General features: G+C 45.6%; 2 long non-coding RNA genes across 2 annotated transcripts; one reads left to right on the top strand and one right to left on the bottom strand.

Annotated features, from left to right (window-relative positions):
• The first annotated feature begins 22,033 nt into the window (after positions 1–22,033).
• Positions 22,034–41,641, top strand: LOC115473501. The gene is made up of 3 exons (XR_003942675.1): positions 22,034–22,120; positions 25,106–25,108; positions 41,631–41,641. It is a non-coding gene; the product is annotated as an uncharacterized LOC115473501 (long non-coding RNA).
• On the bottom strand, positions 22,043–47,466 carry LOC115473500. The gene is made up of 4 exons (XR_003942674.1): positions 47,456–47,466; positions 40,621–40,626; positions 34,188–34,197; positions 22,043–22,117 (listed from the first exon to the last, which is right to left on the bottom strand). It is a non-coding gene; the product is annotated as an uncharacterized LOC115473500 (long non-coding RNA).
• Between the last annotated feature and the right edge of the window lie 24,623 nt (positions 47,467–72,089).

The raw sequence follows: 72,089 nt of genomic DNA, 5'->3' as shown, positions 1-72,089 counted from the left end.
AAACTTATCATTTAGTTGTAAAACGTGCCAATGTCTATGTATAGCCGCTGTCAGCGCTCCTGACACTTGAGAATGAGGTAATACACAAACAGGTTTATCATCATTAGTGGGGCGCTTATATTGTAATAATAAAGCTCTATTTGCATATTTAGCGCGTAAATAAGCTTTTCTAATTGTTTGTTTAGGGTAGCCACGGGCCATAAATCGTGTAGTCAACATTCTGGCTTGTTGTTTAAATTCCTTATTTGTCGAGCAAATTTGTCGTAAACGAAGGAACTGACTAATAGGCAGACTTGCCTTCAACTTGGTAGGATGACAGCTATGGAAACTCAAATAATTATTGCGATCTGTTTTTTTCTTATAGAGTTTCCATAGCTGTCATCCTACCAAGTTGAAGGCAAGTCTGCCTATTAGTCAGTTCCTTCGTTTACGACGAATTTGCTCGACAAATAAGGAATTTAAACAACAAGCCAGAATGTTGACTACACGATTTATGGCCCGTGGCTACCCTAAACAAACAATTAGAAAAGCTTATTTACGCGCTAAATATGCAAATAGAGCTTTATTATTACAATATAAGCGCCCCACTAATGATGATAAACCTGTTTGTGTATTACCTCATTCTCAAGTGTCAGGAGCGCTGACAGCGGCTATACATAGACATTGGCACGTTTTACAACTAAATGATAAGTTTAAAGAACATCCGATCACAGCCCTACAAAGGGGGAAGAATGTGGGAGAACTTGTTAAACACCAATTTAGGTATAATAAAGACCTTAATGATATCGGTCATGGGAATTGTGGCTCTTGCCAATGGTGCTCTTTATCTATATTAGGCAACTGTTGGATTGCCCCCACTAATAACTACAAAATCAACGCACAACATAAAACGGATTGTAATACGAGAAATGTAGTTTACATAATTCAATGTCCGTGTGATATGATATATGTTGGAAGAAGCAGCCGACCCATTAGAATTAGATTAAATGAACATAAGTCAAAAATTAATACACAAACAATTGAAGCTCCCATTGTCCATCATTGGATGGAAAAACAACATACCTATAATGATTTGAGATGGAGAATTATTGACATTGTTATCCCTAATGAATTAGGGGGCAACATTGAGTCCATATTAAACTTTAAGGAACAGAATTGGATATATAAATTAAAATCAGTTGAACCCTATGGATTGAATAGGGAAATTGAATGGAATACATTGTTATGACGATATCATCACGGGAAGTAGCTGTGATTGGTTGGTTGAGTCATCCGATTTTGTTTGAATGAAAATAAAAAGCCGCGGCCATTTTGGTGGCCTACGATTACGGAGAGTCTACTCGGATACGAGAGAGTAAGAGACCAGACCCGATGTTGAATGGTTTGGACATATAAAATATATTGAATTAAGTTATGTTTATTCCCCTAGAGGCACACTACGGAGATTCTACTCGGATATGAGAGAGGGCATATAGTCTTGAAACAGCTGGATGGCGAAACACGTGTCGATTTAAGCCCTGATGTAAGCCTTTGGAGCGAGAGACAACTTGTTAGCTGAAAGATGATTCTTTGGAGTGATATAATTTCAACTTTGGAGCGATAGCAAAGTCCAACGAATCGGATTTGGAGTGACAGCAACTCTATCGGATGGAAGCTTTTTTTAAAAAAAGCTAAGTATAAAGATATTTTCATACAAATAGTTTATATACTATAATAAGTGAACTTTAGTAAGGAGATACATATATATGGAAAAGTTTTAAGCTATGGATTATGATATTTAGATAGAGTCATATTAGAAAAATGATAAACAATATATTTAATTTAATAAAAAAAAAGATAACTCATATAGTGGAGACCAATGACGAGAGGCATATATGATTGATTTTTGGTGTGTTAACATCAAAGTGGAAATCTATTCCAACAACACCTCTGAGGTCTGTTAGAAAAAATTTTATAATAATTGAAAAAAATACAGTGATATTATTTGTTAGTGATTAAGGAATCAGGTGAACGCTGTATAATTAAGAATATAAATAGTGGGCAATATTTAAAACTCACTTATATATACTGTCATCTACCAAGATTTGCTTATTTCCGATCTGACGAAGAGCAACCTTCGAAAGCTAATCAAGAAATGTATTAAGTTATGTCCAATAAAAAAGGTATCATCTTATTTTCTTTCTCATGTTTTATTTTGTTTTATTTCTATTGATTACCATTGTAACCACAGAAAGGCAGTAAATCAAATCCCCTGGAGTAATTTTCATAGAGGAAGCATGTATGTTCTGCGCTTTAGAAAATTCAATGGTATCTCTACTTCTGAGTAATATCTATGCATGTGCTTGATTACAAAATCCAGTACATTTTCTTTCATCTTTATTTTAATCCAAATCCAAAATTAAAATGAGGGGCCCGATATTCAGCCAAGGACATTATACCCAGAAATTCAATGCCGGGCCATTTCCTGGCTCAGGCACTGAATTCTGGGCATATGAAACCAGCAAAAACATAGCCAGTTAAGTGCGATATTAAGCCCTTAACCAGCTATGAAGAACTGCATAAAGATAGGACTGACTTTTATGTGGTCCTATTTATGCATTTATCTTAGCTGGTTAAGTGCTGAATATTGGCACTTAACTGGCTAAGTACTGACTCCGCCCCCAGGATGCCCCACAAGCAGCCTGTATTGGCTTGGGCACTAACCGGGCATTTTTAGTAGCACTATCTGGTTAGGTACCACTGACAATGCCCAGTTAGGCCTGAACAGGCAATTTAAATGGCCAGGAGCCTCTCCTGGCTGTCAGGATTGCTGCACATACTTAAGTTAATATGAAACCAGTTTGACATATTTAGATTAATATTAAACCAGCTTCTGACTTCTGATAACTCCCCCCTCCCTCAGGAATCACTGAGGATAGCAAATGGACCAAACGTTGCCCAGCTGGTTAGCATACCTATGTCCTCTCTGGGCATCTGGGAACAGTGCTTTCGGTGAGAACAAAAGAAAGCCAGACAGATAGGCTCCAGAACTAGGGACTTCAAAGAGGAGAACCTGTGAAAATGGTCACCTTCCTGACTTCAGAAAGTAAACTGGAGTTGGTAAAGGAAAGAGCTGAAATCAAAGGCTGGGAAGAAAAGAAGTTGTTTGAGATATATAAAGCAGAGCACAGGGCTCTGCTCTCACTTCTCTCTCTGTCTTTCTCTCTGCACACACCCATCTCCAGCCACCGGCTCTGGCCCCCCTTTCTTCCCCAGCTTTACCCCAAAGCTTTCTCTCCCAGAGCACATGGATCTGCTTTCTTAGGCACTTCTCTCTCTTTCTCTGCACCCTCCCCCCCCCCTAAATTCTTACCTTTCTCTCATTGATTCCTATCTAAACACACACAGAGATACAGCATTGTACTATTTCCCTGTACTAAGTGCTGTGAGCCTATATATTTACATACAATATACTTTCTATATATATCCAAACACATGTGGATTGTGCATTCTTTGGGAATCCACTGCCTCCGTGAACTGGACTCGACTGTCTCTACGAGCCTACTGCCTCTATGAACTAGACCCGGGACCATACCTAGACAACGATTGCTGACACTGGCCATTTAAATCATTTTGCATATTGGGCCCCATGATTTTAATTTTTGAAATGTCAATGCCTTGCTCTGTACAGAATTCTCTGCAAAGAATGAAAGAAATAATATTTAAGGCCCTATTTACTAAGCTGAAAAAGAGGCGCGCTAGCACTTTTTAATGTACGCTAAGCATTAGTGCATGCTAACTGTGTAGATGCTCATAATATTCCTATGGGCATCTACAAAGCCCATGCTAATTTTTAGCACACGCTAAAAACACTAGCACATCTTAGTAAACAGGATCCTTATAGTTTAATCCATATTTTCTAAACTGCCTTTTTTGCTGAAGCAAGTCGAAGTGGTTTACAATTTAAAACAGAGAGAAATGAAAAAGAACGCTACAATAAGATAGATATATTATTCAGAAGTAACAAATCTTCAAATATTGGTTTTCTCCCTTGACACTGTCCAGCCTCTCTGCCTAGACTCCATATGGCTCCTCAAATGATTGGGAAAAATAATAAAACTTTAAGGGTCCTTTTACTAAGGTGCGCTGAAAAATTGCCTGCGGTAGTGTAGACGTTTTGGGCGCACGCAGAAATATTTTTCAGCGCACCTACAAAAAATGCCTTTTTAAAATTTTTGCCGAAAATGGACGTGCGGCAAAATGAAATGAAAATGACCTAGTGGTAAAGTGTCACGCTGTAACCGGGCGGTAATGACCTACGCGCGTCCGAAAATAAAAATTATTTTTTTGGATGCGTGTATTGGACGCACACCAAAAATGAAATTATCGCAAGAGCCACATGGTAGCCAGGTGGTAACTCTATTTTGGCAATCATTGGGCATGTGTAGACGCTTACGTGGCTTAGTAAAAGGACCACTTAGAGAACTTTAAACTTTTATAAGATACTTCTGAAGAGAGTGAGAGGCATTTTACTCTACAGAAAAGGAGCCAAGATAAAAAAAAAAAAAAACCTCACTAACAGGTGGATTCCCATTTTGTGTAGGGTGGACTAGGAAAAAACTTAAGCATTAAACATCCTTAGGGAATCATTTCAACATCATGAAATTAAAAGTTGTTGCTGCTGCAGAGCACCTTAAGCAATCATACTTTCAATTAATGAATTCCTTTCTGTAATTACGTAGGAAGAAATTTTGTGTGTTGACCGCAGTGATGTCAGAGGTAATTTTGTAAGGTGCCTTTGTCTTCTCTGCCAGCCTGTGCCTTCTCTGGCACCATCAGGCTAGGAGAGGCTGGCATTCATTGCTTTATTACAGAACTTCAAACTAATTCCACTTACAGGATAGACACCCGCACGGGTTTCTGTCCTGTAAGTGGGATAGAAACCCGCTCGGCTTTCTATCCTGTAAGTGGGATTAGTTTGAAGTTCTCTAATTGGCGATTTATTCTCCCACTCCCTACCTCTAAGTGCATTCATTGCTTTTTTGCCAGTTTTTTATTAACTTCATGAAATAAATTGTTTGACTGTGCCCACTTCCAGGTTGCATGTCCTGTAAACAACCCTCATTAATTATCTTCCTTGATACTGACAGCATCAGCAGATGGGTCAAGGATGGAACTGCTGTGGAGATGGAGCTGTCCTATTATACTACTGCTACTACTTAACATTTCTAGAGCGCTACTAGGGTTACGCAGCGCTGTACAAATCAACAAAGAAGGACGGTCCCTGCTCAAAGGAGCTTACAATCTAAAGGATGAAATGTCAAGTTGGTGCAGTCTAGATTTCTTGAGTAGAGGTGTGGTGGTTAGGTGCCGAAGGCGACATTGAAGAGGTGGGCTTTGAGCAATGATTTGAAGATGGGAAGGGAGGGGGCCTGGCGTATGGGCTCAGGGAGTTTGTTCCACGCATGGGGTGAGGCGAGGCAGAAAGGGCGGAGCCTGGAGATGGCGGTGGAGAAGGGTATTTTCGTTGCTCTTCTCTGTACTTTTTCTAATTCCACTGTATCTTTTTTGAGATGTGACCAGAATTGCACACAGTATTTGAAGTGAGGTCGCACCATTGACCAATAAAAAGGCATTATAGCATTCTTGTTTTTGTTTTCCAGTCCATTCTTAATAATTCCTGACATTCTATTTGCTTTCTTAGCTGCCGCTGCACACTGAGCAGAGGGTCCTGGCAGGTGGAACAGGCAGGAAGCAAAGCCCAGGAAACTGGCCAGGCACACAGCTTGGAGAAAAAAAAGAGGAGCACTCTGGGAATTGTAGTTCTCTGCAAGTGAGCAGAGGGCTCCTGAACTACTCAGCAAGCAGTGTGAGAAAGGCAGATAGGTCTGCGGGGGGGGGGGGGGGGGGGGGGGGGAGGGGGAGCAATTAGTTGGTTGCTACTTTCCATCTGAGGAGGAGGGTGTGGCTCTCTGGTTGCAGCAGGCAAGTTGTCTATTAGTAGACTCTGCATGCACAGAAGAAGAAGAGGGCCCAGGAGATGTGAAGTAAACTTCAGCTGGAAGGATAGAAACTAGTCCTGGAGAGCCAGGTGTTGTCCCAGACAGCCAGCAGAGCTGCCAAGGGCGCCGATACCCAGGCCACCCCACTCTGGCCCGCTCCACCTGCCCTGCCCAATGTTCCACACAGCTCCGCCCACAACTCTGTCCATTGCTCCACCCATCGGTCTGCCCTTGCACAGCTGATTCACGGTCAGCGCCCAGCGGGAAAATAAATGATTCACCCTGTTCAGCGGCAGTAGGAAACACCTTCATAAAACGTCATCTCCTGCTGCCTTGGGATTAGCGGCAGCATGAGATGGTGCTTTTTGAAGGCGTTTCCTGCTGCCTCTGGATGGAGCGGCCACTCAGTGAGAGATCCTGGCTTCTCAGAGGGAGTGTAGGAGATAACTCGCAAAAGCGGGAGACTTGGCAGGTCTGAGTCAGGCAAGGGCTGGGGGAATTAGGCTGTTCTGTAAGAGGTGCTCTGTCTACAGGAAGGGACAAGGGCTTGGTGTGAAGCTATCCAGGGAGGCTGCTCAGAGTCAGAGGCACAGGGTAAAGACAGGGGGAAAGATTAGGTACAGCAGGTAAAGGGCTGGGAGGGAAAAGGTTTAGTGCTGTTCTGTTTGCACAATGGGAGGAGTGCTTAAAGTAAAGCTAACTCTGGGAAAGTGCATGGGGGCACTGAGAGAGTGAAGGAAGCTGGAAAGGGATGTCTGCAACTTTAGTTAGTTAGTTATTAGGATTTACTGCCTTTTTGAAGGAATTCATTCAAGGCAGTGTACAATAAGAATAGATCAAACGTGAGCAATAGGCAATTACAGCAGTAAAAATATTTAAATAACAATACAAAGTATGGCATAGTATACTACTTACAAAGTAACTCTAGGAGTTTGCTATTAGGCTGGAATAAAAGGAAGCCGTAGGAAGGTGTAGTTTAGTGATTGCACCTTAGCAAGGTTTGCTCTGCATTTACATTGCCCAGACCCCAGGGGAATGAAGGCTGGGGGAGGGGCACGGGACTTATGGATAAAGTGTCAGGGTTTATGATTGGAGTAGTAAAAGTAAAAACCTTAGATATTGTAAATATTTATTTGGATTTTGATCACACCTTTTTCAATAGTAGCTCAAGGTGAGTTACATTTAGATATACTGGGTGAGCAGGAGACAGTTTGGAGCATTCAGAAATGGAATAATTTATAGCACCTGTGTAGTCCAGAGTCTGGCGCTTGATAAAAGGGGAAGGCACCCCTAGCAGGCTTGGTGGCATAGGAGCCAACTTTTCAAAGGTGGTGCATTTCCCCGTCCCCCTTCTCCCCTCCTCCCTCCCTCCCCCGTACTCCTCCCTCTCCTCCCCCTCCCCTCCCTCCTCCCTCTGAGTTCCAGTCCCTCCCTCCCTCCCTCTCTCCCTCCCAGTTCCAGTCCCCCCTGCTTCCTCCCAGTTCCAGTCCCTCCCAGTTCCAGGCCCCCGTCCCTCCCTAGTCCAGGCCTCCCTCCCCTCCCTGTTCCAGGCCTCCCTTCCCCCCTCTCCCTCCCTCCCTCCCTTCGAGTTCCAGGCCCCCTCCCTTCGAGTTCCAGGGCCGGCCGGCCGGCCCCCCTCCCTCCCTCTCCTTGAGTTCCGAACCCCCTCCCTCAGAATTTTAAAAGTCATCTTACCTTGGGGTTACGGCGGCAGCAGCAGTGAAAAGCGTGCAGGCTCGGCGCTTCAGCCTTCCCTTTTCTCAGCTCTGGTCCCGCCCTCATTTCCTGTTTCCACAAGGGCGGGACCAGAGCTGAGAGAAGGGAAGGCTGAAGTGCCAAGCCTGACCGCTTGTCATTGCTGCTGCCGCCATAACCCCGACGAGGTAAGATGACTTTTAAAATTTGGAGGGAGGGGGTCTGGAACTCGAAGGGAGGGAGGGACTTTTAAAATCTGGGCTGGCGAAGGGAACTTCCGGTGGGTGAAATATTGGGGATGCTCGAGCACCCACAGCACCCACGAAGTCGGCGCCTATGCTTGGTGGTTTGTGCTGAAAAGGGGGAGGGGAGGCCTGTTACTTGGGAGAAAGAGGGCCAGGTAAACAGAGCATTCTCTTATAGGGCCATACTACCTCCAAAAAGTGTGTTAGCTTCTGGAGGCAAACTCTGCTTCGGTGGGTGCCCGAGCTTGGACAAAAGGCATTGGTGTGAGCTTGTGGTGGGGAGTCTGGGGATTAACTGCCCGTGGCCGCCCGACAAGATATAGGGGCTCATTTTTGAAACAGAAAAACATCAAAAAAGCAGCACAAAGCAGCATTTGAACATTCCCCCCTCCCCTAAACATCAAATTTGCTATTTTCAAAACCTATTTTAAGATGTTTTTGTCTATGCAGTTCATCTGAAGTGCAAGGGGCATGTTGGGGGGGGGGGGGGGCAGGACTTAGGTGTTCATAACACTTGGACGTTCTTCTGCCATAATGGAATAAAGCAAAAACACCTAGGGCTAAAAGTTGGACATTTTGGGCTAGATCTGTTTTAATAATGACTTAAGTCAGAAAAAGGTACCCCAATTGACCCCTGGAGGGATTAAGGCATAACCACCCCCTTATTCCCCCAGTGGTCACAGAATCCCACCCTCCACCCTAAGATGTGAAAGAAACAGTACATACCAGCCTCTAGGACAGCTTCAGATGTTATGGTCAGCCCTATTGGCAGGTCCCTGGTGTAGCCTGGTGCAGTGTTTTTTAAAATATTTATTCAGGCTTGATATACCGTAATTACTTCATACAAGATCAAAGTGGTTTATAATAAAATTCCAAATCATAAATGAAAGGAACGCCATAAAAAAACAGGAAACAAGACTACATTCAACTAAGAATTAAATTAAAAAGAAAAAAAATACAAATCTTAATAATTAAAACTAAAACATAAACTAAAAACACAAACTCTCTCAACCTGCCACAGGAGACAATCTAGAATTATAATAATTAAATATTATGCTATGGATTCAAAAGCCATTGGAGGCAGTGAATGCAAATCTCTCTTATAAATATTTATTGTAGATATCCTAACAATCTGACTGACTGGAGTGCCTCCAGGACCAGGTTTGGGAACCACTGGCCTAGTGGTTGGTGCAGTGGATCGTAGAGAAGGGGACATCTCTAACCCACCAAAACCCACCAAAAACCTACTATACCCTCATATTGGTAATACTTGCAGGTATAAGGGCTATTGTAGTGGTGTACAGTTGGGCACAGTAGGCTTTTGGAGGGCTCACCCTAAAATATAAGGGGGTAATGGTGAGATGTGTACCTAAGACCTTTTATGTGAAGTCCACTGAAGTACCCCCTAGGGCAGAGGTAGGCAATTCCAGTCCTCAAGAGCCGCAGGCAGGTCAGGTTTTCAGGATATCCACAATGAATATGCAGGAGATAGATTTGCATACCATGGAGGCAGTGCTTGCAAATCTATCTCCTGCATATTCATTGTGGATATCCTGAAAACCTGACCTGCCTGCGGCTCTCGAGGACCGGAGTTGCCTACCCCTGCCCTAGGGTGCCTCCGTGCTCTGCTGGGATGTTTGTGTGGCCAGTCTACTAAGAATGCTGGCTCTTCCTACATCCCAATTGCTTGATTTTGTGTGTTTTTCACTTGAATGTTTTTTCGTTTTTTCAAAAATGGTCCAAAAGGATAGATACATTGAGCACAACAACATCTAGGAAATAGCCATATTTGAAACAAAAAGATAGACGTTTTTCAAGTTCGGAAATGGCTACGTTCGTTAGTGGATTTTTGGACGTTTTCCATAAAACGTCTAAAGTCAGAGTTAAATGTCATATTAAAATTGCCCCTCATAATGACTTGTACCAGCCATAGAGGAATTGGTGAAGGTGTAGAGAAGGGCGACAAAAATGATAAAAGGGATGGGACAACTACCCTATGAGGAGAGGTTAAGACAGCTAGGACTCTTTAGCCTAGAGAAAAGGCGGCTGAGGGGTGATATGATAGAGGTCTACAAAATAATGAGTGGGGTAGAGCGGACAGATGTGAAGCATTTGTTTACACTTTCTAACAATAATAGAACCAGGGGACACAAGATGAAATTAGAATGTGGTGGGTTTAAAACAAATTGGAGAAAGTTTTTCTTCACTCAGCGCGTAGTTAGACTCTGGAACTCATTGCCGGAGAAGGTAGTGACGGCAGCTGGCCTTGCTGAGTTTAAAGGGGGTCTGGACAGATTCCTGAAGGAAAAGTCCATTGATCATTATTACATTTTGGGTTTCTGCCAGGTTCTTGATGCCTGGATTGGCCGCTGTCGGAGACAGAGTGCTGGGCTTGATGGGCCTTTGGTCTTTTCCCAGCGTGGCAGTGCTTATGTACTTATGTACTAAAGCCTAGATTATTAAAGAATGCACGTATTATAATATTTTATAACCTGTACTTACTCCACCCAACCACATACAAATGAGTTGAATACCGGCATTTGCATGCATTCTTGTCGATTTAATCTAGTTGATTCCTTATAAAATTACCTCTATAATGCCAGCTAAAGGAATTATCTAGATAATGGCTGCCATCATTGGAATAATTTCTTTTGAATATCTGGCCATAAATTGTTTTATTATGATGATTATCATTATTATTTGTAAACTACTTCTCTTGGGAAAAGTGGGGTGGTTTGTAATAAGACAACAGATGGTATTTATGGTTGAGTGGTTAAGGTGATGGACTAGAAATCCATCGGGATGACCCTATACAGATTCAAGGACTGCTGATTATAATGCTACTCATTCATCTTAACAGTAAGGTGCTTTTAGAGTGGTGGAATAGCCTGATGGTTAGAGCAGGAGTTGTCAACCCTGTCCTCGAGACATTCCTAGTCATTCAGGTTTTCAGGATACCCACAGAGATAAAATCTGCATGCACTGCTTCTCTTGTATGCAAATCTATCTCATTCATATTCATTGTGGATATCCTGAAAACCTGACTGGCTAGGTGTGTCCCCAGGACTGGGTTGAGAACCCCTGGTGTAGAAGAAACTTCTGGAGCTACCAGGAATAGGGATTATAATTGGTTATGGATGGTGTATATTAATATCCGATTAATTAACGACTACTTGCCCTTTAGAAAAATGCTGAAAGCTCATTTCTTTAAGCAAGCTTACTCTAATGTCCCGACCTAATCTTACCAACCTCCACTCCAAATTCTGTTATGACTTAGATACCGACCTCATCATTAGTTTTGCTTACCCCATCTCCCCATTCCCCCTTCACTCATCCCTTCCTTCTCCATCTCTCCTTTATTATATCCCTCCTTACCCCTTTTCTCCCAACTTATACAATCCTATCCTGTCTACCCTCTCTTATCCTAATCATACATTAGTTCAACTTTATAATGTTTCATCACCGTTTTGAAATTTCTATTATAAGACTTTGTATTTCGAATTACTATGTAAGCCGCATTGAGCCTGCATTGTGTGGGAAAGCGCAGGGTACAAATGTAATAAATAAATATTATGCAAAAATAAATAAATAATATAACATTTAAAAACATTCCATAATAAAAAAAATATATACTAAACAATAAGCTAATACACAGCTGGAACTCAAGCCCTCCTCTCGCTAGTGAAAAGATCAGCAGTGTCATAATAAATCGTACAAGTTAGCTAAGCATAAAGCAACACATTAGAAATGTTACCTCCCTGACACCTACTCAGTAATTAATTAAGTCAATTAAGTCAATTAAGTCAAAGCGACTGTGATCCTCCCAGCTCGACAAAATTCCCCAGATAACTGAGCCAAATCTACTGGTTAAAGGTTTTAGGGCCCCTTTTACAAAGTGGCGGTACATGCACCGCTGCTTTGCCGCACCCCAATTGGCCACTACCACAGGGTACCGCAGGAGAACAGCGGTAGTACCTGCCCCCACCGTGCGCCATTTCCAGCGCTGAAAAAAATATTTTAATTTTCTTAGCGCAGGGGGCTTACCTGGCAGCAATCGGGTAGCCCCATGTGCTGACTGGTTAGCGCAGGATCCCTTACCGTCTAGGTAGTATAGGTTCCCCCGGAAAATGGCCACACAGCAAGTATTCATCTTACCGCATGGCCATTTCGTTTTTTTTTTTAAACAACCTTTTACCAGGTGGTGGGAAAAGGGGGCCTCAGCATGCAGCAAACCCACACGCCAATGCCACCACAGGGCTCCTTTTACTGCAGCTTGGTAAGAAGAGCTTGGTAAGAGTTCATCCCTAACTCTTATGAAATCATCCTTTATCCTTTATCATCTGAACTTCTCTTTGGAGTGAGTCTGCAACTAGGGTATAGTCCACTAAATTTTCAAATGCCTTTCTTTCAAATAAGAGTAAATACATTTTAACAACAGGTTAAAGATCACTAATAGCAATTTCATGTTTCCATGGGGTGCATGTATCTGGTCCAGGCAGTGGCGTACCGAGGGCAGTCCAATCTGGGTGCACATTGCTGGAGGGCTACAGGGAGCCAGGGCCAGTCTTAGCAAAGTGCGGGGTCCTGTGCAGACCAATTTGGTGGGGCCCCATCCTAGCCCCGCCCTAGCTCCGCCCCCACCCTAGCTCCACCCCATTGATAAGATTATTCCATTTTTAGAATTTTTTTTATTTATGCAATTTCAAATAAAGACAAATGAAGCTAAACTTGTACAAAAAAAACTGATTGAAATAATAAGCACAATGCTATCATGAAACCTCCCCTCCCCAGAAGTGGAGTGGCCGAGCCGCGGGATCATCATGAATGATGTGGACGGTGATCCGAGGCGAGCGGAGGCAGAGCGGGGTCCCCTTAGGCGCGGGGCCCAATGCAGCCGCCTTGGTCGCCTCTGCCTAAGACCGGCCCTGCAGGGAGCAGCCGCGGCTGTCTGCTCCGCTGTTTCCCTGCTCCCTCTGCTGTTACTTCCTGTTCCGGGGCAGAGGGAGCAGGAACCAGTGGGGCTGATAGCCATGCGGAATGCACCCGGGGGGGATGCTGATGCGCCATAGGGGTTTTGTGCTTCACCCAGGGGGGGATGCCACTGCACCCCGAGAGGGGTGTGCAGCGGCGATCCGCCCTGGGTGACAGCCGACCAAGGATCGCCACTGGGTCCAGGTTATTTACCACTATTATTTTTCGGTTTGGTTCACTACGTCTTCCAGGTTTACTGAGATTTCTTTCAGTTCCTCCGCATTGTCACCCTTGAAAACCATTTCCGGCACAGGTAGACCTCTTACATCTTCTTCCATAAAGACCGAATCAAAGAATTCATTCAGTCTCTCTACTATAGCCTTGTCCTCCTTGAGGTCCCCTTTTGCTCCTTCATGATCTAACGGTCCCACAGATTCTCTCGCTTGCTTTCTGTTTCTGATATACTCGAAAAAGTTATTACTGTGAGTTTTTGCCTCTGCGGCAAGTTTCTCTTCATATTCTCTTGTAGCCTTCTTTATCAGTGCTTTGCATCTAACTTGCCTGCGCTTACGTTGCTTCTTATTTTCTTAATTTGGATCCTTTTTCTATTCTTTGAAGGGTGTTCTTTTGTTAATGATATGCAACGATATAGGATATGTCATTGATATTTCCCTTACCATTACAAATGACAGCCCATCACTACTAAAATTGTGTTCCTTTTCCATTTTAAAATCCCTTATTTTCACAGCTCTTAAATAATATAATATGGGCTCCTTGCCAGAATGTATTTATTTATTTATTCCTTGTGGAATGAATTTTTAAATTGCACGCATGGTAGGCACCCACTCCTGACCATCTAAGTGGGTTTATATACTAGCCTCCTAGAATATCAAATTTAAAAGGTATTAAAGGTTATGTGTGATGATATTAAGGTGGCCAAACAGGTAGAAAAGGCAATGGGTGAAAGCTAGAAGGATGCTTGGGTGCATTGGGAGAGGAATGGCCAGTAGGAAAAAGAAGGTGATGATGTCCCTGTATAAGACTCTAGTGAGACCTCATTTAGAATATTGTGTACACTTCTGGGGACCCACATCTTCAAAAGCTACAAACGACCACCTAAATTTCCGGAAAACACTAAAAACTAACCTGTTTAAAAAGGCATACCCTACCGATCCAAAATAAATGCCTGATCCCTGCAACACAACAAAACTAAAGAACGTAATGGACATAACACAACTCTTCTGTGGTACGATTCCCTAGTGTGGCTGGGCCACGTGAACTTTATCTTACCACAATATCACTTTATATTTGTTTACACCGGAGTCTGCAAACGCCTCTCCGATACTATGTAAGCCACATTGAGCCTACAAACAGGTGGGAAAATGTGGGATATAAATGTAACAAATAAATAAATGTGTTTACAACTACCCCAGTTGTAAAGAACTTAAATATAAATCAATACATGCATCTCGCTTTTCCTACATCAGCACGCAACTGTGGAATGCACTACCGATGGTCCTGAAAACAACACACGACTGAGCAACCTTCCGGAAGTTACTAAAGACCTACCTGTTCAAGAAGACTTACCAGAATGAGCCATCATAAATGACCTAACTTCAAAACTCCAGCAGAACCAGTTAAATCCAAACTCTCTACACCTGACTGTTTCAATCAATTTGCTGCCAATGAACATTAACGCATTTTCCCCCTTATCTCTTATGCCTGAGATGTGACTGTGTATCCAAATTACTTTATAATTTACTCTCCACACCTAACTACGTCAATCAATTAGTTACTAATGAACATTAACGCATTACCCCTTATCTCTTATGCCTGAAATGAATTGTTTATCCAAATTACTTTATAATTTACTTTAATATCTATGATCTTTAATGTAACACTACTTTGTATTTCTTATTCCGGAAATGGCGATCGCCATCACGGCATAATGTAAGCCACATTGAGCCTGCAAAAAGGTGGGAAAATGTGGGATACAAATGCAACAAATAAAATAAAAATATACTACCTTTTTGTGGTACAACCAAAGAACTGTACATATGATATGCAGGTACCTTCTCTGTCCCTAGTGAGTTCACAATCAAAGTTTTATATATGGGGTAATGGAAGGTTATGCAACTTGCCCAGGGTCACAAGAAGCTGCAGTGGGAACTGAATCCAGTTCTTCTGCTTATTCTAGAAATAAGCAGTGGATTTCCTCAAGTCCATTTTAATAATGGTCTATGAACTTTTCCTTTATGAAGCAATCCAAACCTTTTTTAAACCCCACTAAGCTAACTGCCTTTACCACATTATCTGGCAACGAATTCCGGAGTTTAATTACATGTTGAGTGAAGAAAGGTTTTCTCCGATTCATTTTAAATTTACTACTTTGTAGCTTCATTGCATGCCCCCTAGTCCTAGTAATTTTGGAAAGTGTAAACAAACGATTCATGTCTACCCGTTCTACTTCACTCATTATTTTATAGATCTCTATCATATCTCCCCTCAGCCGTCTTTTCTTCAAGTTGAAGAGCCCTAGCCGCTTCAGCTTTTCCTCATAGTGAAGTCATCCCATCCCCTTTATCATTTTCGTCGCCCTTCTCTGTACCTTTTCTAATTCCACTATAACTTGAAATCACTTTCAAAGGAGCGTAGACATGAACGTTTTCATGTATTGTCATAAATACGCCCACCATTCTACTTCTATGTTAAGAACTGCTGGTCCTGTGGTATTCCACTGATAAATCCAGGACTGTTCACATTTTCACAGATGTCTTGATGCACTACCATCCCGCCTCCTGCTTTCCATGGTTTCTAGCACTTCAAACTTCAGGTCATCATCAATATGGTTCCAGAGAGATACCAAATGCGTTTGCATATTTAAAGTATGAATCCTGCATTTTGATGTGCATGCTGCCTTATTCGGATAAGCTTTTCAAATTAAACAAGTGATCAAGAAACATTGGCATGTATTGCGATATCATTCCGTTTTTAATGGTGTTCCTCGTTTTGCATTTTCTAGAAGTCAAAATTTAGCTCAACGGTTAACCCGATCTCAATGTGTTGAATATACAACTGCCACGGCAGTAGCATGGGAGTGGCCATATGAGCTGTGGTCACTGCAGTGTTTGCTCTCACGCTATAAATACAGTTATGTTTCAACATCCTAATGGCTCTCAAACTCATGTATTGCGGTCGTCTGCTAACTGTACCACAGAGCGTGTTATATGTGCAGTACAATGTCCATGCCCTAAATTATATATAGGACACACAATTCATGCCGTGAAAACCAGAATAATTGAACATCTAAGCAGGATTCATACTTTAAATGTGGAAGCGCATTTGGGGGTCCTTTTACTAAGGTGCGCTGAAAAATGGCCTGCGGTAGTGTAGGTGCGGATTTTGGGCAAGCGCAGAATCATTTTTCAGCGCACCTATAAAAAAAGGCCTTTAAAATTTTTTGACAAAAATAGACGTGCAGCAAAATGAAAAATTTGGGTCTGAGACCTTACTGGAGCTATTGACCTAATAATAAAGTCTCATGCGGTAACCGGGCGGTAATGACCTACGCACGCCAAATTCCACTTGGCGCGCTTCCTATAAGTGCAGCAGAAAATAAAAATGATTTTTTTTTTTGTCTGCACGTATTGGACACGTGCCAAAAATGAAATTACCGCCATGGAGTAGCCATGCGGTAACTCCATTTTGTCGCGCATTGGGCATGCGTAGATGCTTACACGGCTTAGTAAAAGAGCTCCACGGTATCTCACTGGACAGTGCTGAACCATATTGATGATGATAGACACATGCAAGATCTTAAATAACAAATATAGGTGCCAGTTTACTAAATCACACTAGAATCCGGCCTTAGCACATTTTACTGCAGGACTTTCCCTGCACTAAGGCCAGATTCAGTGCAGTGTAATTGCAGGCTTTTTAAAATTCTTTTTTTTTTTATCACACGCTAAATAGGAAGCAGTAAATGTACCTGTGTTAAGTCTGCATTAGCCAGTTAGCGTGTGCTAATGTAAGCTTGCTAGCTGGATAACTCTTCCTCACCCATGACATGCTCCTCCCCCAAATTGTTAAAAAAAATTAATGTGCAATTAGTGCGTGCTGACAAATTACCATGAAACGCTTTAATGTGTTTTGTGGTAAGCCTTTTCCCCCACATTAATCACACGTTAGCAGTTAGGGGCCCTTTTATTAACCAGTGGTAGATCTACCGTCAGTGAAGCACACGGCAAATCAGCCCTACCACCAGGCTCACACAGGAGAATATCGTTCTCCTGAAGACGCTAGTGGTTGATGAAACGTGGCACCACACTAGAGAACGAGAAGGAAGTACAATAATGAAAACCACAAGATGGAGAGTTTGTTGTTAAGCATCACGACACCACATGAGGATTCAATCACCGAAGTCAACAGCAGATGCACACCAACCCCATTGGATTCTTGAGCTAAGTGACTAATTTAAATCAATTTTGTGGAGTGAGTTTATAACTCAAATGGAATCGAAGTGACCACATATGTGCAGTTACAAATTAACAGAACAGTGATATATTCCTGGCAATATTGGACATATGCGAGGAGGTAGGGGGGATGGTGCAGTGATGTATCATTATATCGTGCAATGATAGGTGACAGTACCTCATGTAGCTTGCACTTTATACACACTGAACACTAAAAAATGTTATAATAAAAAATTACTTTAAAAGTGAATAAACAAAATATATTACTATTTATTCAATGGTGATAGGATTTTATTTATTTGTTACATTTGTATCCCACATTTTCCCACCTTTTTGCAGGCTCAATGTGGCTTACATAGTACCGTAAACGGCGTTAGCCGATTCCAGTCTGAACAAGGTCATATTGAGGTACATGTATGGTAAAGACCATTGGGGGGGGGGGGGGGGAGGAACATAGAGAGGGAGAGGAAGGATTAAGATATGTCCAGTTACGGTCTTTGGTTACGTTACGTCGCTGGTATCCCTTGCCAGTCAGGATTTCAGGACATCCAAAATGGAGTATGCATGAAAGAGATCTGCATATAAGAGAGGCAGTGTATGCAAATCAAGATCATGCATATTCATTGTGGACATCCTGAAAACAACAGTAGTTCTGGGTCTGCCAAGTGCTGTTTCCAGTGCTAGAAAACAGGTTTTATTTTCACAGCACCATCACTGTCTCCTAAATAGGAGGTGGGAAGGGCTCCAGCAGTAAAAGGTCATGTGCTAATTTTCTAAGTAATGAACAGCCATTTACTGCCTCTTTTGAAAAACAATCCTTTTATCCTCTGCGGTAAAAAAGATGGTCTTGGCACCAGTGGTGTAGCCAGACCTCGCGGCAGAAGGGGGCCAGAGCCTGAGGTGGGGCACATTTTGGTCTGCCACCCCGCCGCTGCCCTCTCACCACCGCCACAATTTAATACCTTGGCTGGAGGGGGTCCCCAACCCCTGCCAGGTGAAGCCTTCATCAAGTGCCAGTCTTGGCGCCACCACATTGCCTGCTCTGCTTGCTCTTCCCCTCACGTTCTCTACGCTCCTTTTAGTGAAATTGCTCATTTTCACTAAAAGGAGCGTGTTCCGGATGTGAGGGGAAGAACGAGCAGGGCAGGCAATGTGGTGGCGCCGAGACCAGTACTGGATGAAGGCTTTAGCTGGCGGGGGATGGGGACCCCCAGCAGCAAAACCAGGGGCCCAGAAGAAATTTGGGGGGGCCCAGGCCCCCACGGCAGCACATAGCTATGCCACTGCTTGGCACGCAGCAGTCCCACAAGCCGATGCCACCGTGGGCCACCTTTTCCTGCCTCTTGGCAAAAGGGCCCCTTTAATGCTGTTTAGTGAAAAGGCCCCATATTCATTTAAAATGCACACATGATCTCACGGGTAGCCAGTGTAGGTTCTTCAAAGTAATTAAAACACAAGAAGACTTTGAAGAACTACAAAAGGACCTTGCCAGCTGGAGGACTGGGTATTTGAAAGGTAGATGTGATTTAAAGTACATAAGGCCAAGTGATACAGAGAAAGAAACATAATCTTAACGATACATGTACAATGTCAGGTTCTGTACTTTCCTTTCATTGGAGCACATAGAATCACATCTTCACCTCATCTCCAAGGCCCTTAAAGGAAATGGTCCCGAGTACTTGAAGAACAAGATGACCCTCTACACACCACCAAGGATACTAAGGTCAACTCGAGGACTATCACTAACCACACCCTCTCCAAAAGACATTACACAATGTGATACTCCTTTTCTAGGTTTTCTATCCATTTGTGAGATTGAACAACCTGAACTGCACACAATACTCAAGGTGTGCTCAGTGGCGTACCAAGGGGGGGGGCGGTCCGCCCCGGGTGCACGCCGCTGGGGGGAATGCCGCGGCGTGCACCTGCCCCGAGTTCGCTAAACTTCTTTGCTCGTTCGCTGCAACTCCCTCTGCCCCGGAACAGGAAGTAACCTGTTCTGGGGCAGAGGGAGCTGCAGCGAATGAGCAAAGAAGTTTAGCGAACTCGGAGCAGGGGCGCACCGCGGCACCCCCCAGCGGCGTGCACCCGGGGCGGACCGCCCCCCCCCCCTTGGTACGCCACTGAGCACACCTTGAGTATTGTGTGCAGTTCAGGTTGTTCAATCTCACAAATGGATAGAAAACCTAGAAAAGGAGTATCACATTGTGTAATGTCTTTTGGAGAGGGTGTGGTTAGTGATAGTCCTCGAGTTGACCTTAGTATCCTTGGTGGTGTGTAGAGGGTCATCCTGTTCTTCAAGTACTCGGGACCATTTCCTTTAAGGGCCTTGGAGATGAGGTGAAGATGTGATTCTATGTGCTCCAATGAAAGGAAAGTTTAATTTTACTTCCAATCTTTATAACATCAGGCTTCCCAAGGCAGATTACAACAGTTAAGATAAACCCATCAGTAAACAGGATATTTGGCCATATATTACTGTATTGTATAGAACAGTGTAGAAAAAGGAGCACAAAATACAGCCTTTATTAGAGCTGTTTCCACCAGTTACAATAATTTATAAGCAGTTTTAGTGATATTTAATTATATTTCATGATATTTATATCTACATATGGGAAGCTTTCAAATAAATTAAAAGGCTGTTGAGTAAAAAGAAAAAAATGTTTGTTCTTCACACTTTAAGGTACTGGGCTGAAAAAGGGGGCAGAGTGGGAGAAGAGAGAAAGGAGATGCTGGACGGGGAGGGGGGTGGGGCGCTAACTGATAGATTGCAGGGGAGCACCAGAGACCCTAGAACGGCCCTGACAGGATGCTGGGCTAGATGGACCATTGGTCTGACCCAGTATGACTAATCTCATGTTCTGTTCACAGGAATCCTCTTAAGAGAGTTTGTGGAACCCCAGGGTTCCACAGAACCCAGTTTGGAAATCACTGTTATAGGTGAAACTGCTGTCGAGTGAATTCCTATTTAATGGGACCTTTTACGTTAGTAATGACAGCGTGAAACAAGTCTCAAGACTTAGGACCAACAACTATAACTACAGCTTCTAAATCTTATTAGCAGCATGGATGTACCAAACATGACTTTGGCATGAATCTTGCTGCCAGCTTCCTGGCTGGTCTGTTCTTTTATGTGTTTGGTTTGCTCTCTCCCTTATCTTCCACCAAATCTAGAAAAAAAAAAAGTGAAATACGGGAAATGAACTCAAGCTCAACAAGTTCCAGCATTCAATTTTCTGTGGGTTGATTGTATTTACACATCACACTTCATACTGCTAGTTCACATACGGGAAAACAGCTGTCACCCCCGGGCGTATCAGCCAAGTACAAAAGTAGGTCTTACACATTTTCTAAAGCATTATCAAGCACAAGTTTTGTTTTTCCTGTGGTCAAAGTCTAAAGGAATTTTGTTTTCCTCTGAATGTATTTGGCTCATTTATGTTACATTTGATTAATTGCTATTTTTATGACATATGAACACTCTTTTATTGTACCATATTGATTCTAGGGATATGCACAAAGCAAACATTTCCTTTTTTTTCAGTTTGTTTCACACATTCATTTTGCTAAAAAAAATTTCACGCGCAGTAAAACTTTTTTAAGCATACTGATTGATTTCACACATGCTAATTCATAGTGGAGGAGTAGTCTAGTGGTTAGTGCAGCAAACTCTGATTCTGGGAAACTGGGTTCAACTCCCACTGCAGCTCCTTGTGATTCTGGGCAAGTCACTTAATCCTCCATTGCCCCTGGTACAAAATAAGTACCTGAATCTATGTAAACCACTTTGAATGTAGTTGCAAAAACCTCAGAAAGGCAGTATATCAAGTCCCATTTCCCTTTCCCTGTTTGAGATTCTACATGGAATGTTGGCTACTGTTTGAGATTCTGTTGCTACTATTTGAGATTCTACATGGAATGTTGCTATTCCACTAGCAACATTCCATGTAGAAGCCTGCCCTTGCAGATCAGCAACGCGGCCGCGCAGGCTTCTGTTTCTGTGAGTCTGATGTCCTGTACGTACATTGAGCCTACAAATAGTGGGAAAATGTGGGATACAAATGAAATAAATAAATAAATGTTACTATGTTACTGGTGCTTGTGTTGCACGCTCATTTTCTGATTATTATCACTAGTTTGTTTGTTTTTCTTAGTATTACTGCATTCAGTTGTAATTGCATGGTCCGAAGATGAGTTCTGCTCGGGCACAGGGTTCTTACATAGCCATTAGTCAAACTGATGTTAGAGTAGACCAGGCAGGGGAGGAGGTGAATCCCTTGCTAGTAAAGGCTGCCCAGACCTCTCTGTGGCTGCTTAAATCACTCCCGGGTGTGTACAAAATCAAATTGGGTTAAAAGGATACATCTAATGACCTGCAACTACTGTGGGAGACTTGGTAATAAGTCAGGACTACTGCCAAAACTGTGGATTCAAAGCAGGACATTTGATTACAGGCACAGGAAATTTCACAGACATTTAGAAAAAAAAAAAAAAAAGAAAGCGAAAACCAGACTTTCTGTGATGAAATATTGCCATGAAGATATTGAAAATCACAACATCCACTTCGGTGGATCTTTCTGCGATCTCATTACTATAAGTTTACCCGTGGTCAGAGAACTTGTGCTGGACTTCATGTATCTTGGTCTTAAAAAACAACAAGGCAAACGATCTGCAAACTCCAACGTAGACAACATAACAGCAGATACAAAACGGAAGAATGTTCAAAAATGTATTGATGATGTCAAATACCAGACTGGTATTTGACATCGTCAATAAATTTTTGAACATTCTTCCGTTTTGTATCTGCTGTTTTGTTGTGTACCTTGGTCTTGTTCAGCGTGGCTTTTCATATGTTCTTAGGTACATATGAAAACACTTCCAGAACAAATGAAAAGGTTGTCCCAGTTAAGGGGCCCGATTCTCTTTTCAGCCCCTAACATGGAAAAGGTTTCCAAGCACAGTCTTTTAAGCTGACACTACCACGGACTCCTGGAAGGAGGAACTCTGGCTGGATGTGCTGCATTAACCCCCTAGTAGCGTGTCCTGGCCCAGCCTCATTATTGGGTAGATTGCTTCCAGACCCCATGCTGGGTCAAGACTAGCCTGGTGAGATGGTCCATCCTACAGAACTGAAACTGAAGCTCTGTCTGCTTGAATCTCCAGTGTGACCAGAGCTGGCCCACCCACTATTCAAATCTAGGTAGTCACTGAGGCCCGCACCCTAAAAATAGCACCAGAACAGCGCAGGGAATTAACTCCCCAATGATCAACGCTAATGACATGCAAATTTAAGCACGTTATTAGCGCTGATCATCGGGGGAAAGTGGGGGAGGATTGAGCCTCAGTGCCCGCACTTGTTTCCATATATTGGAAAGACGAGTCTGACCACAGTGGTCCATGCCATGATAACATCACGACTAGGCTATTGTAATGCCCTGTAAAATGGTCAAAACAAAAAGAGTTTCAATCAGCTTCAACTAATTACTGCAGCACGATTGATAGAAGGCTGCAAAACAGCGTGACCACATCACACCCTTCCTTCAAAAACTACACTGCCTACTAGAACCTTACAGGACTAAATTTAAAACTCTATATTTGATTTTCAAGGCCCTCAGACAAAGTGGGCCAGTGTACTTAAAGAATAAGTTAACCCTTTACATACCTTTGAGGTCTCTAAGATCCTCTCAAGGATCATCACTATCTGTCCCTTCATCAAAAGAAATTGTGCAATCTGTGATACCCACCAGCGAGCCTTCTCAGGAGTAGCCTCAATGCTCTGGAATTTACTCCCTGAGAGGGTACATATAACTCAAGACTACCTCTACTTCAGGAAGCAGGTAAAAGCCTAGCTCTTCTCCCAAGCCTTTAACACATAGGGTGACTGACTATACACCCATTCTGCACCTGGACTAGCTAGCTAAACACACTGTAACTTAGACCAGTTCCTTGTATCTTGATTAACTGTACAAAGAACTTGCCTTTAGTTTAGCTACCCATTTATTTATCTCAACTGACTCTGTACCATCCATCTTGTCCCCATGTATATATCTGAACTTGGCCCCTCAGCCAGGGGTGTATCTGAGGTTCGGCGGTAGGGGGGGCAGGGGCTAGAGTGAGGGGGCACATTATAGCCCCCCCGGCTGCCCCCCCTACCGCCCCCCTACCGCCGTCAACCCTCCCCCCCTACCGCCGTTAACCCTCCCTCCCTCCCCCGCCTACCGCTGTCACCTACCCCCGAGGTCTGCTTCCTCCTGCCGGCTTTTTAAAATATTGCTTCAGCTGGCGGGGGACCCCAACCCCCCGCCAGCCCAGCCGCGGTCTTCTTTAACTTCTTCATCCTCGTCGTGCTGTGAAAGCTGCATGCATCCTTAGTTCCAGTTGGAAGGAGTCTGACGTCACAGCACGTGGCCCCACGCAGATACGCCCCTGCCCTCAGCTATATGTTAAACTGTATTGTAGAAAAGCATTAGTATCATAGCAATGTTATTTGAATGTTCTAATAGTTTGCTTATTAGATACTCCATTGCTATTATGCTTACATCATATTATATCTCTATTGTTTGAATTTCAGTGCTGTTAAATGTGTATATTTTTGATACTGTTTCAAAGAAGTCTTATTATTAGGTTTCAATTTTCTGTTTTCAAGTTTTCCGCGTTCATTGTATTTATGTTTATACTTGTACATTTTACTATTATTATGCTGTTAACAAAATTGTAAGTTTGATGCTAAACTGCACCTACTGGACACCACCTTGGTTGAATCTCTTCATAAAGGTGGTTAATAAATACCAATAAATAAAATAAGCTTTCAAACAGTCTATTTCTACAGTTAGAGCACTCATTTCCTGTTTGAAAATTGCTTTCCAGATGTTCTTCACCACTTCTCTAGTCATCTGTCCAGGGAGAACATCTTTGTTTGTTTTATTACTTCCCTCCAGATCATTAGTAAATACATGAAATAGCAGTAGTCCAAGAACAAATGTGTGAAATACGTCTTCCAGCCATACTCCAACTATTATGTCATTGTTGGAACCTCCATACAAAACTACACACAGTGTCGTGGAGGGGCACAATCGAATGGGGATGTCCATCTCTAAGGGCGCCCATCTCTAAGGACGTCCCAGTGAAGGGGTGGGGCAGGAAGTATTTCTTCACGGAGAGAGTGGTGGATGCTTGGAATGCCCTCCCACGGGAGGTGGTGGAGATGAAAACGGTAACGGAATTCAAGCATGCGTGGGATAAACATAAAGGAATCCTGTTCAGAAGGAATGGATCCTCAGGAACTTAACGAGATTGGATAGCAGAGCCGGTAGTGGGAGGTGGAGCTGGAGGTTGGGAGGCGGGGATAGTGCGGGGCAGACTTATACGGTCTGTGCCAGAGCCAGTGGTGGGAGGCGGGACTGGAGGTTGGGAGGCAGGGACAGTGCTGGGCAGATTTATACGGTCTGTGCCAGAGCCGGTGGTTGGGAGGCAGGGCTGGTGGTTGGGAGGCAAGGATAGTGCTGGGCAGACTTATACGGTCTGTGCCCTGAAGAGCATAGGTACAAATCAAAGTAGGGTATACACAAAAAGTAGCACACATGAGTTGTCTTGTTGAGCAGACTGGATGGACCGTGCAGGTCTTTTTCTGCCGTCATCTACTATGTTACTATGTATTATCGAAACAAGATGGGCGTCCATCTTTCGTTTCGATAATACAGTCGGGGACGCCCAAAGCTCAACATTTAGGTTGACCTTAGAGATTGTCGACCTAAATGTTGAGATAGTCGACCTTAGAGATGGTCTTCCCCGGTTTTCGGCCATAATGGAAACCGAAGACGCCCATCTCAAAAACGACCAAATCCAAGGCATTTGGTCGTGGGAGGAGCCAGCATTCGTAGTGCACTGGTCCCCCTCACATGCCAGGACACCAACCGGACACCCTAGGGGGCACTGCAGTGGACTTCAGAAATTGCTCCCAGGTGCATAACTCCCTTATCTTGTGTGCTGAGCTCCCCAACCCCCATCAAAACCCACTCCCCACAACTGTACACCACTACCATAGCCCTAAGGGGTGAAGGGGGGTACCTACATATGGGTACAGTGGGTTTCAGGTGGGTTTTCAAAGGGCTAACATTTACCAGCACAAGTGTAACAGGTAGGGGGGGTGGGCCTGGGTCCGCCTGCCTGAAGTGCACTGCACCCACTAAAACTGCTCCAGGGACCTGCATACTGCTGTCATGGAGCTGGGTATGACATTTGAGGTTGGCATAGAGGCTGGCAAAATTTTTTTTTAGAGTGGGAGGGGGTTGGTGACCACTGGGGGAGTAAGGGGAGGTCATCCCCGATTCCCTCCAGTGGTCATCTGGTCATTTGGGGCACCTTTTCGTGGCTTGGTCGTAACAAAAAAAGGACCAAGTAAAGTCATCCAAGTGCTCATCAGGGATGCCCTTTTTTTTCCATTATGGGTGGAGGACACCCATGTGTTAGGCACATTTTGCCAATCAACTTACAGTCCTTTGACTGCAAAAAAGCAACAACCTTAGATTAACAGCTCACTAGGGACAGAAAATAAAAAAGTACCTGGAGACCGGCAATGGGAGCTGGCGCTGGTGCTGGGCGGGCCTGGGCTGAAATTGGGTGAGCCTGGGCCCACCCAGGCTCACCCGTAGCTACGCCCCTGCTGTATATCTTCAGTTCTTTTATCTTGGCCTTCCTTCTGGTGATGGTTCTCTTGTTGACCAATTACTGAATATGTAACTTTTGTACATATCTGCAACTGAGGTTAGATAACCTGCTATAAAATTCTTTTCTTAGCATTTACTCAAGATTAGCTGGGTTTCTCATTCACTCACCTATTTGCTGCTTTGTATCTTATCGTGGGAAGGGGGCGGGGCTTTGGAAGGGAGATGGGGCTTTCTGATACACAAGAAACTATGGTTACTCTTTCATCCTTCCTACATGTTTTTTACAGACCCGTCACACTTGCTTGGAGGGTTCATTGGATAAATTGAACAAGACAAATGTTTTTTATCTGCTGTAATGCTACTATGATTTTTTTTCTTCAGATTTTATGTACTGAAAATATGTTACTACTACCATCAGCACCTTCCTGCCTGCTATTTACCGGGGCGCAGAGAGAGAAATTCAGTATTAATCGTAAACCATTTCACTTTGTTTTCTTAGCAAAAACCTCAAACCCTGTAGAGTTCTACTTTCCAAAAGTGTTTCTTTGGAATCTCCATAGCATAAGAGTTTTTCAGTATGGTAAGAGAATTTGGGCAGATATTCCAGAAGGAGGTGAAAGTGTAACATTAGCAAAAGAAAAAATATATATCTGCAGAAAGAAATGCAATGGTAGGTCCTAGGAACTAAACCAGATATGAAGGGATATGTCAGTAAAACGTGCCTGTGGCAGGAAGCAAGAAAACCAAGGATGCTGTTGTGACTAAAACAAACAAGCAAAAAACCTGAGACTGGCAGCTAGCAAACACCTTTCTATGAACTCATTGCTCTGTGAAGCGACCTTTGCCTCCAGCAGTGAAAGGAAACGAAAGTTACTGTCAGGTGGCAGTATAAGCAGTGTTGCACATTTTTCCAGCCCCAAATCAGCTCAATATTAATAAAAATATTAATAAGGTCAATATGAATATTAACAAGGTCAATATTAATATTATATTAAATATCTGATATAATAATTTGCTCTTGCAACGTTCCAATGTCTCTGGCTGCGTTCGTAACCATCTCCTTACGCCACTCTCCCACAGTAGAAGCCTGCGTTCCTGACGTCAGGAGATGGTACAATTCCAAGCCAGGAGGCGGGAAGCACGCGACCAAACAAAACACGACAGGGCTGAGACGTGGGACCATGGGAGCACGGAACGCGTTAGCCGCTACAGCACTCCAGCTTCAGCCCACGATCGCGAATGACAGCTGAACCGAACCGCTTCAGGCTGCCTTTGCTTTGGCTTCAATTTCAGCTGTTCCTCTGGTCCCGCCCTCATTTCCTGTTTCTGAAAGGGCGGGACCACAAGAACAGATGAAACTGAAGCGAAACCAAAGGCACTCTGAAGCGGCATCCGTCCGTGCTCCCCTTCACTCTTGGCGGCGCAGCAGCAGCAGGTAAAAACTTTTAACAACAGGCAGCAATAACGAACGGGAGAGCCTGCGGCACACGTCCTGCTTGCAGTCCGAGGCCACAGAGACCAACAGGGGGTGCATGGGACCATAGGCGGTCAGTGGCCCAACTGTTTGGGGAGGCTAAAGGGGGCGGGGTTAGGGGTGGGGCCAGGGATGGAGCTTAAATCCATAATTGTCTGATAACACACAGAAAAAATAAATAAATAAAAATAAAAGTCACAATTAATACCTTTTATTAAATTTAGATATTAGATATGTATCATATGTCAAAGAATAAAGTGGTTGCTCAAAGCATATACTAACCACAATCGCTCAACTGCAAAACACTATGCACTATGCACAACTCAGAACCTTACTGTACCATAAATATTACACTGTGCAGAACCTAATACACCAATATACCACCCATACGGAAAATGCAGACCGTCAACAATATGAAACAAGGGATCATATCATCACAATTCTCATGTAGAGCCACAAAACACCCTAATTCATGTTTAATGTGGGATAAAAAGCCATAAATAAGTAAATAAATATAAACTTTTAATGTTGAGCACCTGATTCTCAAAGTGGACATATTCCAAACACTATAATGAAAATAAAATGATCTTTTCTACCTTTGTTGTCTGGTGACTTTGTTTTTCTGATCATGCTGGCCCAGTATCCTATTCTGCTGCTATCTGTCCTCTTAACTCCGTTTCCAGGGCTTCCTTTCCATTTATTTCTTTACTTTCCGCCTTTCTTCTTCATTTCTTGTCCTACATCCATAAGTAAAAGCTGGGTCCTCCACAGACTTGACTGTCCAGTGGATCCAGCTTCTGCCTATTTTCTTCATCCATGTGCAGTTTTTCTCTCTTCCTTTTCCCTCATCTCATCTCCTTCCTCACTCTTCCCTACCCTCCATCCATGTCCAGCATTTCTTCTCTCTCCCTTCCTTCTCCTCCATCCATGTCCAGCAACTCTCCTCTCCCCTGCCCCCTTCCAGCCATCCACACCCACCCAGCGATTCTCTCCTCTCCCCTGCCCCCCTCCAGCCATCCATACCCACCCAGCGATTCTCTCTTCTTCCCTGCGACCCCTCCAGCCATCCACACCCACCCAGCAATTCTCTCCTTTCCCCTTCCCCCCTCCAGCCATCCACACCCACCCAGTGATTCTCTTCACTCCCCTGCCACCCCTCCAGCTATCCATACCCACCCTCAACAATTCTCCTCACTCCCCTGCCTCCATCGCAGCAGCCGCAGTGAAAGCCCATCTCTGGCCTTGTAAGCCTTCCCTTCATTTCCGTCAGTGTCCCGCCCCCGCGGAAAGAGGAAATGACATCAGAAGAAGGCGGGACACTGACGAGAATGAAGGAAAGGCTTACAAGTGAAATATTCAGATCCTTTTCTCAATAGAGAAACCTCAAACTTGTAAATTTCCACCAATCTCTTTTCACTCATATTTTCTCATTTACCACATAATCAGGCACTCTTTTATAATTTCAATTCTTTCTATCAATCCTTACACACGGAGCTCACAGCTGCATGTCCTCTCAGTCCAAATCTTCAGTTGCTCTCTTCTCTCTGTTCCCGGGCAGATTTCTAACAGGAGCTGCTCATCCAATTAGAGAGCTCTATTTGAATGCAGATTAACATACAGACACTCTAATGGGAATTTTTAGTCAAAAACACTAGATAAACCCTTCGTTTTTGGATCAAACTTCACATTTTTGATCAGAGCCATGCCCTAACATTAAGGCTGGCTGTAAACATTTCCAACAATTTTTACCCATAAATATGCAAATGAGAACCTCCCAAAAACGGACTAATTTGCATATGGCTTGAGCAAATTTGAGTACATAGCATACCAATCCTAGGACCGCTGCTTTTTAATATATTTATAAATGATTTAGAGATGGGAGTAACTAGCGAGGTAATTACATTTGCTGATGACACAAAGTTGTTCAAAGTCGTTAACTCGCGACAGGATTGTGAAAAATTACAGAAGGACCTTACGAGACTGGGAGACTGGGCGGCTAAATGGCAGATGACGTTTAATATGAGCAAGTGCAAGATGATGCATGTGGGAAAAAAAGAACCTGAATTATAGCTACGTCATGCAAGGTTCCACATTAAGAGTTACGGACCAAGAAAAGGATCTGGGTGTCGTCGTCGATAATACACTGAAACCTTCTGCTCAGTGTGCTGGTGCGGCTCGGAAAGTGAATAGAATGTTGGGTATTATTAGGAAAGGTATGGAAAACAGGTGTGAGGATGTTATAATGCTGTTATATCGCTCCATGGTGCGACCGCACCTTGAGTATTGTGTTCAATTCTGGTCGCTGCATCTCAAGAAAGATATAGTGGAATTGGAAAAGGTGCAGCAAAGGGCGACTAAAATGATAGCGGGGATGGGACGACTTCCCTATGAAGAAAGACTAAGGAGGCTAGGGCTTTGGAGAAGAGATGGCTGAGGGGAGACAAGATAGAAGTATATAAAATAATGAATGGAGTGGAACAGGTGGATGTGAAGCGTCTGTTCACGCTTTCCAAAAATACTAGGACTAGGGGGCATGCAATGAAACCACAGTGTAGTAAATTTAAAACAAATCGGAGAAAAGTTTTCTTCACCCAACGCGTAATTAAACTCTGGAATTCGTTGCCGGAGAACGTGGTGAAGGCGGTTAGCTTGGCAGAATTTAAAAAGGGGTTAGACTGTTTCCTAAAGGACAAGTCCATAAACCGCTGCTAAATGGACTTGGGAAATATCCACAATTCCGGGAATAACATGTATAGAATGTTTGTACGTTTGGGAAGCTTGCCAGGTGCCCTTGGCCTGGATTGGCCGCTGTCATGGACAGGATGCTATGCTCGATGGCCCCTTTGTCTTTTCCCAGTGTGGCAGTACTTATGTACTAATCCCACTTCCTAGCACCTAAATTCTGCAATTAGATTTAATACAAATACTTTTAAAACTTATTTTTAGCACTTTTCAAATCTCAGGTGTCAGTGCAAGTCTCTTTGGTATGAACTACTCATGCAGGAAGTCATCCTCGTTAAATATCTCCCTGGCAACCCAGGACACCTCCAGCCAACCCCCCTGCTCTCCCAGCAGTAAGGTAAACAAATTAAACCATAAACCAATTTCTACAGCTGGTTACACAAGGCTAGAGATGGGCTTTCACTGCAGCTGCTGCTGCGAGGATGGAGGTAAATCAACAATTTAAACCCCCCCCCCGAGCAGCGGGACTCCCGGGAGAAACAGCTGATCCATCCTGCTGCAGCAGGGGAGGCTTAGCCTCCCCAAGCCTCTTATACCAGGCGCCTATGCATGGGACGAGAGGGGGAGGAAGGGGGGAGGGGGTCCAGGGATGAGAGGGAGAGGGGTCCTGAGACCAGAGAGGTGGGGATGGGGTCCTGAGACCAGACAGGTGGGGGTCCTGAGACCAGACAGGTGGGGAGGAGAGTCCTGAGACCAGAGAGGTGGGGGTGGAGGGGGTCCTGACACCAGAGAGGTGTGGGTGGAAGGGGTCCTGAGACCATAAAGGGGGGGAAGGGGGCCCTGAGAGAGGGGGGAGGGGTCCTGAGTGAGGGGGGAGAGGGCACACACTCACTCTCTGTCTGTCACATACACTCTCTCTGACACACCTCTCTCTCTCTGTCACACACACACAGTCTATCTCTGTCTTTCTGTCTCAAACTCACTCTCACACAAACATACACTCTGTGTCTCACACACTCTCTATCTCTGTCACACAAACACACACACACTTCCCAAGCCTCTTATACCAGGTGCCTATGCATGGGACGAGAGGGGGGAATGGGGTCCAGGGATGAGAAGGGGGATGGGGTCCTGAGACCAGACAGGTGGGGGTCCTGAGACCAGACAGGTGGGGGTGGAGGGGGTCCTGAGACCAGAGAGGTGGGGGTGGAGGGGGTCCTGACACCAGAGAGGTGGAGGTGGAGGGGGGTCCTGAGACCATAAAGGGGGGGAAGGGGGTCCTGAGAGAGGGGGGAGGGGGTCCTGAGAGAGGGGGCACACACTCACTCTCTGTCTGTCACATACACTCTCTCTGACACACTCTCTCTCTCTCTCTCTCTGTCACACACACACACAGCCGTGTATTCATTGTCTGAGGGGCATCATACACCTAGACTCAGCTCTGTTTCTCATCAGAAGGGCGAAATAGACCAGGACCCTGATGTATTTGGGATCAGAGGGCCGGCATTCATCTAGATCCTGGTGTGTTTTTGATATCCAGGGTTGCATACTGCAGGATCCAGCTCTGTTTTCCACCTCAAGGGCCACAAACACCTGGATTCTTGCCTATTTTTGTCAGAAGGGCGAAATAGAGCATGATCCTGCTGTATTTGTGATCAGAGGGCCGGCATTCAGCTAGATCCTGGTGTATTTTTGATGTCCAGGGTCGCATACTGAAGGATCCAGCTCTATTTTCCACCTCAGGGGCCACAAACACTGGGATCCTTATTTATTTTGCTCAGAAGGGCGAAATAGAGCTGCATCTTGCTGTATTTGTGATCAGAGGGCCGGCATTCAGCTAGATCCTGGTGTATTTTTGATGTCCAGGGTCGCATACTGCAGGATCCAGCTCTATTTTCCACCTCAGGGGCCACAAACACCTGGATCCTTGCCTATTTTTTTTAGAAGGGCGAAATAGAGCATGATCCTGCTGTATTTGTGATCAGAAGGCCGGCATTCAGCTAGATCCTGGTCTATTACAGCTCCATTGAAGATTTGCCACTGAAAGAGGGAAATACAGAATCGCAGTGCTGGGTTATGGCTGGTGATTGCTGTATACTGTAAGCAGCAGCGGCCGTCAAAACAAAGACGCGCTCCGGTCCTAAGGTCATACTTGGATCCAGAAGATCCTGGGGATCCCGCAGATCTGGCTTTTACACCGCCCTCCTGTGAACAAAATAAGCTCATGCCATGTCCCTTTATTTAACCTCAAGAAGATAGAGATAAGAGTTTTCAGTTTTGGCATAGTATAAATCACCAACTAATTGACTATAGGGATTTTTTAACCAACCAGAGTCAGTTTTAATGCATAACTACTGAAGACTCCAGAACATATGAAAAAATCTTTTACTTTATTAACAATGAATATCAATCATCCAGTCTAGAACTTATTAATTAACCAATAAGTTCGTCATCAACGCTGGTTCTATAAATAGAAACCTGCGTATAGTCTGTATCCATTGTCCTTTGTGTAGCTGAAACAACTGGCCATTTGTCATTTTTCTCTCCTTTTTCTTTGCTTTCTTCAATATTTTTCTGCCTCTCTCTGTGTCCAGATTTAATTCATTCTTACTATCCATTCTTTAATTTCCTTCATCTACTTATGGCTTTTCATCTTTTTCTCACCCTTGTTCTCCCCATGCCCCTTCCTCTTATTCTCCAATCTTTCACTACTCCCCCTTTCCATGCACCAGCTCTCCTCTTTCTCTCCCCATCCTTCCAATAACCTCCCCTCTTTCTTTCTGCATCCTTCCATCCAGCGTCTTCCCTCTTTCTCTCCCCCATCCTTCCACCCATCTACCCTCTCTCCTAATCCTTCCATCTAATGTCTCTCTCCCTCCTTCTAACCAGTGTCTATCTCTCTACCCTTTTCTGTTTAGTGTCCCTTCTCTCTCCACATCTTTCCAGTCTCTCCCCTTTCTCTCTGCATCCTTTCATCCATCTCCCCTCTTTCTCTGCCATCCTCCCATCTGTTTTCCCTCTTTCTCTCCCATCCTCCGTTTTCCCTCTTTCTCTGCCATCCTCCCATCTGTTTTTCCTCTTTCTCTCCCCATCCTTCTGTTTTCCCTCTTTCTCTGCCATCCTGCCATCTGTTTTCCCTCTTTCTCTCCCCATCCTTCCGTTTTCCCTCTTTCTCTGCCATCCTCCCATCTGTTTTCCCTCTTTCTCTGCCATCCTCCCATCTGTTTTCCCTCTTTCTCTCCCCATCCTTCTGTTTTCCCTCTTTCTCTGCCATCCTCCCATCTGTTTTCCCTCTTTCTCTCCCCCATCCTCCGTTTCCCCTCTTTCTCTGCCATCCCCCCATCTGTTTTCCCTCTTTCTCTCCCCATCCTTCTGTTTTCCCTCTTTCTCTGCCATCCTCCCATCTGTTTTCCCTCTTTCTCTCCCCATCCTTCCGTTTTCCCTCTTTCTCTGCCATCCTCCCATCTGTTTTCCCTCTTTCTCTGCCATCCTCCCATCTGTTTTCCCTCTTTCTCTCCCCATCCTTCTGTTTTCCCTCTTTCTCTGCCATCCTCCCATCTGTTTTCCCTCTTTCTCTGCCATCCTCCCATCTGTTTTCCCTCTTTCTCTCCCCATCCTCCGTTTTCCCTCTTTCTCTGCCATCCTCCCATCTGTTTTCCCTCTTTCTCTCCACATCCTTCCATTTTCCCTCTTCTCTGCCATCCTCCCATCTGTTTTCCCTCTTTCTCTCCCCATCCTTCCATTTTCCCTCTTTCTCCCCATCCTGCCATCCATTTTCCCTCTCCCACATTCAGGCCCACCAGCCCCAGCTCCCATTGCCGGCCACTGCTGCTTTTCCTGATGAGCAGCAGGGCCGGCGCTACAAAAAGAAGAAGCGCTCAGCTGATTGAGCTGAGCGCCAACTCTAACCCGATGAGAAAAAATGTTTTTAAAAAAACGCGGCTCTGCAGGCAGCCTCGAAGCATTGGCTGCTGGCTCTGCAGGCTCCTTCCGTCTCTTACGTCACTGCCCCTGCTTCGCTACAGGGGCAGTGATGTAAGAGACGGGAGGAGCCTGCAGAGACAGCAGCCAATGCTTCGAGGCTGCCTGCAGTGCCGCGTTATTTTAAAAACATTTTTTCTCGTCCTTAGCGACGCGTTGGCGCTCAGCTCAGTCAGCTGAGTGCTTCTTCTTTTTGTAGCGCCGGCCCTGCTGCTCATCAGGAAAAGCAGCAGTGGCCGGCAATGGGAGCTGGCGCTGGCGCTGGGCGGGCCTGGGCTGAAATTGGGTGGGCCTGGGCCCACCCAGGCTCACCCGTAGCTACGCCCCTGCTGTATATCTTCACTTCTTTTATCTTAGCTTTCCTTCTCGTGACTGTTCTGTTGTTGACCAATTACTGAATAAGTAACTTTTGTACATATCTGTAGCTGAGGTTAGATAACCTTCTATAAAATTCTTTCTTAGCATTTACTCGAGATTAACTGGGTTTCTCATTCACTCACCTATGCAGCTTTGTAACTTATCGTGGGAAGGGGGCGGGGCTTTGGAAGGGAGAGGGGCTTTCTGATACATTACACAAGAAACTGTATGGTTTCTCTTCCTTCCTTCATGTTTTTTCAGACCCGTCACACTTGCTTGGAGGGTTCATTGGATAAATTGAACAAGACAAATGTTTTTTATCTGCTGTAATGCTACTATGATTTTTTTTCTTCAGATTTTACGTCCTGAAAATATGTTACTACTACCATCAGCATTTTCCTGCCTGCTATTTACCGGGGCGCAGAGAGAGAAATTCAGTATTAATCGCAAACCATTTCACTTTGTTTTCTTAGCAAAACCTCAAACCCTGTAGAGTTCTACTTTCCAAAAGTGTTTCTTTCGAATCTCCGTAGCACAAGACTTTTTCAGTATGGTAAGAGAATTTGGGCAGATATTCCAGAAGGAGGTGAAAGTAAAGTTTAACATTAGCAAAAGAAAAAATATATCTGCAGAAAGAAATGCAATGGTAGGTCCTAGGAACTAAACCAGATATGAAGGGATATGTCAGTAAAACGTGCCTGTGGCAGGAAGCAAGAAAACCAAGGATGCTGTTGTGACTAAAACAAACAAACAAAAATCCTGAGACTGGCAGCTAGCAAACACCTTTTTATGAACTCGTTGCTCTGTGAAGCGACCTTTGCCTCCAGCAGTGAAAGGAAACGAAAGTTACTGTCAGGTGGCAGTATAAGCAGTGTTGCACATTTTTCCAGCCCCAAACCAGCTCAATATTAATAAAAATATTAATAAGGTCAATATGAATATTAACAAGGTCAATATTAATATTATATTAAATATCTGATATAATAATTTGCTCTTGCAACGTTCCAATGTCTCTGGCTGCGTTCGTAACCATCTCCTGACGCCACTCTCCCACAGTAGAACCCTGCGTACCTGACATCAGGAGATGGTACAATTCCAAGCCAGGAGGCGGGAAGCGCGCGACCAAACAAAACACGACAGGGCTGAGATGTGGAACCGCAGGAGCACGGAATGCATTAGCCACTACAGCACTCCAGCTTCAGCCCACGATCGCGAATGACAGCTGAACCGCTTCAGGCTGCCTTTGCTTTGGCTTCAATTTCAGCTGTTCCTCTGGTCCCGCCCTCATTTCCTGTTTCTGAAAGGGCGGGACCACAGGAACAGATGAAACTGAAGCGAAACCAAAGGCACTCTGAAGCGGCATCCGTCCGTGCTCCCCTTCACTCTTGGCGGCGCAGCAGCAGCAGGTAAAAACTTTTAACAACAGGCAGCAATAACGAACGGGAGAGCCTGCGGCACACGTCCTGCTTGCAGTCCGAGGCCACAGAGACCAACAGTGGGTGCATGGGACCATAGGCGGTCAGTGGCCCAACTGTTTGGGGAGGCTAAAGGGGGCGGGGGTTAACGGTGGGGCCAGGAGTGGAGCTTAAATCCATAATTGTCTGATAACACACAGAAAAAATAAATAAATAAAAATAAAAGTCACAATTAATAACTTTTATTAAATTTAGATATTAGATATGTATCATATGTCAAAGAATAAAGTGGTTGCTCAAAGCATATACTAACCACAATCGCTCAACTGCAAAACACTATGCACAACTTTGTGCAAAAACACACTCAGAACCTTACTGTACCATAAATATTACACTGAGCAGAACCTAATACATCAATATACCACCCATATGGAAAATGCAGACCGTCAACAATATGAATCAAGGGATCATATCATCACAATTCTCATGTAGAGCCACAAAACACCCTAATTCATGTTTAATGTGGGATAAAATGCCATAAATAAGTAAATAAATATAAACTTTTAATGTTGAGCACCTGATTCTCAAAATGGACATATTCCAAACACTATAATGAAAATAAAATGATCTTTTTCTACCTTTGTTGTCTGGTGACTTTGTTTTTCTGATCATGCTGGCCCAGTATCCTATTCTGCTGCTATCTGTCCTCTTAACTCCGTTTCCAGGGCTTCCTTTCCATTTATTTCTTTACTTTCCACCTTTTTTCTTCATTTCTTGTCCTACATCTGTAAGTAAAAGCTGGGTCCTCCGCAGACTTGACTGTCCAGTGGATTCAGTTTCTGCCTATTTCCTTCATCCATGTGCAGTTTTTCTCTCTTCCTTTTCCCTCATCTCATCTCCTTCCTCCCTCACTTTTCCCTCCCCTCCATCCATGTCCAGCATTTCTTCTCTCTCCCTTCCTTCTCCTCCATCCATGTCCAGCAACTCTCCTCTCCCCTGCCCTCCTCCAGCCATCCATACCCACCCAGTGATTCTCTCCTCTCCCCTGCCCCCTTCCAGCCATCCACACCCACCCAGCGATTCTCTCCTCTCCCCTGTCCCCCTCCAGCCATCCATACCCACCCAGCGATTCTCTCCTCTCCCCTGCCCCCCTCCAGCCATCCACACCCACCCAGTGATTCTCTCCTCTCCCCTGCCCCCCTCCAGCCATCCATACCCACCCAGCGATTCTCTCCTCTCCCCTGCCACCCTCCAGCCATCCACACCCACCCAGCGATTCTCTCCTCTCCCCTGCCCCCCTCCAGCCATCCACACCCACCCAGCGATTCTCTCCTCTCCCCTGCCCCCCTCCAGCCATTCATACCCACCCAGCGATTCTCTCCTCTCCCCTGCCCCCCTCCAGCCATCCACACCCACCCAGTGATTCTCTCCTCTCCCCTGCCCCCCTCCAGCCATCCACACCCACTCAGTGATTCTCTCTTCTCCCCTGCCCCCCTCCAGCCATCCACACCCACCCAGTGATTCTCTTCGCTCCCCTGCCACCCCTCCAGCCATCCATACTAACCCTCAACAATTCTCCTCGCTCCCCTGCCTCCATCACATCAGCCACAGCGAAAGCCCGTCTCTAGCCTTGTAAGCCTTCCCTTCATTTTCGTCAGTGTCCCGCCCTCACGGAAAGAGTAAATTACATCAGAAGAAGGCAGGACACTGACGGGAACGAAGGGAAGGCTTACAAGTGAAATATTCAGATCCTTTCCTCAATAGAGAAACCTCAAACTTGTAAATTTCCACCAATCTCTTTTCACTCATATTTTCTCATTTACCACATAATCAGGCACTCTTTTATAATTTCAATTCTTTCTATCAATCCTTACACACGGAGCTCAAAGGTGCATGTCCTCTCAGTCCAAATCTTCAGTTGCTCTCTTCTCTCTGTTCCCGAGCAGATTTCTAACAGGAGCTGCTCATCCAATCAGAGAGCTCTGTTTGAATGCAGATTATCATACAGACACTCTAATGGGAATTTTTAGTCAAAAACACTAGATAAACCCTTCGTTTTTGGATCAAACTTCACATTTTTGATCAGAGCCATGCCCTAACATCAAGGCTGGCTGTAAACATTTCCAACAATTTTTACCCATAAATATGCAAATGAGAACCTCCCAAAAACGGACTAATTTGCATATGGCTTGAGCAAATTTGAGTACATAGCATACCAATCCTAGGACCGCTGCTTTTTAATATATTTATAAATGATTTAGAGATGGGAGAAACTAGCGAGGTAATTACATTTGCTGATGACACAAAGTTATTCAAAGTCGTTAACTTGCGACAGGATTGTGAAAAATTACAGAAGGACCTTATGAGACTGGGAGACTGGGCTGCTAAATGGCAGATGACGTTTAATGTGAGCAAGTGCAAGGTGATGCATGTGGGAAAAAAAGAACCCAAATTATAGCTACGTTATGCAAGGTTCCACGTTAGGAGTTACGGACCAAGAAAGGGATCTGGGTGTCATCGTCGATAATACACTGAAACCTTCTGCTCAGTGTGCTGCTGCGGCTCGGAAAGTGAATAGAATGTTGGGTATTATTAGGAAAGGTATGGAAAACAGGTGTGAGGATGTTATAATGCCGTTATATCGCTCCATGGTGCGACCGCACCTTGAGTATTGTGTTCAATTCTGGTCGCTGCATCTCAAGAAAGATATAGTGGAATTGGAAAAGGTGCAGCGAAGGGCGACTAAAATGATAGTGGGGATGGGACGACTTCCCTATGAAGAAAGACTAAGGAGGCTAGGGCTTTTCAGCTTGGAGAAGAGACGGCTGAGGGGAGACATGATAGAGGTATATAAAATAATGAATGGAGTGGAACAGGTGGATGTGAAGCGTCTGTTCACGCTTTCTAAAAATACTAGGACTAGGGGGCATGCGATGAAACTACAGTGTAGTAAATTTAAAACAAATCGGAGGAAACTTTTCTTCACCCGAAGTGTAATTAAACTCTGGAGTTCGTTGCCGGAGAACGTGGTGAAGGCGGTTAGCTTGGCAGAGTTTTAAAAGGGGTTAGACTGTTTCCTAAAGGACAAGTCCATTAACCGCTTCTAAATGGACCTGGGAAAAATCCACAATTCCGGGAATAACATGAATAGAATGTTTGTACGTGTGGGAAGCTTGCCAGGTGCCCTTGGCCTGGATTGGCCGCTGTCGTGGACAGGATGCTGTGCTCGATGGCCCCTTTGTCTTTTCCCAGTGTGACAGTACTTATGTACTAATCCCACTTCCTAGCACCTAAATTCTGCAATTAGATTTAATACAAACACTTTTAAAACTTATTTTTAGCACTTTTAAAATCTCAGGTGTCAGTGCAAGTCTCTTTGGTATGAACTACTCATGCAGGAAGTCATCCTCATTAAATATCTCCCTGGCAACCCAGGACCCTCCAGCCAACACCGCTGCTCTCCCAGCAGTAAGGTAAGCAAATTAAACCATAAACCAATTTCTACAACTGGTTACACAAGGCTAGAGATGGGCTTTCACTGCAGCTGCTGCTGTGAGGATGGAGGTAAATCAACAATTTAAACCCCCCAGAGCAGCAGGACTCCCGGGAGAAACAGCTGATCCATCCTGCTGCAGCAGGGGAGGCTTAGGCTCCCCAAGCCTCTTATACCAGGTGCCTATGCATGGGACAAGAGGGGGGGGGAGGGGGTCCAGGGATGAGAGGGGGGTCCTGAGACCAGAGAGGTGGGGTCCTGAGACCAGACAGGTGGGGAGGGGTCCTGAGACCAGACAGGTGGGGATGGAGGGGGTCCTGAGACCAGAGAAGTGGGGGTGGAGAGGGTCCTGACACCAGAGAGGTGGGGGTGGAAGGGGTCCTGAGACCATAAAGGGGGGGAAGGGGTCCTGAGAGAGGGGGGATGGGGCACACACTCACTCTCTGTCTGTCACATACACTCTCTCTGACACTCTCTCTCTCTCTCTCTCTCTGTCACACACACACAGTCTATCTCTGTCTCTCTGTCTCACACTCACTCTCACTCTCACTCTCACACAAACATACACTCTGTGTCTCACACACTCTCTCTCTCTGTCACACAAACACACACACACTCCCCAAGCCTCTTATACCAGGCGCCTATGCATGGGACAAGGGGGGGAGGGGTCCAGGGATGAGAGGGGGAGGGGTCCTGAGACCAGAGAGGTGGGGATGGGGTCCTGAGACCAGACAGGTGGAGGTCCTGAGACCAGACAGGTGGGGAGGGGAGTCCTGAGACCAGACAGGTGGGGGTGGAAGGGGTCCTGAGACCATAAAGGGGGGAAGGGGTTTCTAAGAGAGGGGGAGGGGCACACACTCACTCTCTGTCACATACACTCTCTCTGACACACACATTCTCTCTCTGTCATACACACACACAGTCTATCTCTGTCTCTCTGTCTCACACTCACTCTCACTCTCACACAAACATACACTCTGTGTTTCACACTCTCTCTCTCTCTCTCTCTCTCTCTCTCTCTCTCTCTCTCTCTCTCTCTCTCTCTCTCTGTCACACAAACACACAGTCTGTCTCTGTCTCTCTGTCTCACACTCACTCTCACTCTCACACAAACATACACTCTGTGTTTCAGATACTCTCTCTCTCTCTCTCTCTGTCACACAAACACACACACACAGTCTGTCTCACCACACACTCCATCTCTCACATACACTTTCTCTCTCACACACACACACACTCTCTCTCTCTCTCTCTCAAACATACACGAAAACCTTGCTAGCGCCTGTTTTATTTGTGTCAGAAACAGGCCTTCTTTACTAGTTGTGTTATAAATAAATCATATTATAATATAAATAAATATTAATAAAGTAACCACAATAATAAACAGATTCCCCTCCCCCCATGAAAAAAAGAACTTACTGAACTCACCGCACATGGCAGACTGAATAGGTAGAGAGTGACTCTGTGTGAGACTCTGAAAGGCTTCCCTCCGCCATGCAGGCTTGCTTAGGCATTTTAAAGAAGCCTGCAGCACGCCTCTGCGGGAAATAGCCAACCCGAGACCGTGGCAGCAAAAAGCCGCCCAATATCCTGCAACCCATGGCTTTCAAAGAAAACCGTGGTGGCATAGGAGCCGACTCTGTGGGTGCTGTGGGTGCTTGAGCACCCCCAATATTGAAAAACTTCCTTGTATGTGTCCAGGGACGGGTTATTTCCACTGGGCTTATCACCCCCAATAATTTTGGAAAGTTGGCTCCTATGCGTGGTGGTCTCATGAAACCTACCCAATTGTGTGGCCAAACCACGGCATTGGCAGCTTTGAGTATAAGGAAAAGTCTCCTGCTTGTTGAATTTCTTCAAAAAGTCAAGATACGGGTGGGCAACTTTTTTTTTTTTAATGTATCTAGGTAAGAGGAATATAGAAAAATAAATCCCCTTTATCTGTGTTTCCATAAATGAATTAAGTTTCCCTTCTCATCCCTGGGACTTTGTTGCAGTAATTTTAACGTTTACCGTCTTAGGAGAGTTTTAACTTTGACTCTTTAACCACTTGGAGAACTCTCTAAACTCATTTACTGGATTGGGATCATATGAACACAAGAACATAAGCATTGACATACTGGGACAGACCGAAGGTCCATCAAGCCCAGTGTCCTGTTTTCAATAGTGGCCAATGCAGGTCACAAGTACATGGCAAGGTCCCAAAACAGTACAATACTTTTCATGCCATTGCTGCTTATTCTAGAAATAAGCAGTTGATTTTCCCAAGTCCATCTTAATAATAGCTTATGAGCTTTTCTTTTTGGAAGATATCCAAACCATTTTTGAACTCCCGCTAAGCTAAATGCTTTTGTCACATTCTTTGGCAACAAATTCCAGAGTTTAATTACTTGTTGAGTGAAGAAATATTTTCTCCAATTTGTTTTAAATTTACTACTTTGATGTCTTTGTAGCTTCATTGCGTGCCCCCTAGTCCTAGTATTTTTGGAAAGAGTAAACAAGCAATTCACATCCACCCATTCCACTCCACTCATTATTTTATATACACCTCTATCATATCTCCCCTCAGCCATCTTTTCTCCAAGCTGAAGAGCCCTAGCCGCTTTAGCCTTTCCTCATAGAGAAGTTATCACATCCTGTAATTTTGTTCCTTATAATAGTCTCTACCATTTTGCCCAGCACCAAGATCACCTCTGGAACCCTTTAAAAAAATTGGCTTTACATTGGCCACCGTCCAGTCTTCTGATACCATCAGTGGCGTAGCCAGACAGACAGTTTTGGGTGGGCCTGAGCCCAAAGTGGGTGGGCACAAAATTTTCTCTGCTCCACCCTCCCTCCACCACTATACCCACCATTTCTCCCCCTCCCCACCCATCCCCTCTGTATGCAGCATGTGTCCCTCCCCTCCACCTCATACACAGCCAAGACTTCTCCCTTCTTCACCCCTCCACCCTTTTGCTGCATCTCTCCCTTTTTCCCCGTGCATCTCTCTCACCCACCAACCAAGCCTCATCTTTCCATCTTCCCTCCCCCCTGTGCAGCATCTTTCTTTCTATCTTCCCTTCCCCCTGTGCAGCTGCTGTGTCCCCCGTCTTCCCTCCCCCATGCAACATGTTTCCCCCATCATCCCTCTCCCCCCCCCCCCCCCCCCCCGTGCAACTGCAGCATCTCACCCTCCTTGCAGGCCCGCCCAGCAGCAGTGTTCCTGACGGCGATTCTACTCGCAGGCTCTGCTCCCAGTCGCAGCGATTCCCACACGCTGCCTGCCGGCTGCCACTCAACAATCTCCTTGCGCTACTAAGCGCTAACCCGGAAGTCTCTCCTGCAGAGGAGAGACTTCCGGGTTAGCGCTTAGTAGCGCAAGGAGATTGAGCGGCAGCCGGCACTGGCAGGCAGCGTGTGGGAATCGCGACTGCGAGCGGAGCCTGCGAGTAGAATCGCCATCAGGAACTTTGCTGCTGGGCGGGCTTGACCCGAAATTGGGTGGGCCCAGGCCCACCCGGGCCCGCCCGTTGCTACGCCCCTGGATACCATGCTTAATTTTAAAGATAAATTATATATTACTAACAATAGTTCCACACGTTCATTTTTCAATTCTATCAATACTCTGGGATATATACCTCCAGTCCTGGCAATTTGCTACTTTTCAATTTGTCAAATTGCCCCAATACATCCTCCAAGTTTACCGAGATTTGATTCAGTTTCTGTGACTCGTTAGCATTAAATACTATTTCTGCCACCGGTATCTCTTCCCCATTTTCCAGGTCAAGGGGCTCCTTGACTTTGTTACATTTTCTTATTAAAGGAGGCTGGCATTCATTCTCCCACCTCTTTCTAAAATATTTGTTTTTATGGATTTACAATAGTTTTGGACATGTAAACATCTCTTTTGGACATTGGTAGTGTTTATGGGGGGGGAGAGACATTTTAAGGTATTACTGATGTATAGATTTTTTTTGTTTGTTTTTTCCACTAAGGTATATGTTTATATAACAGTGGTCTCCAACCTTTTTCATGTAAAGCAGTGGCGTAGCCAAGGGTGGGCCCACCACCCATTAACAGCACACCTATGATGTGGCTGGCAGGGATCCCCAAGCCCCACCAGCCGAAAACTCCCAACAACTGTCCTTCTTGCATACCGTGTAAATAGCAGATCTTTGCCTGCAGAAAGCAGAGACTGTTACATACTGCTCGCACTGGCCCCACAGCCTTCCTTCTGACGTATTCCTGCCTATGCGGAAATAGCAAGTTGCATCAGTGGGAAGGCTGTGAGGCCAGCATGAGCAGTGTGCATTAGTTGCTGCTCACTGCTGGTGAAAATATACTATTTAAATGGTATGCGGGGGAGGGGGCATGTTTGAGAGACCCTATGGCATGCAGGTGAGAGAGGAAGAGACTAAATCACTTGTGAGACAGGGAGGTTCTTCTTCCCACCCCTCTTGGGCCCAGGCCCACCAAAAATCGGGTGTCTGGCTACGCCCCTGATGTAAAGGGCCTTCATATAAGTATGAGAAAACTCTGAGGGCCACCAAAAGATTCAAGCTTACACGTTTAATACTATGGGGTCCTTTTACAAAGGCGCACTGAAAAACGGCCTGCGGTAGTGTAGGCGTGGGTTTTGGAAGCGCACAGAATCATTTTTCAGCACACCTTTTAAAAAGGCCCTTCTTTTGCCGAAAATGGACGTGCGGCAAAATCAAAATTGCCGCACGTCCATTTTGGGTTTGAGACCTTACCGCCGGCCATAGACCTAGTGGTAAAACCTTTGGGCGGTAATGACCTAGGCACATCAGATGCCACTTGGCACGCATCCACTACGCGCGACAGAAAATAAAAAATATTTTTCAGATGCGTGTAGCAGATGCACATCAAAATTGAAATTACAGTAAGGGCCACGTGGTAACTGGGTGATAACTCCAATTTCGCGTACATTGGGCGCACGTAGGCTCCTCCTGTGGCTTAGTAAAAGGGGCCCTATGAATTTTGTAAATCACCTTCTTCAGAAAGGCCATTAAATATTAAACATTAATACTAATATTGATTCTACTACACATCAAGGATATATTTTGAAAGCTTAGTTTATTTATTGCACCGGAGTAACACACTTAAGAGATTGTTTGTAGTTGTTATAGCCAGTGATTATTAAACATTGATTCTACAACACCAAAATGATATATTTAAACTCACTTAACTATGGCTTTTCAACTATAGCAAATACCATGAATAAGTACATAAGTATTGCCACACTATGACAGACCAAAGGTACATCAAGCCCAGCATCCTGTTTCCAACAGTGGTCAATCCAGGTCACAAATACCTGGCAAGATCCTGAAAAAGTTCAATACATTTTATGCTGCTTATCTCAGAAATAAGCAGTAGATTTTCCCCAAGTCAATTTAAACCCCACTAAATATATATGTCTGCAAATTGTTTTCTAGCATAGTTGTGGTTCATAATTCGTCTTGCACATTCATAACAGACTCATTGTTGGTCTGTTCCTCAGTTTTGACTTTAAAATGTTTATAATTGAAAAAGTTTGTTCACACAAATAAGTGGAGCTAAATAATGAAGAAACTTTTCCTGCAATTATCGAGCACACAGGATCATTAGGAACAGCCTTCTAAAAATCTCAGACACTTCATAAATTCTGTGGCACTGCTTGAGTTCATTGTTTTCTTGCAGTTCAATGATCTCCAGTTCAAAATGTCCGCCAGCCTGTAGACAACAGCGTTCTGTCCTCTGACAGCCTCGCACTAGTTTATAATGTGATCCTAAAATGTGTGTAATGCTTTTACTGTTATTCTCATTTCTAAGGACTATCATTGCTGCAGTTCTCACTCTGCAAAGGTACATGAGCAAAGGCATTGTGTGTAATGTAGTTCACAAGCAATGCAACCACACTTGTTTGGCTGTGTAAGAACTGTTACCACTGGCTGTGAGGTTGCCCAGACCTCCTCTCTCTCTCTCTCTCTGCCAAGCTTGGCTCTTTTGTCTTCCTGCTATCATTTCCTGGTCATTCTCACTATCTCTGTCCTGGGAGGTCAGCCAGGCATGACCTTTACCTCCAATTGAGGGCTGTCCTCTTGGACTACCCTTGCCACCCTACAGCAGGCTCTGTCCCGATTGGTCTTTAAATCCTCCTCCCTGGGCTTGTGAGCCTTCTTGGCCCCCCTGCCTCTCTGGCCACGAGGCATTTACCATCTTGCTTCTGACCAGCACTTGTCCTGCTCCCGACTCCCTGGAACAAACCTGGGTTTTTACCTTGAATATATCTCTTCCCTAACGAGATATTGCACATTCCAGCCACCCAGCTTTGAACCACTTCTATCTGCTCAACTATTTCTCACCTACAATAAAGCTACCTCTCTTCAGATCTCACCTCCAACCACTGAAACAGAACTGCAGAGTCTCTGTGCCCTGGGGCAGCACTTCTGAACATCTGACTGTGAGTAAATTATCTGTGATTTATTCAATAAAAGAGACTTCATAAAAATAATAGAGACTTCGGGTGATTGGTGTGCCAAGGTTATACTCCAAGATATCAGAGACTTTACGGTAACAAGTCTACGAGAGTCTTGAACAAATAGTCATTTTAGAATTTAACTGTGGATATGCAGCAAATGGAGTCAGGACAAAGTCTAAACATTCAGATTATTATTATTATTTATTACATTTGTACCCCGTGCTTTCCCACACATGGCGGGCTCAATGCGGCTTACATAGTAACAGTATAAAGAATTACAAAGTCGTAAAAAGAGTAAGCAATATGTAGTAAACGCAATATTAATGGGATTAATGGATAAGTAAATTGAACATAGGAGGAACTGGGTGCAGAAGGAAATAAGCGTCGATAGGTAGGCGTAGAAAGATGGAGAGGAATGGATATGGGGTAGCAATAAGGATAATGGGAAACATGGTCAATGTATAACAATCGTCAATAAGAATCATGTGGGCAGGCTTTGGTTAGGTTGTGAATAACTCATTGATTTGTTTTTAAATTCCTGCTGTAGCTTTCCCAGCATGACAGAAAAACACCCAGTAGCATTTTTTTTTAATCTTCCTCCTTCAGAGGAGGTTGATGGACATTGGCTTCCTGTACAATACAGGGCTAAATTTAAAACTCTATTGTCTGATCTTCAAGGCCCTGAAAGGAAATGGCCCCGAGTACCTGAAGAGTAGGATGATCTTCCACACACCACCAGGGACACTAAGGTCCTCCCAAGGACTATCACTAAGCACACCCTCTCCAAAAGACATTGCACGATGTGATACCCGCAAGCGAGTCTTCTCCGGAGTAGCCTAATGGTTAGTGCAGTGGCCTGGGGAGCTGGGTTTGATTCCCACTGCAGATCCTTATGTCTTTGGGCAAGTCACTTAACCTTCCATTGTCCCAGGTACAGAATAAGTACCTGTAAACGTTATGTGAACCATTTTGCCCAGAAAGGCAGTATATCAAGGCCCATCCCCATTCTCTTTCATTTCTTCTTCACCTAATTCTGATCAAAACAAGTCCAACTTTTTAACAAATGCCTTCAGAGAGCTGTACAGATGAGCGATAAAATGTGAACCCTGTAATTTCAAATTGAGGCCCAGATGCACTAACCAAAACGAGCCTTTAATGACCCTTTAAAGACCCTTAAACGAACAAGTTTTAAACCGTGGCATGCACTAAAGGCCATTTTCCGACGGCGGTAGCAGCTAAGGAAAACGGAATGCAGATGAGCAAATTGTGCAGAAACCCTATCGTAATGAGATGCACTAACCTTTTCTGATTGCCTTAACGGTGGAAATCGCCGGAAAATTTAACGAGAGGTTGTACCTCTCGTTGGGGCTGCCCGGCTAAAAAGTTAAATGTAAAAACAAAAAAAAAAAATAGCGAAGAGGGCAAAAACGCGTGTCTTGAGCGTCCTTTATTGACGCCCGAGGTCGCCGCTGCTCTCCGCTCCCCCTGCATTAAAATAAAAATTAAAAAAAAAGGATCGGGAGGGGGCAAAGGTGCTCGTCAGGAGCGTCCTGTATGGACGGCCTTGCCCCCCCCCCCCCCACGCGATCCCCGCTGCTCCCTGCTTCCCCCTGTATGAAAAATCAAAATTTTAGCAGCCCCGGCCCCCCTCCCTTCCTCTCTTCCTTTCTCTATCTCCCCCCAGCTCTGCCTCCCGCCATCCTCCGCCCCCGTGCCCCACCCCCACCGCCCCCCTGAGGTCATCACCGTCGCCGCTCCCCCCCTCCACCGGGCCCCCTCCCTCTTTCCGGGCCCACGCAGCGCCTCTCACTTCTGTGTGAAGGTGCTGCATGGGCAAGAAGAACAGCTGATGCCTCTTCGCGGAGTCTTCGGGTGTCCCTCCTTTCCTCCTGGGCACGCCCCCATCTGGCTTAAGTAACCTATGTAGGTCCAGGTACTAAGTCATCTGGACTACTGCAATGCACTTTACGTTGGATGTAAAGAACAGATTATCAAGAAACTTCAAACTGCCCAAAACACTGCAGCCAGATGGGGGCGGGCCCAAGAAGAAAGGACGTCCCTCCTTTCCTCCTGGGCCCACCCTCGTCTGACGTAAGTAACCTACGTAGGTCCAGGTACTAAGTCATCTGGACTACTGCAATGCACTTTACGTTGGATGTAAAGAACAGATTATCAAGAAACTTCAAACTGCCCAAAACACTGCAGCCAGACTTATATTTGGAAAAACAAAATATGAAAGTGCAAAACCCCTAAGAGAGAAACTACACTGGCTCCCTCTTAAAGAATGCATCACGTTCAAAATCTGCACGATAATCCATAAAATCATTTACGGAGATGCCCCATCATACATGCTTGACCTAGTGGACCTCCCATCCAGAAATGCCAAAAGATCTGCCCGCACCTTTCTTCATCTGTACTTCCCCAGTTGCAAAGGATTAAAATACAAACTGACACACGCGTCCAGCTTTTCTTACATGAGCACGCAGTTGTGGAATGCACTTCCAAAACACCTAAGCTTACCACGAAAATCCATAACTAACTACAACACACCACCACGCTTCCCTGATTACGAATGTCTTTTTTTCTACAACTGTTTGATTAGATCGATATGTTAAGGTTACTATTCTTGTCATCTTTGTAACACCAATTGTATTTCTGTACCCTGAAATGGTGTTGCCATTACAGGTATTTGTAAGCCACATTGAGCCTGCAAAGTGGTGGGAAAATAAAGCTTTTAATTTTTATGATAGCATTCATAATTGAATCAAAGAGCAGATGCTTGTTCCATGACGATTTCTGATGAATAATGCAATGAAATGACATGGGTTTCCCAAAATCCGGTCATTGCAGGCACACCATCTGTGGTAGCACTGTGTATTTTTGATAGTGGGACATTGCTCTCAATCAAGAACTGTTTTAGAGCTTCTTGTTGAGTTTAACAGCAGTATATAATGATAAGTAGTAGTAGTATCACTGTCATTACTTCGTCTTTGACCACACAGCTTCTGCTAAAATGTACAAAGACAAGCAATTGTGAGATGTCAGAAATATCTGTGGACTCATCTAATGCCAGTGAAAACCAGTCACAATGTTTCAAAGCTGACATAAGTTGCTGAAAAACATCTTCACTGATGTTTCCACATCTTCTGGCAACAGTATTAGGAGCAAACTGAATTTCTTCAATGGCACTAATGTTTATCTGCATAAATGTTTAGAATACTAGCATATATATACTACTATTACTACTACTACTATTTAGCATATGAATAGATGTAATATTTGGGAGAGGGGGGCTAAGTGCTAGTATGTAAATTCTTGCCTATCTTGCATTGCACATATTTACAAGGGGGCATATACATGGGTGGAACCTAGGCAGAACTTGGGTGGGGTATGGGCAGGGGGCACACTTACATACGCACTTTATAGAATACTATAATTTAGGTGCCTATGTTTGGCATCTACCTGCTTGCAGTTACACCAGGCCTATGGCTGGTATACGTAAGTGCCTACACCTAATTGCAGGCACCTGTATACCCAGTTAGATTAGCATTCTATAAAGGAACGTAGGCACCTACATGTACAGGTAAACTAGCATTCTATAAAGAAACATAGGCACTTATATACCATGTTAGACTAGCATTCTATAAAGGAACATAGGTGCCTATATACCCAGTTAGACTAGCATTCTATAAAGGTTTATAGAATAGACTCCTACCAGGTGCTTAATTGTAGGCTCCCTGTTATAGAATTGCCCTTCATGTGTCTCTCATGCAGTTGCGTAGTGAGATGGACAAATTTTATGTTTGTCTGACACGCAATTAACCATATTCTTCTGTAAAGGGATCCTGAACTTCGGGATTACACTTTCTAGTTTAGAATCCATCACATCATGTTCATATTTTTTTCAGGAGCAAGTTCTCCATAGATTACTTAGAGAGGCATAATCGAAAGGGGTGTCCAAGTTTTCCTGAGGACGTCCTCGCAGGACGTCCCGGTGAAGGAGCGGGGAAACCCATATTATCAAAACAAGATGGGCATCCATCTTTCGTTTCGATAATATGGTTGGGGACGCCCAAATTGCGAAATTTAGGTCGCCTTAGAGATGGTCATCCCCGATTTTCGGCCATAATGAAACCGAGGACGCCCATCTCAGAAACAACCAAATGCAAGCCATTTGGTCATGGGAGGAACCAGCATTCGTAGTGCATATGCCAGGAACACCAACCGGGCACCCTAGGGGGCACTGCAGTGGACTTCAGAAATTGCTCCCAAGTGCATAGCTCCCTTACCTTGTGTGCTGAGCCCCTCAACCTCCCCAAAACCCACTACCCACAACTATACACCACTACCATAGCCCTAAGAGGTGAAGGGGGCACCTAGATGTGGGTACAGTGGGTTTTGGGTGGGTTTTGAAGAGCTCACATTTACCACCACAAGTGTAACAGGTAGGGAGATGGGCCTGGGTCCGCCTGTCTGAAGTGCACTGCACCCACTAAAACTGCTCCAGGGACCTGCATACTGCTGTCATGGAGCTGGGTATGACATTTGAGGCTGGCATAGAGGCTGGGAAAAAATATTTAAAAAGTTTTTTTAGGGTGGCAGGGGGTTGGTGACCACTGGGGGAGTAAGGGGAGGTCATCCCCAATTCCCTCCGGTGGTCATCTGGTCAGTTTGGGCACCTTTTTGAGGCTTGGTCATAACAAAAAATGGACCAAGTAAAGTCGCCTAAGTGCCCGTCAGGGACGCCCTTCTTTTTTCCATTATCAGTCGAGGACACCCATGTGTTAGGCACACCCCAGTCCCGCCTTCGCTATGCTTCAGGCACGCCCCCCCCCCCCCCCCCCCCCTGAGCTTTGGTCATCCCCGCGACGGAAAGCAGTCGAGGATGCCCAAAATCGGCTTTCAGTTATGCCGATTTGGGCGACCCTGGGAGAAGGACGCCCATCTCCCGATTTGTGTCGAAAGATGGGCGCCCTTCTCTTTTGAAAATAAGCCTGTTATTCTCCCAAACTGTCCATGACAGAGCACCCCACTTCATAGAATACCAATTTAAAACTCAATGTTTCTCTTCCTAATTTACCATCTGTACAACTGTTCTGTAATTCTGAGAGAATTGCTATGTCCAGCAGGTTCAAACGGAACATCAGAAATGACTGTAGGCAGGAAAATGAACCAAAAGAAAAGACAGACTGTAATTATAATAAATATTGGAGAAGTCATCATCTTGTCTATCAAATGAACTATTCCTTTAACTCTACTAAACAGAACACACCTGAAAATGGTTATAATACCTTTTTATTCTTCCCCTCAAGGTTATTTTAAGTGGTTATCTATCTTTCGTGAGACAGGATGACCTCTAGTGGTCTACCTCTGCCTAGAAATGTAATTATCTTTCAGATTTATGTGAAATCTCTGTCTTTTTAGATAAGATCAAGCATATAGCCTGCTACAACTAATTAATGGGTTGAAGGTGTCTAACTGGTAAATAATTGTCTGTGCTTCAGCCAAAGTAGGATTTATGTCTTGATTTTCCTTGTTTTTGCATTTTGCATTGAGATGGCTCAGGCTGTATTTAATTGTTGAGATGTTGCCTGTGATATACACAGCAAGGATGTGACTTATATCTATCTAACCCCTCACTCATCCCCGAGGCCTGCATTGGCCCCAAAAGTATAAAAGCCCAGTTCAGTATCAAAGCTTACCCCCTTCTAAGCCCACCTTCTTGCTAAAGAATGGCATCAAAGTCTCAGCTGAGCTCCCTGGCTCCCCCCTCACCAAAATTTACCTTAGGTATGGAGACCTTCCTGTAGGCAGAAGGATCAAATTTCATGTGCTCTTGCTCTGTTGACTCCATCTTTGAAAATGATTTGGTTGATCAGTGTAAGTCAGCCATTTGTTTCACCTTAGTTTTGTAAGAGGTTGAGGCAGCATTGAAGGAGGCATTGGTTTGATACCAAAAGAGGTTTTTACATTTTTGGGGCTGCTGTGGGTTTGGGGTATATCACTAAGAATTTCTGGTCTGGGATAGGGGTGGGGGAGGGGAGAGCCTTGCTGCAAGAAAATTATACATAACTAGTAAAAAAGGCCTGTTTCTGAACACAATGAAACAGGCGCTAGCAAGGTTTTCCTTAGAGTGTGTATGTTTGAGAGAGTGTGTGTGAGAGTGTCTGTGTGAGGGAGAGAGAGTGAATGTGCGAGTGTGTGTGTGTGTGACAGAGAGAGATTTATACTGGGTGTGAATGTGTTTGTGAGAGAGAGTGTGTGTGTGTGAGAATGAGAGTGTGTGCCAGGGTCCCCCCTCCCCCCTCCCCTCACTTCCCCTCCCCCTCCCCTCCCGCCCTCCCAGTTCCGGGGTCATCCCCCCTCCCTCCCTCCCTCCCTCCCTCCTTCCGAGTTTCAGTGTCTCCCTCTCTCTGAGTTTCAGGGTCCCCCCCTCCGAGTTTCAGGGTTTCCCTCCCTTTCTCTGAGTTTCAGGGTCTCCCTCCCTCCCTCTCTCCCAGTTCCCCGAGTTTCAGGGTCTCCCTGCCAGTTCCAGGATCCCCCCTCCCTCCCAGTTCCAGGTTCCCCCCTCGCTCCCAGTTTCAGGGTCATCGTCCCTCCCTCCCTCCCGTCCAGTGCCAGCCCCCCTCCTTCCGAATTTTAGAAGTCTCACTTACCCAGTCGTAGTTCCCTTCCTTCCTTCCTCCCTCCCTCCCTCCCGTCCAGTGCCAGCCCCCCTCCTTCCAAATTTTAGAAGTCTCACTTACCCAGTTGAGGTTACAGCGGACGGCGGCAGCAGCAGCGGCAGTAAATGGCGTGCAGGCTCAGCCCGTCTCTGTCTGTCAGCTCTGGTCCTGCCCTCATTTCCTGTTTCTGCAAGGGTGGGACCAGAGCTGACAGACAGAGACGGGCTGAGCCTGCACGCCGTTTACAGCTGCTGCTGCTGCCGTAATCCTGACTAGGTAAGTGAGACTTCTAAAATTCGGAAGGAGGGGGGCTGGCACTGGATGGGAGGGACGATGACCCTGGAACTGGGAGCGAGGGAGGGAGGGGGTATCGATCCTGGAACTGGCAGGGAGACCTTGAAACTCAGGAAACTGGGAGGGCGACCCTGAAACTCGGAGGGAGGGAGGGAGATACTGACACTCGGAGGGAGGGGGATACTGGGGTGTGTGAAATATGCGTGAGGCAGTTGGGGGGACGGTGGATCAGCTGTGAAAAAGCACCTCCAACGTTCTGAAGCTGACTCCATGGCACTGTGACGTTGCGGGACAGTGAGAGCCAATGAAACGCTGAACTACAGACTTACAAACCCTACACTGCCACAGTGCCACGGAGTCAGCTTCAGACGTTGGAGGTGCTTTTTATTATATAGGAAGGGTCAAAAAATGTCTGGCTATCTGCCTGTCTGGGAGCGATATAACTCTGAAAATTTAACAAAACAAGACCAAATTGGACATGGTGAATAAATGGTAAAAAGACACACCAAATATGAAAATGAAATAGATGGAACTGATAGTTCTAGAGATATCAAGCTTCCTCCCCTCCCTAAAAACATGGCTCAATGTATTTGTATGAGAGAAGGAGTTCCAGCAGTTGAAGCACGAAGAAGTTGCTTCATTGTAACATAGCAGTTAGAGAATTGTACCTTTCAAACCATCTTCCCTCTCATCTCCTCTCCTGGTCGCAGACACACAGAGGGGCCAACCATGATGCATACTCAACCACCCATATTTACTACACATAGAAACATAGAACCATGACAGCAAATAAAGGCCAAATGGCCCATCCAGTCTGCCCTTCCTCAATAACCACTAGCTCCTCCTTTTCCTAAGGGATCCTAAGTGCCTGTCCCATGCTTCCTTAAATTCTGACACAGTCCTCGTCTCCACGACCTCCACTGGGAGGCCAATCCACGCATCCACCACCCTTTCCGTGAAAGAGTGTTTTCTTAGATTTCCTCTTAACTTTATCCTATGCCCTCTCATCTCAGAGTTTTCCTTCATTTGCAGTAGGTTCACCTACTGTGCATTAATGCCACGGAGGTATTTAAACGTCTCTATCATATCCCCTCTCTCCCATCTCTCTTCCAGCGTATACATGTTGAGGTCTATGAGCCTGTCCCCATATGTTTTATGACAGCGACCATTTATCAATTCAGTAGCTGCCCTCTGGACCGACTCCATCCTGTTTATATACAAAGACAACAAACAAAAAAGGAGCAACACTGGGCCTTCAAGACTGAGACAACAGGAGTATTTTATTGATAAATGACCCAACACGAGCCGTGTTTCGGCGTTAAAGAACGCCTGCCTCAGGGGTGAGAGATTGGATGTAAATAATGTAAACAATGTATGAATCCAATACCTCCGAACGGGAACGGAGAAAATCTTGCAAAATACAAGGCTATATGCAGGAGTTTTTTCCTTTATTGCGGCTGCTATTTCCACAAGGCACGCTTGGCTTTAAAGATTTTCTCCGTTCCCGTTCGGAGGTATTGGATTCATGCATTGTTTACATTATTTACATCCAATCTCTGATCCCTGAGGCAGGCATTCTTTAACGCCGAAACACGGCTCGTGTCGGGTAATCAAACATATAAAAGGCGAGTGTCGTACTCACTCGCAAATCCGCAGTAGAGACTTCCCTCTCTGCCCCGCCCCTGCATCAATACGTGATGAGGGGGGCAGGACAGAGCGGGAAGTCTCTACTGCGCATGCCGCAGACGTACTCGCAACCGCTCCGCCCTCCCCCTCCCCCCCCCCCCCCGAGGTCACTGCTACCGCTCCCCCCACCCAGAGTCGCCGCCACCGCCGCCCCTCCACCCGGCCCGAGCACTGTCTTTCTTATTGAACTTACATCGCACCACGCAGTTGCAGCAGACACATCAGCAAAGCTGCCGTCGGGACGGGCTTCCTTCTCTGCCTGTGTCCCGCCCTCGCCGCGTTACATCACACGAGGGCGGGACACAGGCAGAGAAGGAAGCCCGTCCCGATGGCAGCTTTGCTGATGTGCCTGCTGCGTCTGTGTGGTGCGATGTAAGTTCAATAACAGACAGTGCTCGGGCCGGGGGGGGGCGAGCAGCGGCAACCTCGGGGGGGGGCCTCGGAACCCCCCCATTCCAAAACTAGCCCGTTTACACGGGCTCAACGGCTAGTTTATCAATAAAATACTCCTGTTGTCTCAGTCTTGAAGGCAAAGTGTTGCTCCTTTTTGTTTGTATACTTTCTATGTATGCTGGTTGCCCTCTCTGTTTGGCTTATATACAAAGACACACATACAAACACAGATACACATAGAGAGACAAACAGCATCAACAGTACTGCTGCACAAGATGTATCACGTTCACCCCTGTGGTGTCAGCCTTGTGACGTCTACACACAGTGGTTTCTAGTTTGGCTATTTTGACTGGTAGATTGTGGAGTCCTGTTTTTGTTCTAGACATTTACACAGCTGCCCAGGAGACATTTTAAAGGTGAGCTTGCACTTCAAAAATAAAATTATGAAGGAGATGAGAGTGACCTAGAAAAGATTTAAGAAGTGAATGTACCTAAGGGAAAAGAGTGTTTTTATCCTTTGATAATGCTTCTAGCAGTGACTTTGCCAGAGCAGTGCCCAAAATATTTAGTTAATGGGAGCCAATGATTTAATTATTGGCGTGAACAGGCACTTAATTGGCACTAATTGTGATTTGTGCGCAGATCTAGCTGTGCGTTATTCTGTAACAACAAGCACCTACATTGGATTGCATACAACTCAAAAGGGGGTGTGGCCATGGGAGGGGCATGGGCGGGTCAAGGGCATTCACAAAGGATGCGCACAGTGTTACAGAATGGCGGGGATCCGTGCCCAACTTATGCACCAGGATTTATGCCAGATTCGAGCTGGCCTAAGTCCTCGTGCCCAAATGCATTTCTATGAAGAGCACGCATCCCGGAATGTCCTTTATAGAATAATATTGGGGCCCTTTTGCATGTAGGTCCCTGTGCACATCCATTCCATGCCAAATCAGCATTACCGCTCGGCTACCGTGTGCCCCAAGTGGTAATTCTGAATTTGGCATGCATCAAAAACATGCGGTAGAAAACATTTTCTATTTTCTGTCATGTGGTAAACAGCAATGTGCACATGCTGCACGCCTACTGCCCGGGTAGCCCATGAGACCTTACCACTAAGTCAATGGGTGGCAGAAGGTCTCAGGCTGGAAATGGACACGTGCTGGTTTTTATTTTGCCACACGTCCATTTTCCGGCTCCTTAAAAAAAGGCCTCCCAGGACATGGCAAAAAGTGGCCAGTATTAGCAGACTTTAGTACACACAGCTTCAGCTTTAGAAATGTTAATTTCTTTCTTCATCTCTCTCTCATTCACCCCTGAATAATTCACTGCTGAGTCACTTTAAAGTTGAAGTAACAAAACATCTGTTTACTCACAGTTTGTAGTTAGATTATAATCAGACAGGCTTATATATACATATTACTATACATTTGTATTATCAGCTCCTTCCATGTGCTTAGATGGTAATGGATGCTCACACCACCATAGATCCTCTCAGGTTAGGAGAGATCATGAGCTCCATGTGCTCCATGTGCTGCATGTGCTGCATCTACTGTGTCTAACCCCCACAGGAAGTTGCATAGCTGTGTGACCTCTCTAAGTAATTCACATCAGAGGTCACAGAGTAATCACAGAGAAATAATAGGTGACAGGCAATGCATGTAAAATACAATTACATTCCAACAAACCCCTTCTCATGCATAACTGTCATGCAATTATTTATTCATACAAAGTCCAAGCTTTATACGCAGATTCACAAAATGTTCTCTGTGTAACGGTTTGGTCATGATGTCAGCTGTCATCTCACTGGTGTGACAATAGTGTAGACTGATGACCCCTTCTTTCGCCAACTCTCGCACGTTGTGGTATTTCGTTGCGATGTGCTTGGTGCGTGACTGAACCTTGTCATTCTGTGACAGTCGGATGCAGCTCTGATTATCTTCCATTATCTGGATTGGTCTCTTTTCAGCTATTCCGAAATCCAGCATAAGTTTTTCAATCCACATCAGTTCTCTGCACGCTTCCGATACAGCCACATATTCAGCTTCTGTAGAAGACAGACTCACAATACTTTGTTTATGACTGGCCCATGAAATTTGTACATTTCCATACATAAACACATATCCACTTGTGGATTTATAATTAGAATGATCCCCTGCCCAATCTGAATCACAGTAACATATTAGTTTTGGATTACTATTGGCTGAAATCTTTAATTTACAATCAATGGTACCCTTTAAATACCTTACCATCCTTTTAACTGCAGTCCAATCTGATTTGGTAGGTGAGCTGACCCTTCTGCTCAAAATTCCTACTGCATTTGCTATATCAGCCCTGTATGTGGTAGCTAGATATAAAAGCTTACCTATGGCTGATCTATATTGGATGTTATCTGGTAAAGGTTCTCTTACTGTTTCATCCTTCAGAAAATCAGTGATCATGGGAGTGCTTACAACTTGGGCATCTTGCATACCTAAACTTTCAATAAGCTCATTTATTTTCTGCTTCTGGCTTAGAAGATAAGAACCATCATTTTGTTTCTCAATTTCTATACCAAGATAGTATGACACATTACCCAGTTCTTTTATCTCAACATTCAGGTTTAAACACTTTACAATGTCCTTGTACTCTTGCTCACTTTTGCTTGCAATGAGCAGATCATCAACAAAAGCTAAAATGTATGCATATTGTCCATTTGTGCACCTAGTGTACAAACATTTATCTGCTTCACCTTGCTTAAATCCTAAATTTGTCAATATTTCATGCAATTTTTCATTCCAACATTTTGCACTTTGCTTTAATCCATAAAGACCTTTGTTTAATTTACACACTAGCTGTCTTTGTTTTGTATTTATGAAACCTGTTGGTTGTTCCATGTACAAGTCTTCAGTTATATCTCCGTGAAGAAACGCTGTTTTCACATCAATGTGTTTGACTTGCATGCCTTTTGAGACTGCAATGCTCAGAAGTGTTCTTATTGTCGTGTATTTCACTACAGGTGCAAACACTTCATCAAAATCTTCTCCATATTTTTGAAGATATCCCTTTGCCACTAATCTGGCTTTATATCTTTCCACTTTTCCTTGTGCATTCCTTTTTAACTTGAATACCCATTTGCATCCTATAGCTTTCTTGCCAGGAGGTAATTTTGTAAGAATCCAAGTATTATTTTTATCCAATGCATCAATTTCTTCTTGTGCAGCTTTATGCCATTCAGCAGCTTCTTCTGCTGACATTTTCTCAATCTCATCCCATGTTAAGGGCTCTTGAGCTTCTGCTGACTTTGTTAGGTAAGACAGTCTTGGGGGTGGAACACCTTTGTTTTCCCTGGATGAGCGTCTGACAACAGGTTGGTCTGACCTTTCCGCATCCTCTAAATCTGAGAGTTCTTCTCCAATTGATTCCCCTTCTCCAACTGTACTGTCTTCTTCAATGATCCTTTCTGTGTCTGCTTCCTCTGCCTGTTCCTCGTTAGATACAGATGAGTTGCTTTCAGACATCTGCCTTGGTATGGCATTTATATACACTGGCATGTCTATTATGGTTCTAGTTTCATATTCTGGATGATAAGGCTCATCTGGGATAATCCAGCCTTTATCAACCCTTTTGTTTTCATCAAAATATGTAACATGTCTTATGCCAACAATGCCAGTTTTCAGATTCAAAATTCTATATCCTTTGTGTCCTGGAGTATAGCCAACTAAAATGCCCCTTTCTGTTGTGGAATCCAGCTTATGCCTTCTTTGCTTTGGTACATGAGCATATGCTGTACTTCCAAATGTTCTTATGTGTGACAGGTTTGGCTTCCTACCATGCCATGTCTCATGTGGTGTGCGCTCAGCGCCTTTAGTTGGCATTCTGTTTTGTAGGTACACTGCTGTGAGAATGGCTTCCCCCCATAGTCTTTTAGGGAGATTGCTATCTGACAGCATACATCTGGTCATTTCCACAAGTGACCTAAATTTTCTCTCTGCAACAGAATTTTGCTCTGGTGTATAAGCTACTGTTGTGATATGTTGAATGCCTTCTTGTTCTAGAAATGTGCGCATGCTTTGTGAAGTGAACTCACCACCATTGTCGGTCTGAAGAACCTTTGGTTTTCTTTCAAATTTGTTGCTCACCATGGCTACGTATTTCTTCAGCATGTCTGTGACTTGACTTTTTTCTTTCAGCAAATAGGCCACACAATATCTAGAGAAATCATCCAAGAATATTAGCACAAATCTGTTATTTCCCAATGATGGGATATTAAACGGTCCACATAAGTCACTGTGTATTAAGTCCAGCACTTTATTACTCCTATTTCCTGTGTATGCAGGAAATGAGGGTCTCACACCTTTTTGAGTAACACAGTCTATGCATTTCTCAATTTTACCAGCATCTGCACTTATCTGAATGCCGGTGGCCAGTTGCTTACTGTAAAGATCCTGGATCACCTTAGAATCACGATGTCCCAGGCGGCGGTGCCAGATTTCCAGACTACATTTACCATCATTCTTCCTTACTTGCGCCATATGTGAGGCTTCACCTGAAATGTTCAGTTTATAAACATCATTATGCATAAAAGCTTCAGCATACACTTCATCATTTTTAGAGATTGTGCACTTACTGTTTTCAAAATGAATCGCAAATCCCTTCTTATCTAATGTAGATACACTAAGCATATTACAAACTGCTTGGGGAATATACAAGACATCACTTACAGGAATTTCTTTAACTTCATTAGACACTTTGCATTTTAAGAATCCAATACCTTTTGCTTGGATCTTAGCAGTCCCTGCGTTTGCAGTTTTAAGAATACCTTCCTCTGGACACATTTCCTGAAAGAAATCCTTACAATTGGTTAAATGGCATGTGCTCCCTGAATCCAAAATCCAAGTACTTTCATTTGAATTATTATTTACCATAGTCAAAGATTTTTCTGCCATTAGAAAGCCCTTGTGTTTATCTTTGTCCTTCATACATTTCCTGGTTTGAAAATTCTTTAGTTCCATTGGCTTAGGTGAGCTAGAGGGAGTGTTTTGTGTTTCCTTACACCATTTAGATACATGTCCCTCCTTTCCACATGAGTAGCAAATCAGCTTGCCCTTGGGTGGAGTTTTCCCATAGCTCCGCCTTCCTCTGTTCTTTGCCAAGAAATTTGTTTCATTTCTCTCTGACTTGCTTTGAGAACACATCTCCTCAGAATCATTTATTATGCATTCCTGCCTTAGTTTTGATGTTGTCTGTTCAAAAGATTGCCCTTCAATGGCCTCATTTACAGACCTAAAAATATCAAACTTCTTTGATAGTGAGGTAAAAAGAAATGCTCTTTTCAATGCATCACACATGGGAATTCCAGAAAGTTCTAGCTTTTGAAATGAAGACATAAGATGCATAATGTGATCATTACATTTACTTTTATCCCTTAATTTGGTTTCATTCAACTCTGCCAGCCAAATTGGTTGCTGCTTTGCATATGTAGTTGCATACATAGTTCTCAGTTTATATAAAATGTCCTTTGGTGTATCTTTTCCCTCCACTAATATGGCTTGTTTTTCTGAGAGAGCTTCCAAAAGCATGCACTTCACATAATAGTTTGCATTGTCCCATTCAGCCATATTTTCAGCTGTTCTGTCTTGGTCTAAGCATATATTTAATCTTTTTGCTTGAAGGAGACATATGAATCTTAGTTCCCACTGCCGATAATTAAACTCAGTTAATTTAGGCACCTTGAGAGAGTAGAACAATGGTGAATTTCTTCCCTCAGCCATTTTCTTAGCCTTCTGTCTGCTGTGTGGGGGGAGAGAGAGACAGACTGAATCTTTCCTTTAAAACTTAAGAGAAAAATGTGGCCTTTTTTTCTGCCTGGTAATATTTCTCTTATTTTTCAATTCCTGGACCCTGGGCCCATAACCCTTTTGTTGGATTATTTGTAGTAAATAATTAGCAGACTTTAGTACACACAGCTTCAGCTTTAGAAATGTTAATTTCTTTCTTCATCTCTCTCTCATTCACCCCTGAATAATTCACTGCTGAGTCACTTTAAAGTTGAAGTAACAAAACATCTGTTTACTCACAGTTTGTAGTTAGATTATAATCAGACAGGCTTATATATACATATTACTATACATTTGTATTATCAGCTCCTTCCATGTGCTTAGATGGTAATGGATGCTCACACCACCATAGATCCTCTCAGGTTAGGAGAGATCATGAGCTCCATGTGCTCCATGTGCTGCATGTGCTGCATCTACTGTGTCTAACCCCCACAGGAAGTTGCATAGCTGTGTGACCTCTCTAAGTAATTCACATCAGAGGTCACAGAGTAATCACAGAGAAATAATAGGTGACAGGCAATGCATGTAAAATACAATTCTCCGAGGACAAGCAGGCTGCTTGTTCTCACTGATGGGTGACGTCCACGGCAGCCCCTCCAATCGGAAACTTCACTAGCAAAGTCCTTTGCTAGCCCTCGCGCGCCCGCGCGCACCGCGCATGCGCGGCCGTCTTCCCGCCCGAAACCGGCTCGAGCCGGCCAGTCTTCTTTTGTCCGCACTCGGTACGGTCGTGTTTTCGCCGTGTCGAGCCCCGGAAAGTCGACCTCGCGCGTCCAATTTGTTTGAACGTGTTTTTTTCCTTCGGGAAAGCTTTGTCCTAGTCGGGAAGTGCTCCGGAAACCCCCCGCCGGGTTTCGTGTAAATCCTCCCAGTACTTCCAGCTTTTTTGCCCCGGTAAGTTTTCTTTCGTCGTCGGGGTAGGCCTTTTTTCGGCCTCGGTCGAGATTTTTTCTCCCTCTAAATTTGGTGCTTCGAATTTCGCCATTTCGGCTTTTGATTTCGCCGGCGTGATTTTTCCGCCCATGACATCGAAGCCTTCCAGCGGCTTCAAGAAGTGCACCCAGTGCGCCCGGGTTATCTCGCTCACTGATCGACACTCGTCGTGTCTTCAGTGTCTGGGGGCCGAGCACCGCCCTCAGAACTGCAGTCTGTGTTCCCTGCTTCAAAGGCGGACTCAGGTAGCGAGACTAGCCCAGTGGAACGTGTTGTTCTCGGGCTTTTCGTCGGCATCGGCACCGGGATCTTCGAGTGCATCGACGTCGTCAGCGTCCAGACCATCTTCCTCGGCCGCCCCTGCATCGAGTGCATCGAGGCATCGGGCCTCTGCATCGGCGCCGAGACATCGGATAGCTGCATCGACGTCGGTGGTACCAGGACCTCGTCTGCTGATGTCGTCGGACGGTGGTGCATCGGGTGGAGTGCAGGTGAGGGCTGTCCATTCCCCTGCTGGTGGCGGTGAGCCCTCGGGTGGGTCTCCGCCTACCCTGAGGGCTCCTGCGGTACAGCCCCCCCGAGATCGACCTTCTTCAGTCTCGGCCCCGAGGAAGCGACGGGTGGATTCGACGTCCTCCTCGTCGGTGCCGGGGAGCTCCGGTGACATGCTTCGGAAGAAATCGAAGAAGCATCGACACCGGTCTCCTCCCCGTGTCGGCACCGAGAGCTCTGGGTCGCCGAGGGATTCGGCACCCAGCAGGCATCGGCACCGAGAGGACCGCTCACCCTCTGTTCAGGAGGTGTCGATGCGCTCCGCTCTGGACAGCCCGGAACAGCCTCCACGCCCGGAACAGGTACTGACGTCGACGCCTGCATCGACCTCTCAGCCTTTCTCTGCAGCCGCTCTAAACGAGAGCCTCCGGGCTGTTCTCCCAGAGATTCTGGGAGAGCTGTTGCGCCCTACCCCTCCGGTACCGGCGGTGCTTGCGCCACCGGTACCGTCGAGCGTGGCGCCGGCTGGCCCATCGCCCAGGTTGAGGTCCCCGACGTCGGTACCGCGTGCGGTACCGACCGCGGCCACCTCCCAGGAAGGCTCCCCGACTACGTCGGCGGAGGGAGCTTCGCCGATGCGGCCGAGGGAGTCTACCTCTCGACGCCCCCATCGTGGACAGGGTTCCACGGAGTCGAGCAGGGCGAGGTTGCAGACACAGGTCCGTGAACTTGTGTCTGACACCGAGGGTGAGGCCTCGTGGGAGGAAGAGGAAGATCCCAGATATTTCTCTGACGAGGAGTCTGGGGGTCTTCCGTCTGATCCCACTCCCTCTCCTGAGAGACAGCTTTCTCCTCCCGAGAGTCTGTCTTTTGCCTCCTTTGTCCGGGAGATGTCTACGGCCATCCCCTTCCCGGTGGTTGTGGAGGACGAGCCCAGGGCTGAAATGTTTGAGCTCCTGGACTATCCTTCTCCACCTAAGGAAGCGTCCACTGTTCCCTTGCACCATGTCCTGAAGAAGACATTGCTTGCGAACTGGACCAAACCATTAACTAATCCCCACATTCCCAAGAAGATCGAGTCCCAGTACCGGATCCATGGGGACCCAGAGCTGATGCGCACTCAGTTGCCTCATGACTCTGGAGTTGTGGATTTGGCCCTAAAGAAGGCTAAGAGTTCTAGGGAACATGCTTCGGCGCCCCCGGGCAAGGACGCTAGAACCTTAGACTCCTTTGGGAGGAAGGCCTACCATTCCTCTATGCTCGTGTCCAAGATCCAGTCTTACCAGCTCTACACGAGCATACACATGCGGAATAATGTGCGGCAGTTGGCGGGCTTGGTTGATGCTCTTCCCCCTGAGCAAGCCAAGCCTTTTCAGGAGGTGGTCAGGCAGCTGAAGGCGTGCAGAAAATTCCTGGCCAGAGGAGTTTATGACACTTTTGATGTTGCGTCCAGGGCCGCTGCTCAAGGTGTGGTGATGCGCAGGCTCTCATGGCTGCGTGCCGCCGACCTGGAGAATAGAGTCCAGCAGCGGATTACGGACTTGCCTTGCCGTGCGGATAACATTTTTGGCGAAAAAGTCGAGCAGGTGGTAGAGTCTCTCCACCAGCGGGACACCGCATTCGACAAGTTCGCCCGCCGGCAGCCTTCAGCTTCTACCTCTACAGGTAGACGATTTTTCGGGGGAAGGAAGACTGTTCCCTATACTTCTGGCAAGCGTAGGTACAATCCTCCTTCCCGACAGCCTGCGGCCCAGGCTAAGCCCCAGCGCGCTCGCTCTCGTCAGCAGCGTGCGAATCAGCAAGGCCCCGCGGCTCCCCAGCAAAAGCAAGGGGCGAGCTTTTGACTGGCTCCAGCAGAGCATAGCCGACATCCAAGTGTCAGTGCCGGGCGACCTGCCTGTCGGAGGGAGGTTGAAAGCTTTTCACCAAAGGTGGCCTCTTATAACCTCCGATCAGTGGGTTCTCCAAATAGTCCGGCAAGGATACACCCTCAATTTGGCCTCTCAACCTCCAAATTGTCCACCGGGAGCTCAGTCCTACAGCTTCCAGCACAAGCAGGTACTTGCAGAGGAACTCTCCGCCCTTCTCAGCGCCAATGCGGTCGAGCCCGTGCCATCCGGGCAAGAAGGGCTGGGGTTCTATTCCAGGTACTTCCTTGTGGAAAAGAAAACAGGGGGGATGCGTCCCATCCTAGACCTAAGGGCCCTGAACAAATATCTCGTAAAAGAAAAGTTCAGGATGCTTTCCCTGGGCACCCTTCTCCCCATGATTCAGCAAAACGATTGGCTATGCTCTCTGGACTTGAAGGATGCCTACACACACATCCCGATACTGCCAGCTCACAGACAGTATCTGCGATTTCAGCTGGGCGCACGCCACTTCCAGTACTGTGTGCTACCCTTTGGGCTCGCCTCTGCGCCCAGGGTGTTCACAAAGTGCCTAGCTGTGGTAGCAGCGGCGCTTCGCAGGCTGGGGGTGCACGTGTTCCCATATCTCGACGATTGGCTGGTGAAGAACACATCCGAGGCAGGAGCCCTGCAGTCCATGCAGATGACTATTCGCCTCCTGGAGCTACTGGGGTTTGTGATAAATTACCCAAAGTCCCATCTTCTCCCAGTGCAGAAACTCGAATTCATCGGAGCCCTGCTGGATTCTCGGACGGCTCGCGCCTATCTCCCAGAGGCGAGGGCCAACAACTTGTTGTCCCTCGTCTCGCGGGTGCGAGCGTCCCAGCAGATCACAGCTCGGCAGATGTTGAGATTGCTGGGCCACATGGCCTCCACAGTTCATGTGACTCCCATGGCCCGCCTTCACATGAGATCTGCTCAATGGACCCTAGCCTCCCAGTGGTATCAGGCCGCCGGGGGTCTAGAGGACGTGATCCACCTGTCCACGAGTTTTCTCGAATCCCTGTATTGGTGGACGATTTGCTCCAATTTGACTCTGGGACGTCCCTTCCAAATTCCTCAGCCTCAAAAAGTGCTGACCACGGATGCGTCTCTCCTGGGATGGGGAGCTCATGTCGATGGGCTTCACACCCAAGGAAGGTGGTCCCTCCAAGAAAGCGATCTACAGATCAATCTTCTGGAGTTGCGAGCGATCTGGAACGCTCTGAAGGCTTTCAGAGATCGGCTGTCCCACCAAATTATCCAAATTCAGACAGACAATCAGGTTGCCATGTACTATGTCAACAAGCAGGGGGGCACCGGATCTCGCCCCCTGTGTCAGGAAGCCGTCAGCATGTGGCTCTGGGCTCGCCGTCAAGGCATGGTGCTCCAAGCCACATATCTGGCAGGCGTAAACAACAGTCTGGCCGACAGGTTGAGCAGGATTATGCAACCTCACGAGTGGTCGCTCAATTCCCGTGTGGTGCGACAGATCTTCCGGGCGTGGGGCACCCCCCTGGTAGATCTCTTCGCATCTCAAGTGAACCACAAGGTCCCTCAGTTCTGTTCCAGGCTTCAGGCCCACGGCAGACTGGCGTCGGATGCCTTCCTCCTGGATTGGGGGGAAGGTCTGCTGTATGCTTATCCTCCCATTCCTCTGGTGGGGAAGACTTTGTTGAAACTCAAGCAAGACCGAGGCACCATGATTCTGATTGCTCCCTTTTGGCCGCGTCAGATCTGGTTCCCTCTTCTTCTGGAGTTATCCTCCGAAGAACCGTGGAGATTGGAGTGTTTTCCGACCCTCATCACGCAGGACGAAGGGGCTCTTCTGCATCCCAACCTCCAGTCCCTGGCTCTCACGGCCTGGATGTTGAGGGCGTAGACTTTGCCTCTTTGGGTCTGCCAGAGGGTGTCTCCCGCATCTTGCTTGCTTCCAGGAAAGACTCCACTAAGAGAAGTTACTTCTTTCATTGGAGGAGGTTTGCCGTCTGGTGTGACAGCAAGGCCCTAGATCCTCGCTCTTGTCCTACACAGACCCTGCTTGAATACCTTCTCCACTTGTCTGAGTCTGGTCTGAAGACCAACTCCGTAAGGGTTCACCTTAGTGCAATCAGTGCATACCATTACCAAGTGGAAGGTAAGCCGATCTCAGGACAGCCTTTAGTTGTTCGCTTCATGAGAGGTTTGCTTTTGTCAAAGCCCCCTGTCAAGCCTCCTACAGTGTCATGGGATCTCAATGTCGTTCTCACCCAGCTGATGAAACCTCCTTTCGAGCCACTGAATTCCTGCCATCCGAAGTACTTGACCTGGAAGGTCATTTTCTTGGTGGCAGTTACCTCGGCTCGTAGAGTCAGTGAGCTTCAGGCCCTGGTAGCCCAGGCCCCTTACACCAAATTTCATCACAACAGAGTAGTCCTCCGCACTCACCCTAAGTTTCTGCCAAAGGTTGTGTCGGAGTTCCATCTGAACCAGTCAATTGTCTTGCCAACATTCTTTCCCCGTCCTCATTCCTGCCCTGCTGAACGTCAGCTGCACACATTGGACTGCAAGAGAGCATTGGCCTTCTATCTGGAGCGGACACAGCCCCACAGACAGTCCGCCCAATTGTTTGTTTCTTTTGATCCCAACAAGAGGGGAGTGGCTGTAGGGAAACGCACCATATCCAATTGGCTAGCAGATTGCATTTCCTTCACTTACGCCCAGGCTGGGCTGGCTCTTGAGGGTCATGTCACGGCTCATAATGTTAGAGCCATGGCAGCGTCGGTAGCCCACTTGAAGTCAGCCACCATGGAGGAAATTTGCAAAGCTGCGACGTGGTCATCTGTCCACACATTCACATCTCATTACTGCCTGCAGCAGGATACCCGACGTGACAGTCGGTTCGGGCAGTCAGTTCTTCAGAACCTGTTTGGGCTTTAGGATCCAACTCCACCCCCCGAGGGCCCTGTTTGTTCTGTTCCAGGCTACACTCTCAGTTAGTTGGTAAATTTTTTAGGTCAATCTCAGTTATGTCCTCGCCGTTGCGAGGCCCAATTGACCAATGTTGTTGTTTTGAGTGAGCCTGGGGGCTAGGGATACCCCATCAGTGAGAACAAGCAGCCTGCTTGTCCTCGGAGAAAGCGAATGCTACATACCTGTAGAAGGTATTCTCCGAGGACAGCAGGCTGATTGTTCTCACAAACCCGCCCGCCTCCCCTTTGGAGTTGTGTCTTCCCTTGAAGTGTATTGTCTTGCTACATACTGGACTGGCCGGCTCGAGCCGGTTTCGGGCGGGAAGACGGCCGCGCATGCGCGGTGCGCGCGGGCGCGCGAGGGCTAGCAAAGGACTTTGCTAGTGAAGTTTCCGATTGGAGGGGCTGCCGTGGACGTCACCCATCAGTGAGAACAATCAGCCTGCTGTCCTCGGAGAATACCTTCTACAGGTATGTAGCATTCGCTTTACATTCCAACAGTGCGCACCCAAAAGACGCGCTCACACTGCTGCAGGCCACTTCTTGCCGGGGGCTTAGTAAAAGGGCCCCACTGAGAACTGAGTTTTTTTATCAGTGCCTAATATTTGGTGCCATTTGTAGAATTTTCCCCCTGGCATCTCCATTGCATAACAATTGCAACTTCCTCCCTTTCAGTAATTGCGTTTGGTATAAGTTAAAATAAAACTACCCTGGGTCAGTCGGCACTGTTATATAGAACAGCATTGGTGGGACAGGAGAACTGCTTCTGCCCTTTGAAAACTCAGGATTTTGTAGACATCAATCATATCCCCTCCCCCCCAGCCGTCTCTCTTTCCAAGCTGAACAGCCCTAACCTACAAACCAAATTTATTCATAATTTTCTGCATTCTTCAACCGAGCATTTGACATGAGTTATAGTAGGGATCAACATTCCATGGATGCCCCGCTCTTATCCATATCTAGGGAGATGAGGCATGCAAAGAAAGAATTTGGACCCTATTTTATTTTGGGTTTGATTGTTTCTTTGTTTTCTTTATTTCCTGTTGGGTAAATGAATAAAATAAACAACAAATAAAAGAATGAAAAACAAAAACCAAGAATTTGGAAACATCCCAAGTTTTTTCTTTTGCAATCAATGTGCTGATGTCTCTTTTTTACTGTGCCAAGTGCTTGTAGTGCTGTTGGTGTTTATATCATTCTTAATTTAGCACTGTAGCCTCTAACGAAGGTTTTGTCAGAAGCCCTAAAGGTTAAGCAAAAGGGTCAGTATTCTGCGAAGTAGAGTTTGAAAGGTTGAAACATGTCTCTTAGGGGTGCTTGCAGTTCTGCCAAATATTTTCTTTTTCATTCAATATCTTTTATGACCATTTCTATTTAGAGTTTTACCTCTATTCATCCTCCAGAAGACCACACACACACACACACACACACACACACACACACACACACACACACACACACACCCCCCTTTCAACCATCATTCCACAAAATATCAAAGGACAAATTTTATCAAGCACTACAGTACCTGAATGCTAATACCAGGTCTCTAAGGAAAACTGAAAAAATAATGGAAATTAAGATACAATTCACTCCCACTCCATCATTGCCACATTCAATTGGAGTGCTTTGAAAAAAAAAATGTATCAATGAGAAACAAAAATGTGCCATCATATTATCATCATGACGCCCATTATGCATAAGAATGAGATTTCAATTCATAAACTGAAGTGGATGTGAAGTGCCTGATAGGAAGCCAATTCTCCCTTTCCCAGAGCGATGCACTGTCCAATGAGATTAGGCTATGAAATAAGTCTAATTCTTTCTTTGCATGCCTCATCTCCCTAGATATGGATAAGAGCGGGGCATCCATGGAAGGTTGACCCTTACTATAGCTCAGTTGAAGCGTGCACAAAAATATGAATCAATTTGGTTTGCAGGTTAGGGCTTTTCAGCTTGGAAAAGAGACGGCTGACGGGGGGGATATGATTGAGGTGTGCAAAATCCCGAGTGGTGACAAATGGGTAAAAGTGAATCAATTTTTCACTCTTGCAAAAAGTACAAAGACCAGGGTACACTCGATGAAATTACATGGAGGAAATATTTTCACTCAAAGGGAAATGGGACTTGATATACCACCTTTCTGAGGTTTTTGCAACTACATTCAAAGCAGTTTACATATGTTCAGGTACTTATTTTGCATCAGGGGCAATGGAGGGTTAAGTGACTTGCCCAGAGTCACAAGGAGCCACAGTGGGAATCAAACTCAGTTCCCTAGGATCAAAGTCCACTGTACTAACCACTAGGCTACTGCACTAAGCTCTAGAGCTTATTTCCAGAGGATGTGGTAACAATGGTTAGCGTATCTGAGTTTTAAAAAAGTTTAGTCAAGTTCCTGGGAAAAAAAAGTCCATAATCTGCTATTGAGATAGACATGGGGGAAGCCACTGCCTGCCCTGTGATTGATAGCATTGAATGTTGCTACTAATTGGATTTCTGCCAGGTACGCTTGACCTGGATTGGCCACTGTTGAAAGCAGGATAGTGGGCTAAATGGGCCATTGGTCTGACCTAGTATGGCTATGCTTGTTCTTATATTCTTATTTCCAATTGAAGCATGCCATGACGGAGACGTCTGCAAGCTCTTGATAGGGCAATGCGAGGAGAGGATTAAAACTAGAAATCCCATGAAATTTGTTTGTTCAAAGAATGTAATGAGAACAAAAATAATAGAATGCTTTGCATGGAATGTGAACAGCCATCACTCTGGAAAGGGAGGTTGGCAGCTGTACAGACCACATATGTAACTCCTTTTCAATATGGTGGCTTTCAATCCCAGCCTGAGTTACTCAGGGGCCCTTTTACTAAGCCTTGTAATCATCTACACGCTCCCAATGAGTGCCAAAATGGAGTTACCACCCAACTAGCACGTGGCTCTTGCAGTAATTTCGTTTTTGCCGCGCGTCTGAAAAATGTTTTCATTTTGCCGCAGGTCCATTTTCGGCAACATTTTTTTAAAAAGGCCCTTTTTTTACAGGCATGCTAAAAAATGGATCGGTGCATGCCCAAAACCCGCGCTTACACTACCACAAGCCATTTTTCAGCGTGCCTTTGTAAAAGGACCCCTCAGTTCTTGTGTGGGTAGGAACGTCATTGTTTAGTGTGGTTAGGCACCTTGCTGTGTGCATATGTATGCGAAAAAGTAGTGCTTACACATATTAGTTCAACTTTACCGGCCAGTATCCAACATCCGATTTCTACGGAAACTTATAGAACAAACAGTCTGTGTTCAACTTAATGACTGGTTAGAAGAGAGAAACTGGCTAGAACCCTGTCAATCTGGATTCAGACCCAGTTATGGAACAGAAACGTTCCTTGTATCCCTACTAGATGATCTTAACAGAAACCGAGACGGGATTCGCCTCAATGTTAGTACTGCTAGATTTCTCAGCAGCTTTTGACACTGTGGATCATGATATCATGCTAGCATGACTGACAGAAACAGGTATCAATGGAAACAGTACTTGCGTGATTCAGATCCTATCAGACAGGCAACAATTCATAATGTTTGAAAGCAACTCATTGCCACCATGGGCACTGATCTGTGGGGTACCACAAGGATCGATACCAGGGGCGTATCTGCGTGGGGCCTCAGGGGCCTGGGCCCCCGCAGATTTCGCCCTGGACCCCCCTACCGCTGCCAACCCTTCCCCTCCGTTGCTCGCCTACCTTCGCTGGCGGGGGACCCCAACCCCCGCCAGCCGAGGTCCGCTGCCGCTGCCGGCTGCCTTTGGTCCTTTAATTTTTCCATTTAAGCTGGCGCCGACGAAAGTTTCTTTTGAATCTGACGTCGCTGCACGTTGTACGTGCAGGACGTCAGACTCAGAAATTGTTTCTGAGTCTGACGTCCTGCACGTACAACGTGCAACGTGCAGCGACGTCAGATTCAAAAGAAACTTTTTCGTCGGCGCCAGCTTCAATGGAAAAATGAAAGGACGAAAGGCAGCCGGCAGCGGCAGGAGGACGCGGACCTCGGCTGGCGGGGGTTGGGGTCCCCCGCCAGCGAAGGTAGGCGAGCAACGGAGGGGGAGGGTTAGCAATGGCAGCGGCTGGGGGGAGGGGGATCGGCAATGGCGGCGGCGGCGGCGGCGGCGGCGGGGGGGGGGGGGCTATAATGTGCCCCCTCACTCTGGCCCTGGCCCCCCCTACCGCCGCAGTTCAGATACGCCCCTGATCGATACTGTCACTTATTCTGTTCAATATCTACCTCAAGCCATTAGCTGAGCTGATTCGGTCAATGGACACTCAGTTCTACATCTGGGCGCTGGCATTGAATACTGGCACTGCCGAATAACTTGTGGATCCACCCCGACTCCTCCCCCAAACTACCCCGGCACAAATTTGCGATTAAGTTCTACTGAATATCTTTCGACTCATGCTAGCTTGATCTCCTTTCTCTTTTGTCCCCATTACTGTTACCCTCACCTTTTCTCTTTACTAATGTTGATGCATTGTAACTTTTTATTTTTTCCTGATCAAAGATTATAAGCCACTTTGTTTTCCCTCTAACAAAGGGTGTAATAATAAGTCCTTCAATAAACTAAACTAATTCACTGACTATTGAACCAGGTAGGAGTCTCTACTGCCTGGTTAAATAGCGCTGAATATTGACCCATTATTTTCTTATTTTACAGTGTCTGGCTGTAGGTGGTTTAAGGGTAATATTTCTCTTTTCATGAATGATACTTTGTCACCATTGTATACTCAGTTCAACAATCAAGCTTTATGCGTCATGGCCACAAGGTGTCAGCTTTGTTTCACCGTGATGCCTCTAACTGGTTCTTCATCTGCAGTGCAATACACTGCATTGAATAAATTTTGCATGAGCGTGAAATACATGGCATTTGCTGTTTTCATTGCAAACGTTGATTTTATCCTTCTAAAAATATCGTTTATAAGACAGTTTATCCATCACAAATGGTAGTGTCAATATGAGATAGTTTAAGACTCATTTCCTAGAGCAGTTACTGGGGTTCACATTTATGTAACCATAGCTGGAAAAGTTAAGTTTATTTTCAGCTG

Source organism: Microcaecilia unicolor, chromosome 6 (assembly GCF_901765095.1).
Source record: "Microcaecilia unicolor chromosome 6, aMicUni1.1, whole genome shotgun sequence".
In the NCBI taxonomy this organism is placed as follows: Eukaryota; Metazoa; Chordata; class Amphibia; order Gymnophiona; family Siphonopidae; genus Microcaecilia; species Microcaecilia unicolor.
The sequence above is the reverse complement of the archived record's forward strand: the minus strand, read 5'-3'. Positions and strand labels throughout refer to the sequence as shown.